The sequence below is a fragment of the Homo sapiens genome, chromosome 7, assembly GCF_000001405.40.
Source record: "Homo sapiens chromosome 7, GRCh38.p14 Primary Assembly".
In the NCBI taxonomy this organism is placed as follows: Eukaryota; Metazoa; Chordata; class Mammalia; order Primates; family Hominidae; genus Homo; species Homo sapiens.
This window is the reverse complement of record NC_000007.14, coordinates 51,538,135-51,610,223: the sequence shown is the minus strand read 5'-3', so window position 1 is coordinate 51,610,223 and position 72,089 is coordinate 51,538,135. Positions and strand designations below refer to the sequence as shown.

The following is a 72,089-nucleotide window of genomic DNA, read 5'->3' as shown; positions in this document are numbered from 1 at the left end:
ACACACAATATGAATGAATTTAACAAAAGACATATCGAGAAGAAAATAATCTACCATGTGATCCCACTTCTATTGTATAAAATCAATAAAAACATTACAGCCAGCCCTCTGTAGCCATGAGTTTCACATTCACAGATTCAATCAATGGTTGATGAAAAACTTTTGGGAAAAATATCAATAAAAAATAAAAATACAACAATAAAAAATAGTGCAAATAAAAAATATAGTATATCAACTTTTTACATAGCAATGACATTGTATCAGGTATCAATAATTAACTTAGAAATGACTGAAAGCATATGGGAGAATGTGCATAGGTCATATGAAAATAATGCACCATTTTGTATCAAGGACTTGAGCATCCTTGGATTTCAGTACCCACAGGGTGTCCTGGAACCAATCCCCCATGAATACTGAGGGAAGACTGTATCATTAGGGATACACACAGGGAGGTAACGCAACATAAAGAAACCATGAGATTGACTGATGTAGATGTTCAGGACAGTGATTACCTTTAGTGAGAGGAAGGATGTTGCGATGAAGAAATAGCACAAAAGGGTGTGTGTGCTGTATTCTCATCAAGGCCGACTTTATGGCTGCAACCAGCACCATTGCACAAAGCCCACTCTTAGAAGACCCTGTGTTTGGTTTAATGCTCTGCCTCTGTCATCTTGAAATTCTTTTTTTTTTTTTTTTTTTTTTTGAGATAGAGTTTCGCTCTTTTTGCCCAGGCTGGAGTGCAATGGCACGATCTCCACTCACCGCAACCTCCACCTCCTGGGTTCAAGCAATTCTCCTGCCTCAGCCTCCCAAGCAACTGGGATTACAGGCATGCACCACCACGCCTGGCTAAATTTTTGTATTTTTTTAGTAGAGACGGGGTTTCTCCATGTTGGTCAGGCTGGTCTCCAACTCCCGACCTCAGATGATTCGCCTGCCTCGGCCTCCCAAAATGCTGGGATTACAGGCATGAGCCACCGCGCCTGGTCAAAATTTTTCATAATTTTTTAATAAGGGGCCTTGCACTCTCATTTTGCACTGAGTTCCATAAATAACATAGCCATTCTTGATTTTCATTACAGGATATTTGCTGTATAAACTTGCCCTTAGTGTTCTGTGCACTTTTAAGGAGTATGTGTTATATTTAATAAAAGAAAATCATTAGAAAAACACTATGAAAAAACTATTTAAAGCAGAGGGGTTGTGGGTTAGGCCACTGATATGGTGCCAGTAATGATGTTCTCTAAACTGTGCTGAAAATTTTATCAGGGTAACTCTCACTAGTCTTTCCTCAGTAAGGGACTCAGGGGCAAATTGAATTGTTTTCCAACCTCTACCAGCCTGTGAGCTACTCTCTTCATCTGAATCAAGTCAATTCTCAACCCACAATTTTTATGTATTAAGTCCATTCTGGAAGAAAGTGGGGAGAAAGGACAAATAAATAAATCATTGACAAAATGTAAATCATGACATCCCTAAGAGAAGACAGAGATGGAGAACCCTGCAGACTACTCTGGCCACCATTACCCAAGTTAACTTATTGCACCTGGAAAGGTTCAGCATGGATGAGTCTGAGAAAGTGAGTCACTGAACACATAGCTTTCCCCAAAGTGGAAAGAAAAGAGCTGAGGACAGCCAGCTTTAGACAGCGGAGAAGCACTGAAGGTACCTGGCACATGCACCGCCCCCAGGAGAATCCCAAGAGAATTGTGGAGAGACACAGAAATGTCTAATCTAACACTGCAGGACAGGGATAGGGATGGGGCTGGAAGTCTCAGCACCCTAGGATGTAGAGGTGTAAGAACTTCTGTATTCACCATCAACCTCCCAGGTTTCTCACTAGTGAAGAGGGGCACGCCCTCTTCACTTTCAAGGTTAGGCAGCCAGGGCGGGTCCCAGCTTGAGCTTAGGCCATATCTCCTCTTGGGATTCACATGTGGCCAAGGGCTATGGCAGGGTGGTGGTGCAGTAGCCTTGCCTCTGTCTGCGTGAGCTGAACCGAGTTGGGATGGAGCTAAATTGACATCCCTTTCTACTCTCCCCATTTGGGGGTTCTTCAGGAACAGATGGAGAGACATCAGCCTTACACTCGGTTTTCTCCAGAGTTGTCTTAATATCTTCCCCAAGGCTTGTCCCCAGCAAATGAAAGCAGAAAACTGTCATAAAAGTGTATATGTAGGTCTCTGGCTTTTTAGAAACTTCCCCTTGCTAGGTTATAAACCCTTCAAAGGCTGGGTTTTTTCTTCTTGACTCAAGCTTATAGAGCAGAGCCTGCTTCCTAATGAAGGATCCTTACAGTGGAGGAGGAGGGACCCAGCACTGGTCCAAGTGTCACCCTCGAGGAGCTGCGGGAGGTGGGCAAGGCATGAAACCCCTTTGCAACTATTTTCCAAATACTGGGAATCAACAAGCAATCTCTCTCTAAGTGCCTTCCCATCCCAGAACTTGGGTCAGAAAGCTTTCCAGATCTGCTTTTCTACAAATGCCTGGGAAGGCTTGAAAAGGACGAGGAGTCACAACTAAACGTGAATGAAGGATCACGAACTACTGTGTGTGTACATGTGCCTCTTCGTGTATGTGCACGTGTGTATGTACGTGTGTGTGCACATAGGTGTGTACACATGTGTGCGTGTGTATGCAAGTGTGCACATGTGTGTACGTGTGGGTGTGTGAATGTATGTGTACGTGTGTGTGAAATGCAAAAAGAAAGAAAAGAAAATCTGCTCAAATAGAACAGGCTGGAGGTCTCCCTTGGGAGGCAGCGAATTTAACTCGCTGTGGATCTGGCTGTGAAGAAGAGTGAAGCCCTGGGAGTGCAGCATGAGGAGGAGGAAAATAAAGTAAAACAGGGAACTCTGCTATTTTAACAGTTTATAAAATTTTGTCTTTAAAACCTTTTGTGACTCTAAAAACAATTTCTGAGGAAGGAGGCTGCTGAGTGTCGGGAAATGTTTAGTGAGCTGAGGGCCAGAGACCTTGCTTCCCACCCCCTCAATTATACCTCCCTGGCCACCAAGGACAGGCTTGGGTTTAGGAGGAATAATCTTAATGCTAACAGCGGCAATTCACTACGTAATAAAATGTAACGCCGCGTTCCCTCCAGCCTCTGAGAGGCCTCTGTGGAATCCACACTCAATCACCTACTGCTAAGGGCCGCCTGAGCTGTGGGTGAGAAGAGACCTCCTAGATGGGCCTTCAGGTTCTTACTGATTTATGACATGGGCGAGTGGATTAACTGCGTTGCTTCCATTTTGTCAACAGTAAAAAGGAGATAATGGTCCATTCCTCACAGGTTTTAATAGGAATGAGTCAATACTCATAAAGGGTTTTATGAGGAATGAGTCAATACTCATAAAGGGTTTAAAATGGCACCTGCACATAGCGTACTTTGGCCAGCTGTGTGTCCTGAACTAAAGTTCTTAAACCATGACCCCCTCATTTCCCACATTTGTAAAGTGAGGGTTCCCGCTCAGCCCTCAGTCACCACCGGCTTCCTCACATCCGGCCCCACCCAGGGGCACCGCGAGGGCAATCAGCTACTGCCACGTCACCCCCACCCACAGGCAGGCACAGCCAACAGGGGCACCGGGGGGCACACAGCCACACCAACCCAGCCACGGGCGGGCACAGCCAGCACGGGCACCAGGGGCCGCACAAATAGCCCCAAGCAGGTGTCAGCCTATTTCCCTTCCATTTTCATGATACAGTGGAAACTAAAAAGGGAAACTCAGAAAACCATCCCGCCAAAAAGGAAAAGCACACGTTAAGATGGTTTGAAGTCATGTCCAAAACCCTTCAATTCACTAAACCTCAGTCTTCTCATCTTGTAAAATGGGATTAAGTAAATGACAATGGTTCTCTCACGGGGTGGCTGTAGAGATTAAATAAGATAATGTAGGTTGTAAAGCTCCCTGTGGCTGGCACCATATGTGCCTCTGATAGAACATGCTCTTATTGTCGTGGTTATCATCATCATCATGCCAGATACTGATTGGAATGTCCATACCATCTCTTGCTACCAAATTATCAGCTTTTCGAGGGCAAGGACTGTGTCTTCCTCATTCTGATATCCATCACACTACCCTACATCGTATAGTAACTGGTTAAAATTATGCTGTAATCTCACTAAGTTGAATAGTATATTTAGATAATTTGTCCTATTGGTTCTCAGCTCTGACCGTACATTTAAATCACTTTGACCAGCTTATAAAGTACCTGTGACAGTTCTTTACCCCAAGCCAATTAAGTCTGAATTTCTAGGGGAAGTTTTCAGGCATCAATATTATATAAAAGCTCCCCAGAGGACTCTAAAGTGCGGCCAGAGCTGAGAACCAGTGTGCCTGTTACTCACTCCCTGTTCATCCATTTATTACTGACTACTAGGTACCAGGTACGGCTGTGGGCAACGAAGACAAAAACATAAACCAGACGATGCTCACTCTCACAACCTGCAGTGAACTATGCATAAGTTCTTCGTTAATAAATTATCACAGCATGGGTGTGAGTCCTGAGACGGAATCGTGTACACGGGGGACTACACCTGCTAAAGGAGAACACAAAGTACCTTTACAGAAAGAGAGATTTTCAAATAAGGGAGAGGATTAGGGAAAATGAACTTCCATTAATGGATTTTCATGATTATGCCTTCAAAGTTTATCCAAGATCATTGTTATGAGACACATCCATGTGGGGTCTGTTTATGAAATAAACACATTCCATTGTATGACATGTACATGTCATTGTATGAAATATAGAAATATGTTCGTGGAATGATCCACTAAAGGATTCTTATAAGAAACTTCTTTCAGAGCTGCTTCTTTGCTCCACAGAAGTACCATTTCCTCCTTTCCAGCACTGTGACTTACCAAACTTGTTTCCCTACTCACCTTGAACTCCAGAAATCTTATAGACACAGTTCTGCTCATTAGTGATTGTTGTGTTTAAACTATGGATAAACTATGAGAAGTTTTTTTTTTTTCTTTTGGACCACTGCTCTTAGTTTTGAAATTACTTCAAATTCTCTGTTTTGACATGATGGAGAGAAAACAAATACTAATTATTTCAAATAATGAATCCAAATGTCCTTGCTCTATAATTCCTTCACAAAAAAAGCATCTATGCTTTGTATTTCTTTTTTTTATTTTATTATTATTATACTTTAAGTTTTAGGGTACATGTGCACAATGTGCAAGTTAGTTACATATATATACATGTGCCACGCTGGTGTGCTGCACCCATTAACTTGTCATTTAGCATTAGGTATATCTCCTAAAGCTATAGCTCCCCCGTTCCCCCACCCCACAACAATCCCCAGAGTGTGATGTTCCCCTTCCTGTGTGCATGCGTTCTCATTGTTCAATTCCCACCTATGAGTGAGAAAATGCGGTGTTTGGTTTTTTGTTCTTGCAATAGTTTACTGAGAATGATGATTTCCAATTTCATCCATGTCCCTACAAAACAAAGGACATGAACTCATCATTTTTTATGGCTGCATAGTATTCCATGGTGTATATGCGACACATTTTCTTAATCCAGTCTATCATTGTTGGACATTTGGGTTGGTTCCAAGTCTTTGCTATTGTGAATAATGCCGCAATAAACATACGTGTGCATGTATCTTTATAGCAGCATGATTTATAGTCCTTTGGGTATATACCCAGTAACGGGATGGCTGAGTCAAATGGTATTTCTAGTTCTAGATCCCTGAGGAATCGCCACACTGACTTCCACAAGGGTTGAACTAGTTTACAGTCCCACCAACAGTGTAAAAGTGTTCCTATTTCTCCACATCCTCTCCAGCACCTGTTGTTTCCTGACCAGAAGGAAATAAAGGGTATTCAATTAGGAAAAGAGGAAGCCAAATTGTCCCTGTTTGCAGATGACATGATTGTATATCTAGAAAACCCTATTGTCTCAGCCCAAAATCTCCTTAAGCTGATAAGCAACTTCAACAAAGTCTCAGCATACAAAATCAATGTACAAAAATCACAAGCAACCTTATACATCAATAACAGACAAACAGAGAGCCAAATCATGAGTGAACTCCCATTCACGATTGCTTCAAAGAGAATAAAATACCTAGGAATCCAACTTACAAGGGATATGAAGGACCTCTTCAAGGAGAACTACAAACCACTGCTCAATGAAATAAAAGAGGATACAAACAAATGGAAGAACATTCCATGCTCATGGGGAGGAAGAATCAATATCATGAAAATGGCCATACTGCCCAAGGTAATTTATAGATTCAATGTCATCCCCATCAAGCTACCAATGACTTTCTTCACAGAATTGGAAAAAACCACTTTAAAGTTCATATGGAACCAAAAAAGAGCCCGCATCGCCAAGTCAATCCTAAGCCAAAAGAACAAAGCTGGAGGGATCACGCTACCTGACTTCAAACTATACTACAAGGCTACAGTAACCAAAACAGCATGGTCCTGGTACCAAAACAGAGATATAGATCAATGGAAGAGAACAGAGCCCTCAGAAATAACACCACATATCTACAACTATCTGATCTTTGACAAACCTGACAAAAACAAGCAATGGGGAAAGGATTCCCTATTTAATAAATGGTGCTGTGAAAACTGGCTAGCCATATGTAGAAAGCTGAAACTGGATCCCTTCCTTACACCTTATACAAAAATTAATTCAAGATGGATTAAAGACTTAAATGTTAGACCTAAAACCATAAAAACCCTAGAAGAAAACCTAGGCATTACCATTCAGGACATAGGCATGGGCAAGGACTTCATGTCTAAAACACCAAAAGCAATGGCAACAAAAGCCAAAATTGACAAATAGGATCTAATTAAACTCAAGAGCTTCTGCACAGCAAAAGAAACTACCATCAGAGTGAACAGGCAACCTACAAAATGGGAGAAAATTTTTGCAACCTACTCATCTGACAAAGGGCTAATATCCAGAATCTACAATGAACTCAAACAAATTTACAAGAAAAAAACAAACAACCCCATCAAAAAGTGGGTGAAGGACATGAACAGACACTTCTCAAAAGAAGACATTTGTGCAACCAAAAAACACATGAAAAAATATGCTTTGCATTTCTTACTTAAGCTGGGTTAGAAATGGAGAAGGGGTAACATAGATTTATTAAATCCTTATCATATGTCAAGCAGTTTGTAATTTGCTTTATTTATATGATTTAAATTGTTTATTTTAATAATCCCGTGATTGTGGTACTAACCTCCCATTTTAGAAAGGCAGAAGAAAAATGAAATTCAGATACGGTGGGGTCAGACAATTATGAGTAGCCCAACAAGGGGTTCAATGATATCTGTCTTAATGTGGGATCTGTTATATTTCCAATTAGTGCCTCTTCTCTCAAGGTTTGCTGTTTGGTCATCAAATATTTCAAATCCCCTCCAGCGATGTTTCAAATGCAAACCCTGAGTCTCAGCCATTTCCCATCATGTAAGTGCACTCCTTAATTTAATAAATTAAATCTATTGCCAAATGAGGCACATCCAGGGCACTTGGTGTGATAAAGAGATGAATCATAAATGGATTCTGCCCTTAAGGGAATTTATAAACTATTAGAGGGAGGAAAACACACATATGATAATTAAAACTTGTGCAGCAGTACAGCTCTATCCAAGACAAGGAACAGCTGAGGCTTTCTCCTCTGCTCCGCATCATGCTGGGAGGCAGCTGTCAGGCAATCCCCATGCAAGTGGCTGTTGGGGCAGGAGCAGGCACTGAGATGGAGCCAGGGAGAATCAGGAATTGGAGCCAAAGAGAGAAAACACTCACAGTGCCCAGTAGGACATCTAGAACTGTAATGTGCACAGCAATCTGACTAAAGGGCCGCTTATGATTCCCCAGGCCTGAGGTGGGCCTGAAATTCTGTGATTCTAACAAACTCATACAAGAGGCCTGGGCTGATATTTCAAGAACCACATTTTGAGTAGCAAAGGTCAACATTTTAAGTTCAATAGTGTGAGTGTGGAGCTGGGAACAAGCCAGCAGCCTGCAGGTCATGGAGGGACACACAAGTAGGCAAAGACAAAGATGAAGTGGAGGTCAGAGGGCTCCCATTCACACCAACCGGCTGGCCATGACACCACAAATTCACTGTTATTCCTCTGTGTCCACTAAAAGGTGGGTGGAGGAGCCAGTTTAAAGCATGCAATGATGGGACAGGTCATCATTCAGGGCTTCATTTAAAATAATTAGTCCAAAAAACTGGAAATGGAGCTATTACAAGAAACTCAGTGATTCTGGCCTCAGTAAGAAACAAGAGATTCGGGACCAAGTTAACACATATCCATTATTATTTTGGAGCAGTTGAATTTTGTTCATCTCTTCAGCTTGTTGGTTGTCTGTTTCCATAGTGGTGGTTGTAGGTTTGTCTTGATTTATTTTTGGTCATGGTGGAGTTTGGAGATGTCAGTTACATTCGGGCAACAGAGAGACCTCGTAGCTAATGTTGTGGAAGGGGCTAACACAAATCTATTCTGAGTGAAAGAGTTGAATCAAAAGTGCTGTGTAAATACAACCTAAGTATTAGTCATTGGGGTTTTTTTTAGAACATAAATTGGACAGTTAAGAGTGCCCCCTGTTTGTAAGAGAAAAAAATACCCTATGAAGTACAATATTAATTCAATACCAAAAGTGCTATTGCTTATTTAGCATTAACACAAATATGACTAATTTCTGGCTTACGTCTTACTGAGTGTTGGAATTTTGAATTTCAATTTTGAATTTGTCTCCTTTACTGTTTGCTTTATACTAGAGCATGTGGTTTGACCGATTTTCAAAAGGAACTTGACTTTTGAGTTCTGAATCATAACATGAAAGTGACAGCCACAATAATTTGACAAAATAGTCCCTCACACAAACTTCACACCCTGTCATCTAGTATAGACTTCCAAAACTTCAGCCATTTCCCCCAGAGAGCTCTGGAAGTGGAAGCCAAGGGTACATAGATGTTAAAAAATGAAGTCCCAGCTGTTCTGGGCCAGTCTTGCTTTCTGGGTGAGTACTAGGCATACAAAGTAAACAGTTACTAGGATTTTAATAATCTGAGGAGAAAATTTGGCCATCAAGTTTAGTTCTTTGTTCCAGGAAAATAATAGAATCAGGTGCTTGTGAACAAAGAAAGGCTGCCTAGCTAGTTCCAGAAGGATGAGCCATTTGAATCCATGGTAAAAGAAGAGCTAGAAATCAAGTTCACCTGAAGAAAGGATCCAGGAATTCATTCCAAAATCCAAGTGGGAGACATTCTGCCCATGTACGCTTTGGGGTCTCGACAACTTGGTTAATGTGAATACTATGCCACTTAAACCATCTTCTATGCCCCTAAACATATGATGGAGTAGGGCATGTGAATGGAGGTGGAGGTGAAACCTACTAGAAGATGAAGAACACTGCAATACTGCAGTTGCAATACTCTATGGATATATAAGATCTAACATCTACATAAGAGACACATGGGGAGGCTGAGGAAGAACTGGGACCTGGCTCAGCCTGGTGCAGAGCAGCCTAGGGAGGAGACAGTGGTACAACTTCATGTGGCAGGAATTAATTCTCAAGGTCTGAAGAGAGGACTCTCACAGGACATAGTCTAAGAGACATAAAAGAATGGGATTGGATTGTTTCTTTTGGTGTTTCAAGTTCACTGCAGAGTGTTACGAGATGATTTCTGAAAAAACCCCACAGATGTTGTAGTGGCAGCTGGAGAGCCTGCAATCGTGGAGTGCCAGCCTCCCCAGGGACACCCAGAACCCACCATCTACTGGAAAAAAGACAAAGTTCGAATTCATGACAAGGAAGAAACAATAAGTATCCGTGGTGGAAAACGGATGATCTCCAATACCAGGAAAAGTGATGCAGGGATGTATACTTGTATTGGTACCAATATGGTGGGAGAAAGGGACAGTGACCCAGGAGAGTTGACTGTTTTCGGTAAAACTTTCTTCTAAATTATAAATTTTTATTTTTATCAATTTTTCTTTGCTTTTAAGTGTTACTAACATTAAAAACTGGGCCATATGAGGACAGTTACTCATGACTCATGGTAAGCAGTGACAAATTAGAATTATCTTGTTTTTGGGGCGGAGCCAAGATGGCTGAATAGGAACAGCTCCAGTCTACAGCTCCCAGTGTGAGCGATGCAGAAGATGGGTGATTTCTGCATTTCCAACTGAGGTACCGGGTTCATCTCACTAGGAAGTGCCAGACAGTGGGTATAGGACAGTGGGTGCAGCGCACCGTGTGTGAGCCGAAGCAGGGCGAGGCTTCTCACCCGGGAAGTGCAAGGGGTCAGGGAATTCCCTTTCCTAGTCAAAGAAAGGGGTGACAGACGGCACCTGGAAAATCGGGTCGCTCTCACCCTAATACTGCGCTCTTCCAACGGGCTTAACAAACGGCACACCAGGAGATTGTATCCTGCACCTGGCTCGGAGGGTCCTATGCCCACAGAGCCTTACTCATTGCTAGCACAGCAGTCTGAGATCAAACTGCAAGGCAGCAGCGAGGCTGGGGGAGGGGCGCCTGCCATTGCCCAGGCTTGAGCAGGTAAACAAAGCGGCCAGGAAACTTGAATTGGGTGGAGCCCACCACAGCTCAAGGAGGCCTGCCTGCCTCTGTAGGCTCTACCTCTAGGGGCAGGGCACAGACAAACAAAAGATAGCAATAACCTCTGCAGACTTAAATGTCCCTGTCTGGCAGCTTTGAAGAGAGTAGTGTTTCTCCCAGCACACAGCTTGAGATCTGAGAACTGGCAGACTGCCTCCTCAAGTGGGTCCCTAATCCCCAAGTAGCCTAACTGGGAGGCAGCCCTCAGTAGGGGCAGAATGACACCTCACACGGCCGGGTACTCTTCTGAGACAAAACTTCCAGAGGAACGATCAGGCAGCAGCATTTGCGGTTCACCAATATCCGCTGTTCTGCAGCCACCGCTGCTGATACTCAGGCAAACAGGGTCTGGGGTGGACCTCCAGTAAACTCCAACAGACCTGCAGCTGAGGGTCCTGACTATTAGAAGGAAAACTAACAAACAGAAAGGACATCCATACCAAAAACCCATCTGTACATCACCATCATCAAAGACCAAAAGTAGATAAAACCACAAAGATGGGGAAAAAACAGAGCCGAAAAACCAGAAACTCTAAAAATCAGAGCACCTCTCCTCCTCCAAAGGAACGCAGCTCCCCACCAGCAACAGAACAAGGCTGGACGGAGAATGACTTTGACGAGTTGAGAGAAGAAGGCTTCAGAAGATCAAACTACTCTGAGCTAAAGGAAGAAGTTCGAACCAAAGGCAAAGAAGTTAAAAACTTTGAAAAAAAAATTAGACGAATGAATAACTAGAATAACCAATGCAGAGAAGTCCTTAAAGGACCTGATGGAGCTGAAAACCATGGCACAAGAACTACGTGACAAATGCACAAGCCTCAGTAACCGATGCAATCAACTGGAAGAAAGGGTATCAGCGATGGAAGATGAAATGAATGAAATGAAGCATGAAGAGAAGTTTAGAGAAAAAAGAATAAAAAGAAACGAACAAAGCCTCAAAGAAATATGGGACTATGTGAAAAGACCAAATCTGCATCTGATTGGTGTACCTGAAAGTGACAGGGAGAATGGAACCAAGTTGGAAAACACTCTGCAGGATATTATCCAGGAGAACTTCCCCAATCTAGCAAGGCAGGCCAACATTCAAACTCAGGAAATACAGAGAATGCCACAAAGATACTCCTTGAGAAGAGCAACTCCAAGACACATAATTGTCAGATTCACCAAAGTTGAAATGAAGGAAAAAATGTTAAGGGCAGCCAGAGAGTAAGGTCAGGTTACCCACAAAGGGAAGCCCATCAGACTAACAGCTCATCTCTCAGCAGAAACTCTACAAGCCAGAAGAGAGTGGGGACCAATATTCAACATTCTTCAAGAAAAGAATTTTCAACCCAGAATTTCATACGCAGCCAAACTAAGCTTCATAAGGGAAGGAGAAATAAAATACTTTACAGACAAGCAAATGCTGAGAGATTTTGTCACCACCAGGCCTGCCCTAAAAGAGCTCCTGAAGGAAGCACTAAACATGGAAAGGAAAAACCAGTACCAGCCACTGCAAAAACATGCCGAATTGTAAAGACCATCGAGGCTAGGAAGAAACTGCATCAACTAATGAGCAAAATAACCAGCGAACATCATAATGACAGGATCAAATTCACACATAACAATACTAAACTTAAATGTAAATGGGCTAAATGCTCCAATTAAAAGGCACAGACTGGCAAATTGGATAAAGAGTCAAGACCCATCAGTGTGCTGTATTCAGGAAACCCATCTCACGTGCAGAGACACACATAGGCTCAAAATAAAAGGATGGAGGAAGATCTACCAAGCAAATGGAAAACGAAAAAAAGGCAGGGGTTGCAATCCTAGTCTCTGATAAAACAGACTTTAAACCAACAAAGATCAGAAGAGACAAAGAAGGCCATTACATAATGGTAAAGGGATCAATTCAACAAGGAGAACTAACTATCCTAAATATATATGCACCCAATACAGGAGCACCCAGATTCATAAAGCAAGTCCTTAGTGACCTACAAAGAGACTTAGACTCCCACACAGTAATAATGGGAGACTTTAACACCCCACTGTCAACATTAGACAGATCAAGGAAACAGAAAGTTAACAAGGATATCCAGGAATTGAACTCAGCACTGCACCAAGCAGACCTAAAAGACATCTACAGAACTCTTCATCCCAAATCAACAGAATATACATTCTTTTCAGCACCACACCACACTTATTCCAAAATTGACCACATAGTTGGAAGTAAAGCACTCTTCAGCAAATGTAAAAGAACGGAAATTATAACAAACTGTCTCTCAGACCACAGTGCAATCAAACTAGAACTCAGGATTAAGAAACTCACTCAAAACCGCTCAACTACATGGAAACTGAACAACCTGCTCCTAAATGACTACTGGGTACATAACGAAATGAAGGCAGAAATAAAGATGTTCTTTGAAACCAGTGAGAACAAAGACACAACATACCAGAGTCTCTGGGATACATTCAAAGCAGTGTGTAGAGGGAAATTTGTAGCACTAAATGCCCACAAGAGAAAGCAGGAAAGATCTAAAATTGACACCCTAACATCACAACTAAAAAAACTAAAGAAGCAAGGGCAAACACATTCAAAAGCTAGCAGAAGGCAAAAAATAACTAAGATGAGAGCAGAACTGAAGGAAATAGAGACACAAAACCCTTCAAAAAAAAATCAATGAATCTAGGAGCTGGTTTTTTGAAAAGATCAACAAAATTGATAGACCACTATCAAGACTAATAAAGAATGAAAGAGAGAAGAATCAAATAGACACAATAAAAAATGACAAAGGGGATATCAACACTGATCCCACAGAAATATAAACTACCATCAGAGAATACTGTAAACACCTCTACGCAAATAAACTAGAAAATCTAGAAGAAATGGATAAATTCCTCGACACATACACTCTCCCAAGACCAAACCAGGAAGAAGTTGAATCTCTGAATAGACCAATAACAGGCTCTGAAATTGAGGCAATAATTAATAGCTGGCCAACCAAAAAAAGTCCAGGACCAGATGGATTCACAGCCAAATTCTACCAGAGGTACAAGGAGAAGCTGGTACCATTCCTTCTGAAACTATTCCAATCAAGAGAAAAAGAGGGAATCCTCCCTAACTCATTTTATGAGGCCAGCATCATCCTGATACAAAAGCCTGGCAGAGACACAACAAAAAAAGAGAATTTTAGACCAATATCCTTGATGAACATTGATGCAAAAATCCTCAATAAAATACAGGCAAACTGAATCCAGCAACACATCAAAAAGCTTATCCACCATGATCAAGTGGGCTTCATCCCTGGGATGCAAGGCTGGTTCAACATACGAAAATCAATAAATGCAATCCAGCATATAAACAGAACCAAAGACAAAAACCACATGATTATCAATAGATGTACAAAAGGCCTTTGACAAAATTCAACAATGCTTCATGCTAAAAACTCTCAATAAATTAGGTACTGATGGGACATATCTCAAAATAATAAGAGCTATCTATGACAAACCCACAGCCAGTATCATACTGAATGGACAAAAACTGGAAGCATTCCCTTTGAAAACTGGCACAAGACAGGGATGCCCTCTCTCACCACTCCTATTCAACATAGTGTTGGAAGTTCTGGCCAGGGCAATCAGGCAGGAGAAGGAAATAAAGGGCTTTCAATTAGGAAAAGAGGAAGTCAAATTGTCCCTGTTTGCAGATGACATGATTGTATATCTAGAAAACCCCATCAACTCAGCCCAAAATCTCCTTAAGCTGATAAGCAACTTCAGCAAAGTCTCAGCATACAAAATCACTGTGCAAAAATCACAAGCATTCTTATACACCAATAACAGACAAACAAAGAGCCAACTCATGAGTGAACTCCCATTCACAATTGCTTCAAAGAGAATAAAATACCTAGGAATCCAACTTACAAAGGATATGAAGGACCTCTTCAAGGAGAACTACAAACCACTGCTCAATGAAATAAAAGAGGATACAAACAAATGGAAGAACATTCCATGCTCATGGGTAGGAAGAATCAATATCGTGAAAATGGCCATACTGCCCAAGTTAATTTATAGATTCAATGTCATCCCCATCAAGCTACCAATGACTTTCTTCACAGAATTGGAAAAAACTACTTTAAAGTTCATACGGAACCAAAAAAGAACCCACATTTCCAAGTCAATCCTGAGCCAAAAGAACAAAGCTGGAGGCATCACGCTACCTGACTTCAAACTATATTACAAGGCTACAGTAACCAAAACAGCATGGTACTGGTACCAAAACAGAGATATAGAGCAATGGAACAGAACAAAGCCTTCAGAAATAATGCCACATGTCTACAACTATCTGATCTTTGACAAACCTGACAAAAACAAGAAATGGAGAAAGGATTCCCTATTTAATAAATGGTGCTGTGAAAACTGGCTAGCCATATGTAGAAAACTGAAACTGGATCCCTTCCTTACACCTTATACAAAAATTAATTCAAGATAGATTAAAGACTTAAATATTAGACCTGAAACCATAAAAACCCTAGAAGAAAACCTAGGCAATACCATTCAGGACATAGGCACGGGCAAGGACTTGATGCCTAAAACACCAAAATCAATGGCAACAAAAGCCAAAATTGACAAATGGGATCTAATTAAACTCAAGAGCTTCTGCACAGCAAAAGAAACCACCATCAGAGTGAACAAAATGGGAGAAAATTTTTGCAACCTACTCATCTGACAAAGGGCTAATATCCAGAATCTACAATGAACTCAAACAAATTTACAAGAAAAAACAAACAACCCCATCAAAAAGTGGGCAAAGGATATGAACAGACACTTCTCAAAAGAAGACATTTATGCAGCCAAAAAACACATGAAAAAATGCTCATCATCACTGGCCATCAGAGAAATGCAAATCAAAACCACAATGAGATACCATCTCACACCAGTTAGAATGGCGATCATTAAAAAGTCAGGAAACAACAGGTGCTGGAGAGGATGTGGAGAAACAGGAACACTTTTACACTGTTGGTGGGACTGTAAACTAGTTCAACCATTGTGGAAGTCGGTGTGGCGATTCCTCAGGGATCTAGAACTAGAAATACCATTTGACCCAGCCATCCCATTACTGGGTATATACCCAAAGGACTATAAATCATGCTGCTATAAAGATACATGCACACGTATGTTTATTGCGGCACTATTCACAATAGCAAAGACTTGGAACCAACCCAAATGTCCAACAATGATAGACTGGATTAAGAACATGTGGCACATATACACCATGGAATACTATGCAGCCATAAAAAATGATGAGTTCATGTCCTTTGTAGGAACATGGATGAAGCTGGAAACTATCATTCTCAGCAAACTATCACAAGGACAAAAAACCAAGCACCGCATGTTCTTACTCATAGGTGGGAATTGAACAATGAGAACACATGGACACAGGAAGGGGAACATCACACACAAGGGACTGTTGCGGGGTGGGGGGAGGGGGGAGGGATAGCATTAGGAGATATACCTAATGCTAAATGACGAGCTAATGGGTGCAGCACACCAACATGGCACATGTATATATATGTAACAAACCTGCACATTGTGCACATGTACCCTAAAACTTGAAGTATAATAATAATAATAATAAAAAGAAAAAAAAAGAAAAAAAAAAAAAAGAAACACATGGCCACACAGCTGGCTGGCTGGGCAAGCCAGCCTTGAATCTTACATAATCCTTTCTCCACCATGCACCAAGACAAGAACAGGGCAAGGAACAGGAAGAAAAAAGGGGTGGGGTGGTTATTTTTAGTCTCATTTCTCATTTCAACCAGGGACTATCACTCTCCAGACTCAGCAGATGGCGGGCCAGACAGTTTTGTCTGATGATCTAATTAGTTTTCAGCACCTCATTATCACCTCACAATGGAATCTAGAATAAAAGCTTAAAGTGCAGAATGTTTAACGGGCTGATTTGAATGCAGTAAAGTGAGTTCTTTAAGTTAAATTCTTTCATCAGCAATGTGCTGTATCTACTCAGGAGGCATTTGAAGAGAACGAAGATTTAGGTGAGGACTGTTAATAAAGTAGCATGTCTCTAACATTGAAATGTTGTCAAAAATGTGATGTGTATTCAAGATATAACACAGATAAGCCACAACATTCTGTAGTAAAAAGAAACTGAGAACCAGAAGAATTGAATTCTAGTTCATCTCTGCCACTAATTAACCATATGGCTAGAGGCAAGTCGGTTTCTCTAAGCGCCATTCCCTTACCTGTGACATGCAAACACGGGGCCAGGCAGATGGACTCTACATTTTCTTCCAGTTATAAAATCCTCCTATTTAGCAACACTTCTGTAAGGTCAACTCTGCAGCCTTCTACAACACACTTAGGAGATGTAATTTTTTCAGATAAAATAATTTTCAAAATTGCTAAGCATGAAGGGTTTTTGGAAAAAAAAATAGAGCATAATTGCTTCGGCAGTGTCATCTCTTTCCAGCAACAATGTTCAACACACCATGCGTCCAAATACACTGGCTGAGCTGGAAGCATAATGCCTGAGCTGAATCCACGGAGAGTTAGGAGCCTATGGAGGTTCCGCAGTAGCCAATCCTTCGCAGGATCAGTAAGGACTGCTGATCCCTGGGGACTCCCAGGGCAGTGTGAGCTTGCTGAGCCTGAGAGAGGCTGTGGGGCAGATACGATGTTCTCTACTTTCAGTGTCTGGCTCCCACTTGCTGCTTGATAGTGTTGCATAAAGACACAATACAAAGTATTTTTACGCAATGGTTAAAATGCACCCCAGCTGCAGGATTTTTTTACCTCTTGGCATCATATTTTTTTCTAACTTGATATGGAAGCTATTAACACTTCCAAACAGCCAATGTCTCTGTGCTTCATATTGTCATTACTCCTGACCTGCACTACCCCAAAATGGGTAGTCACATGTGCCTGTTTAAATTTAAATTGACATTAATATTAGATGAAATTTAAAATACAGCTCCTCATTTGCACCAGCCACATTTCAAGTGCCCCAAAGCCATGGTACTCACTAGCTGCATTTCATAGATAAGGGAATGGATAGATGCATGGTGGGTGCACTGGGCATCTCAAATTGGGACAGTATGGATCTAAATCATTTCCATCACCATCAAAAATTCCACTGGACAGTGCTGATCTAGACTGACCATCCCTGACTCCATGAAATTACTTTTTGGTTTTGACTTAGAGTACACAACCAGCATTGAAACATTCTTTGTGTGTTAATACCTTAAGAGGCAGGGTGGGGTGGCTCACACTGTAATCCCAGCACTTTTGGAGGCTAAAGCAGGTGGATCACCCTAGGTCAGGAGTTCAAGACCAGTCTGACCATTTGGTGAAACCCCGTCTCTACTAAAAATACAAAAATTAGCCGAATGTAGTGGTGCACACCTGTAGTCCCAGCTACTCAGGTGGTTGAAGCACAAGAATTGCTTGAACCTGGGAGGCAGAGGTTGCAGTGAGCTGAAATCATGCCATTGCACTCCAGCCTGTGTGACAGAACAAGACTGTGTCTCAAAAAAAAAAAAAAATCATAAGAGAGCTACTGTAGGTCATTTGGGACCTAGGAAGATGTGATCTAACATGGCATAATTTAGCAATTTCTTTAATTTGTCTTTGGGGGAACCACCAAGTGCTCTCACCCAAAAAAAGTCAACTAAAATTGAAAAATCTCAGCTGGGAGTGGTGGCATGCACCCGTAGCCCCAGCTACTTGGGAGGCTGAAGTGGGAAGATCACTTGAGACTGGAATTAGAGATTGCAGTGAGCTGAGATCATGATGGTGCCACTTTACTTCAGCCTGGGCAAAAGTATGACACTCTGACTCAAAAAAAAAGAAAAAGAAAAGAAAAAGAAAAATCTCAGGTCACAGTTAGATATGTTTTAAAAATTCTAGTCAACAATTTATACTCTTCATTATTTCCTAACCTAAAATATCAAGCTTAATCACATACTTTATATATTTACATTTGTATCCTTTATATATATACAAGTAGATTTGTAGATTGTGCTGAAATATAATCTCAGAGGAAGAACACTGCTAAGCTAATCTACACTTCTATCCTCTACCCTCCTACTACTCTTTTTGTTTTTCTACTTTAGGCTGTTACAGTCCCCTTTCTGTATTCGATCTAGTTCAAAGGTTGACTTTTGTTTGCATTCACAGCCTTCCCATTGTGGAGATTTATTTATTTTTCCTTTTGATCTCTCTTCCTTGAAAAGGTTAATTCATAAAGAAAAGAATGAGTCGATGACTATTTCCCTTGACCACTAAAACTTGATCTTCATTGTTCTCTTCCTTTGAAGGATTTCTCCCCACTTCCTTGTGTGAGGTATTCTATTTGGAGCACAAGACACACTTTAGTTGCCTGGGTCAGATGTAGAAATTACTTAAAATTCCTACAAACACCTTCTTTTATAAAATACGGAATCACAAAATATTGGTCTATATCAGAAATTATTTCAACACTATGATTAGGCTGGTGTTGCTCTCAGAAAAAAAAATAGTAATATACGTGATTTTTGTAATCAGCTTCTATTTCTTTTTTCAGTACTGATTCTTCCGTTTTCTCCTGGGATTCCTGCCTCCTCCCCTCTAGGAAGACATTCAGAAGATCTCACTTGCCTGAGCCGGAGGGGGACAGAGCTGCTACTACCTGCTGTGTCCGTGAGGAATCAGCCCAATAGGAAATGGAAGCAACACAGAAGAGAGACAGATGTGAGATGCAAATGGAGAAACTGCAGGCTGGGGACATCTTCTGAGCCTCTGAGTTCAGCCAGCCTGACAGCTGGTCTCTCTTCACTCCAGAACCTTTTTCAATCGTGAGGTCTGAAATACCTTTAGACTTTCAGTGGAGCCTGCTTCCTATGGGTTACAAAATTCTTTATCATGCATGGTTTAAATTGTGAAAACCTCTAGAAAAAACGTCTTAACTTGGTAATAATTTCATGCAAATTATTTTTATAAAGTGGCATGTATTTTAACAGAAGAAAACTTTTCTCAAACTATCCAATTTGCAGTAGCACAAGAAGGCAGTCGTGAGATTCTGCTAAAATTAATAGGCACATTGTTAAGTAATTATACAATATTAAAATATCACCAAGGGGACAGAACTGGAGATAAATGTCCTCATCTGGACTGGATGAAGCTCTTCTGGGATACCATGTTATAAAGTTCTTTAATTTAAAAAATTACATTTCCAGGGCCTAATATTGTCAGAAAGACAAATAATCTGGCTCAGTAAGAAGTACAGATTTAGAGGATTGTACTTAAGGGCCTAGCACCGTGGCTGTACATCATTGTCAAGCAGCAAGGAGTAGAGCTACAGACGCTGCATCCCTGGATCAACCGTGCAAGTGTTAATAGAAAAGGTATCCTTGAACATCTCTAAATCTGAGATGCCTGAGAGCCCAGTCTCTTGCTGAAACATTGCCTTTGGATGCTCCCAAGCATATATGCTGTTTTAATATAGGTTTATTATTATGTAGGTATGGGAAGGCCAGTAGATTGGAAGATTACTGCCACCAGAAAGACAGACTACTATTCTCACAGATCCCAAGAAGAGGAATATGGCACTCCATTGAGAGCCACACAAGGAAGCACCAGGGCCATCCAGAGGCAGAGGGAGTGAGGAAACGTGGGTAGGAAGCTTCACTGTGGTATCCACTGGAATAAATGCATATGGCAGTGTACACAGGCTTAGGATCAGATAGGGCTATGCCTACTTGTCTGCTGCCTGGCCCTGGGGTGAATAGGGCAGGAGGATGGTGACCCTGAGTGTCAGAGCCCCATAAAGGCGGGGCTGGGGGTGTAGGCTCCAGTTTGATTGTTGTCTTAGTTTAGGCTGGCATAACAAAAATACCATAAATAGGCTGAGCAGCTTAAGCCACAAATATATATTGTTCACAGTTCTGGAGGCTGCAAAGTCCAAAATCAAGATGGCAGGAGATCGGGTGTCTGGTCAGGGTCCACACTCTGGTGTGCAGATAGCCACCTCCTCATTGTATCCTCATAGAGCAGAGAGCAGAGAGGAAATAAGCAAAGTCCCTCATGTCTCTTCTTATAAGGCCACTAATCCTGTTAGAAGGGCTCTACCCTCATGACCTAATCACCCCCCAAAGGCCCCACTTACTAATATATCCCATTGCAGATTAGAGTTTCAACATATGAATTTTGGGGTGACACACTGAGTTCACAGCAGTTAGCTTGCATTTGAAAAGCGTGTTCATGTGTGAGCTGCTTAGTGTCTCTAGGGATTGGCTAGCCCTTAGTGTCTCTAGGAATTGGCTAGCTTCCAGAGTCCTCAAAGCCCCAGATGTCAAAGCATCCAAATACAGACAATAAAAGATATGGTTAATGCACAAAGTTAATGGCTTACCCTCAACACCTGCATGGGTGTCTGATGGGATGGGTGCACTGGGGGCCTCATATTAGGTGGCAAAGGAGGTCCCAGGTTTCCCATAGGGATGAAACCCTGCAGAATGTGCTGATAACGGAAGTAAGGCCAGTCTGTCCATTTAAGACATCCCCAAGAAGGTTTCTAGATGAAAAATGCCTGCCATTCACTGCCAACATTTTTCATTTCCCAATTCTTGCTCTCTGAAACACACGAAAGGTGTTCCCATTAAAATAGTATGTTGTGTGAATTCTGGAAAACTGAACCAAGGAACAGACCCTTATTCTCTCTCCCAAATCCCTCTCAAGAGAATTCTAATTTAAAAAATGAACTTAAGAGTTGGCTGGACCTGCCTCTTCTCCTCAAGGATCCCTGGCACTTTTGCAGGCTAAAGTTCTTGAGAAGACTTGTAAGCCAGGGAAAGGGCTACCTTCACTGTTATTCAACGGTCTGGAAAAAACCACGAGCTGATCACCAGGATGAGTCTGCTTTCCAGGGACAGCACATCATCCTAAACGTCCCAGCCAGCAGACCCCTGCACTCTCCTGGTCAGCACAAACACCCGTCCTATCTTACCCTACACACAGACTGTTACCAGAATGCCAGGATTTGGTCTCGGCTAGGTCCCATTGCTCGCTGCACAGAAAGTCAATCACTGAGACAATGAGTATTTCAAGGGAAGAAGGCTTTTTATTCTGGCGATGTCAACAGAGAAATAGGGAGAAAAGTCTCAAATTCGTCTTCCCAACTAACTAACATTGGGGGTTTATATAGCAGGGAATGAATGTAGCTATGTGCAAGAAGGACTCAGGGAGGGGTAAGGAAGCAATCATGAGGAATGAGGGATCTGGCATCTATTGTCTGGATGCCATGAGTCAGTGAGTTTCAGTCCCCTGCCAGGGTCAGTTTCCTGAGGAAGAAACTCAGATGAGATAAATTTAAGTTTCAAGTTTTAAGATGGAGAGTCAATTTCTATGTTTATTCAAAAACCTGTAAATATTACTTCTGTGAAACAATTGGACCAATTTCAAGACCAGTGAGAAACTTGTTGACCCCAGTGACAGCCCCTGCCCTCCAGAGGGACTGCACAGTTCTCCAACAGACCTCTCCCCTACAGCTGGAAAAGGACTGCTCTTCCCTGTCCCTGTACCTAGAGAAGCCCAAGAAACCCCTTGCCTATGCCCCACACTTCTCAATCAAAAGATGAAAAGAAACCAAAAAATGCAGCCTATCAGCCAACAGTTGCCTGTCCCTTTATCTCCAGCCTAAGAAAAATGAAAACAACCCACATAAACAAAAACTTTCTCTTACTTTGAATTTCCCCATTCCCTGGAGACCCCAACAGCCTGAACAAAAATGCAGAAGCCAGGAGAGAGCCCAAAATGTCCTGGAGCTCGTTCACCTGCAGGGGAAGCAAAACACTGCAGAGAACAGGGCAGGACACAGCTGGTGTGCTAGTGCAGGAGGGCGGAGAATGCCTGTACAGGGCAACATGGCTGCATGCTATCACCTGGCAGGCAGGGGAATACAAAATAATGATGCAGCTCACACCTCCAGAGACTCTGACTTAATTGGTGTGGGCAGCAGCCTGAGCACCGGGATTTTTAAAAGCTCCCTGAGTTTAGCCAAAGTTGAGAAGCACCTCTATTAGAAGATATTGCAAAACATTATTTCTGACTTTTTAAATGTAATAACAGAACTGGAAAGTCATGAATTCATAACCTGGAAGGACCAAGGGGATGCTTCCTCACAACAAAGTATATTGAGCACCAGAAATCATTTTTATTTATTTAATAAATGTTTATCTAGCACTTACGTGCAAGGCATTGTTAAAGTACCTTACCAATATTAACTCAATTACACTCATACTGAACCTATGAAATTGATACTGTTGTTATCTACTTTTTAAATATGGTAAACTGAGGTGGGCGTTAGGTAAAGAACATCCACTTAATTCAAACATTCAAATAATATGAGCAAAAAGTTGGGATGGGAAGAACAGGCCATGGAGGGTGACACTTCTCAATCTTTAACATGCACACAGGTCCCTGGGATCTCGATACAGCACAGATTCCAACTCGGGAAAGGGGTTTGGGAGTCTGCCTTTCTAATAAACTCCTAGGAATGCTCCACATTTAGCAAGGAGAATTAATTTGTGAATAACAGTAGTTCAGAAGAGGCATGAAGGATAGTAAAGGAAATAGAAGAAATTTTCCCTGAGGTGAAGAAAGACTAAAATTTTTAATGGAAACAGCTTATTTCCCCCAGAAGGATTAATGAAAATAAAGCACTGACTGACCGTGAGGGGCCCTCATCGGTATCCCGAGTGACTAGATGGCTTACCAAGTAAAAAGCATGTGACTCCATGGAATCCTGACGTGCCACTAAAAGCTGGAACATGTTGTAATCCATTTGGCTTTCTTGCAAAGAAACCTTCTTCTGTCCAAAGCTCCTTCTCCGTGACTGGGAGAAAGGCATTTCAAATTGGTGAGGACTGGAAAGAACGACTACAGCTCATTTTCTGAGAAAGCTTCTAGTGGAAGTGCCCAGCCTGGAGAATATTCCGTCAGAACAATGATTCCAAAACAAAAGAACCCAGAGAAGGCAGCAAATGAGCTTAAAAATATCACAAATGTTAAACAGCAAACTTAGAGGGAGTCAGGAATTGCTTTGGGAAAGTCAGGGCAAGGCCCTGAGAGTCAGGTGAGCAACTGGTTGGGTTACCTGTGAAAATGAATGGTTAGGACAAGAGCAGATGGTAGGCTGTACAAAGTCTGTCTTCCCAGTCCACTGGGCCTCACAGCACTGCCTCTCACCTGCACTGGGGCAGCAGGTGGTACAGAGACAGAAAGACCCCATGCAGACAGCAGGCCACTGTGCCCTCTCTCCACACCAGGGACTGGTCAACAACAGCAAATGCAGCCACCCCATCCTCGAATCCCTTCACTCCAGCCTCAAAAGAGTTGTTTAACTCAAGATTTATGACAAAGAGAAAAGGATTTGCTGAAAATTGCTAAACCCACAAAATTGAATAAGAAATTTAGGCAGTTTCGTATACATTAACCTACCCGGGCTATGATCATTCTTTGACATTCAAACAGATCGAGTCCCAAGACTTCTAGAAATCCCCAAGTTTAGGAACACATAAATGCTTGTCCAGTCTATGGGCTTTCTCTGGAAACTTATTGCTATTAGGAGCCATTAACATTCTGGGAATTTCCTCACACTACATGCTAACCATCTTTCAATCCTCGTTAGGTTTTATCTCTGAAAGAGGACTGGGCAGCATTGGCTGGAGAACTTCCTGGAAGGCTTCACTGATCAATCAATTGGCTGTCGCTTATGGGTTGGTAGCAACAGCAGACCGGATCTCCGAGGATGCAGAGTCCATACCCAAGGCTGCGCCCTGGGGGTTCTGGTTTTGTAGCAGGAACTCATGTTGTGGACTTGATGAGGACTCCCCTCTCACCCAGCCTTGAACCCAAGAGAACAGTCAAACCGGGAAATGTTCTGGCTGTGGGTAAACTATAGCTCCCCAGAGGCTGCAAAGTAGAAAAACAACACAGAATTTACAGCTTGATGATTTCTAGAAAGCTGCTTCAACTCTACCCCTGGCCAAATTTACTCACATTACTATTGTTCTTCTACCCAAATAAATAGATGATTTGGGTATATTAAATCAATCAAGCCAGCTTTATTTTCTTTTTCACATTACTTGGAGTGAAAATTTGGGGAAAGCACTCCTCACCCATGATTAGTGAATTATTTCCTAAAACACACGACTGCTCCCTGGTGAGTTGTGTCCATGGAATGCCGGCAACCATGCCCAACTGACCCCAACACATCACCAGAGGACACTGGAGGCGTCAGAAAGTCTCCAATAACTGAATGGGAAACAGGACCCTTATGGAAGGGGCGCACTGCTCTGCTGCAGGCAGGGCACACACTCTCTCTCGGATGTGGTGCCATGACATGGAGAAGACAGACCCATTTCATGAGTCTGGCTTACCCTAAGCAAAAAGCTCCATGCTGCTGGCTCATCCACACAGGCCCCTTTGAGTAAGACTGGATCTAGTCACCACCCTTGCCATTTCCTGGGAAGCCTTACTCCTGCAACTGCGCAATGTGGCCCGGCACCCCACAACCCCTCAGACCCTGCACCTGTTCTCTCTGGTGGGTATGTTGGCCCAGTGGGTGCCCTGTAGGGAAACATGAGCTGTGGGCATTTGGTAGACCAGGCAGAGTGAGCAGACACCCCATGGCACCATCCTACCTGATCACTTTGCTTTTCGAGTTGCTATCATGATATAATAGTTAGTATTTATTAACTGCCTGCAGGCAGAGTTCTGCATATTTTTCCAATATTAGTTTATAGCTTTAACTTGCATTACTCCATTAAAAACACAGTAGGAATTAGATGAAGATTACCTGGAAAGAAGATGGGCTATAGGCTACATTCACAGGGCAGGGAAGGGAAGCAGGGATGGCAACTTCAAAGGCTCTGGGAGGAGTCCTAAAGGAGGAAAGGGTTCTGATCTCATATGTTCCCCGTGGCTAGGCTGGTGTAGTCACTGGTCCCAATTTTAGCAAAGCTGAGGAACACTATATCAATTCCAAAACCATACTATCATCTTACCAATGCTTACATAACAGCCATGATGCATACTCTGAAGGTTTATAAGCCAGAATTAAGAATATTGTTAAAAGAGAGACTCCACCCACTGCGGCCCCAGCCCAGGGCTTTAGGAAGCTCCTGTGGGCCAGCCCTGAGCCTTGACCACCAGCCCAATGTTGTGTGTGTGTGCTCTGCACCACACAGCCAGAAGGAGCTAGAGAGATCTCGATGGGTGTGCTTCTTGACGTCTTTCTTAGGTTTTTTTCTTCCACCTGTTTCAAATACTGTTTTTTCCCTCATAGCTGTCTTGCAGACACTATCTCTCCTCAATTTGATGCTCCCACTAGCTGATCTAATTTCTCCCATGGCTTCATCTAGCTAAAATTCATATAATACATCCTAAATAAATATAACCACTCCAGACTTGTCTCCTGAGTTTCCAGCCTGGAAATGCAATAGCTGGGTGCCAATGTCACTTGGGGTACGTACACCACAGCCTCTGCAGTCTCATTGTGTTCCCTTACAAGGCCTGATCTTCCCTCTTGGGGTCTACCTCAGTGAATTGCACCCATTTTCCAAAGGTGGGAACCTGGACATCAGTGCTTCCCTCCTCTTCTCTGTCTTCCACATCACGTAAATTACCAAAGTCTTGTTAATTACACCTCTATGTATCTCTTGAAGCTCTTTCCTTCTTTGGTCTGTTTAATCTTTCCTGGTTTGATCTTTCAACAATTCTCCCCTGGTTACTCCCACAGCACCCTTTGAGCTCTTCTGCTCTTTTGGAACTCTCCAAATTACCAGAATGTCGCATTTACTAATTTGCACATCTGCTCACACTCCTGTTTAAAATCCTCCTCTGAAACTCCAGAGCCTTCAGAATAAAATTTGACATCCTCAGCCTGACATCCTAGGCCCTTCAAGAGCTAGTCTTGATATTCTCTGTAGCCTTGGCTTCACTGCACCCCTCTTCCTCTTCCACCTTCTGCTACTGGCCCAAGCACAACTTGCTTTGCCCTACTCTCCTGCTTTGAAGCTCCCTGACTAGAGAGTTAAACTCTGGCTAGTCTCTGTTCATACTTCAAGACTAAGTTCCTCTCTCTTCACATCTACCTTGGCTTTCCCTACAAGATATGGTGATGTCCACTGATGAGCAATCTAAAGCAATGAGTTAGAGGGAGCAGAGAAGGTTGGGAAGCAAGTTTCCCCCATTGCCTCCTAAGTTACTCTTGCCTCTGACTACCTGGCATGCACTGCGGAGGAAACACAGACGAAAGAAACACAGTGTGCTCTCAAAGGACTATCCAGAAATGTCAGAAGTGGCGTTATGCACACAGAGTTGTATAAGCTAGATATTGGCAAATTGTAGAATTCCATTATTGTTCTTCTAAACATGGGGGAAAAATAAATATCATTCTTTCTGTTGTTATTTCATGGAACTCTCTCATATTGTTCCTTAGATGCCATCTTTCATTCACCTCAGCATACAATAGTCCCTTGTTATCCACGGTTTCACTTTCCATGGTTTCAGTTATTTGGCATCTAGTTGAGAAATTAATCTTTATCATACATACACATATATGTATAGGAAGAAACATGGTATATATAGGGTTCAGTACTATCAGCAATTTTAGGAAACCACAAGGGCTCTTGAAATGTGTTCCCCTGGATGAATGGGATCTATTGTATGGCTACTACCCTCTTGCTGCAGGCCAAGCATTGAGCTAGAAGCTTGGGAACTATAGACAAGTATGACCGAATCCTACTCTTCAAGGATCTCCTGGAATGACCATCACCCTGACACTCCCAAATACACCACTACAATTGAGTTAAGCAGCAGACGCACTTCCAGAATGGTGGTGGAAGCATTTCTGAAAATATATTCCTTGGTGAAAGAAGCAAGAACACCTGGGAGATTTCCAACTTTGATTTGTTCAGGACACTGGAAATTAAGACAGGCTTGCAACAATCTTAAGGTGTTTACTCAAGAAAAAATCTGAATTTTTGTAAGAAAAGTAAGCTTTGGATATTTTAACTTGTTGTATTATCATCCCCTGTCCCTACCTCCTCAGTAGCCTGAAAACCAGCAGCCTCCACAACAAAGGCTGGAGACAGAGGAGGAGAATAGACTCTCCAGTTCCCCCACATTCTATTATTTTTAATGTGTAGCTTTTCCACAACAAAAAGTTACAAGATACATACAGGAAAAGGAACTGGGAGCTGTACACAGGGAAACAATGTGGTCACTAGAAACTGACACTGTGGAAACCCAAATGTTGAACTTTTAAGACAAGCATTTTAAATCAGCTATTATAAATATACTCAATGGGTACAAAAAAATAGAAAGAATCATTAGGACCTACTATTTGATAGCACAACAGGGTGACTATAGTCAATAATAATTGTATATTTTAAAAGAACTCAAAAAAATGTAATTGGATTGTTTGTAACTCAAAGGATAAATGCTTGATGGGATGGATACCCCATTCTCCATGATGTGCTTATTTCACACTGCATGCCTGTATCAAAACATCTCATGTGCCCCATAAATATATACACCTACTATGTACCCACAAAAATGTTAAAAAATAATAAAAAATTAAACAACAAATATGCTCAAAAAACTAAAGAAAATCATGTTTAAAGAATTTTTTTAAGTATGAGAATAATGCTCAAACAGAGACTACTACTAAGAGATAGAGATTATAAAAAGAACAAAAGAGAAATTCTGAACTTGAAAACTATAAGAACTGAAATGCAAAATCTATTAGGACTCAACAACAGATTTTAACTGACAGAAGAAAGTAAGAGCAAACTTGAAGAGAGTTAAACTGAGGTTCTTTTATTCTGAAGAACATTAAAAAAATAAGAAAAATGAATACAGCCTCAAAGATCTGTGGGACACCATTAAGCATATCAACATACACCTGAATGCGAGTCCCAGAGAAAAGAAGAGGCGTGAGAGAAAGGCACAGAAAGAATATTTGAATAAATAATGGTGAAAACTCTCCAAAGGTAATGAAAATAATAATGTGCACGTCTAAGGTGTTCAATAGAATCCAAGTAAGATAAATTTAAAAATATTCACATTGTCAAAAGACAGTTAAACAGAGAATCTTGAAAGCATCAAAAGAGACATGATTGAATATATAGTGATCCTTAATACAATAACAGCTGAATTCTTATCAGAAACCATGCAAGCCAGAGGGAGTGGGATGACATACTTAAAGTGCTGAAGAAAAAGACTGTCAACCAGGAACTCTGTTTCCAACAAAACCATTAATTAAAAACAAAGAAGAAATTAAGATATTCCCAGATTAAAAAAAAAAAAACTAACAGAATTTGTTGCTAACAGATCTGCCTCACAAGAAATACTCAAGGGAGTCCTTTAGGCAGAAATGAAAGGAGGTTCGCATGAAGAGGAAATCCACAGGAAGAAATAAAGAGCATCGATAAAAGAAAATATAAAAGACTGTATAAATTTAATTCTATTTACATAATAGCTCTTTTCATCTCCTATCTTATAGATAAGAAAACTACATAAAGCAATAATTATTAAGCAGCATTGATAGGTTATAATAAATAAAGATATGAATTGTGTGATGATACTAGCCTAAAGAAAGGGAGAATAAATACCATTGGGGCAAAATGGTATTAAACTTACTGAAATTAAGTTATATTATTCTAATCTAGATGTTTTAAGTTAAGATGTTAATTGTAATCCCCAGAGCAACAATCATTAATAAAATAACTAAATCCACATTATATATATATACATATATATACATACATATATATATATAAAGAAACAACAAGCAAATTAAATGGTAGACTAGAAAAATCTATTTAACACAAAAGGAGGCAGTAATGAAGGAATAGAGAAACAACAAATTTGATATAAAAGAACAAAATAGTGAAATGCAAATGTAAATTCTACCTAAACAATAATTACATTAATATAAATAAAGTAAGTACCTCCAATGAAAAGCAGATATTGGCAGATAGGTTAAGAAAACAAACAAACAAAAACATGGTCTCACTATATGTTATATAAAAGAGATAGACTTTAGCATCAAACACACAAATAGGTCGAAAGTAAAAGAATACCAGAAAGAGATACCATGCAAACAGTAATAAACAGAGAGGCAGAGAGGCTAGATTACTATCAGATAAAATATAGTTTAAAACAAAAATAATTACTAGAGACAAAACATATATTTTATAATAGCACAGTCAATCCATCCATTAGATATAATAACTATAAACACAAGCATCTAACAGCAGATCCTCAACAAATGTGAAGCAAAGATAGAGAAAAGAAGGGAGAAATAGACAATTCACCAATAATGTTGGAGACTTCAGTACTTCATTTTCAATAATATGGAGAATAAAATAGGTAGAAGATCATCAAAGAAATAGACTTGAATAACACTATAAATCAACTAGTCCTAACAGGTATTCATAGAACACTCCACTGAACAGTAGCAGAAAACAGTTTTCTCAAGTGCACATAGCACACTCTCCAGAATAGACCATGTGTCAGCACATAAAATAAGCCTCAATCCATTCAAAATTCTGTAATTATAAAAAATATGTTATCTGACTGCAAAGGAATAAAATTGGAAATCAGTAACAGAAGGAAGTGTGGGTAATTCAAAAATAAATGAGAATTAAATGACACATTTTTAAATAGTTAATACATCAAAGAAGAAATCACAAGGGAAATTGGAAAACATTTTGAGTTAAATGAAAACAAAAACACAACATACTAAAATTTATGGGAAGTAGCTAAAGCAGTGCTTAGAAGAAAAGGTATGGCTGTAAACACCTATGTTTAAAAAAAGAAAATCTCAAATAAATAACCATCCACCTTAAGCTAACAAAACTCAAATCAAGCAGAAGAAAAAAAAGATTACAGTGAAAATAAATTTTAAAAAAAGAAAGCCAGTAGAAAAAATATTGAAATCAAAAATGTATTATTTGGCTGAGTGCAGTGGTTCACGCCGTAATCCCAACACTTTGGAAGGCTGAGGTGGGTGGATCACCTGAAGTTAGGAGTTTGAGACCAGCCCGGCCAACATGGCAAAACCCTGTCTACTAAAAAAATACAAAAACTAGCCAAGCATGGTGGCACACACCTGTGATCCCAGCTACTCAGGAGACTGAGGCAGGAGAATCGCTTGAACCCAGGAAGCAGAGGTTGCAGGGAGCTGAGATCGTGACACTGCATTCCAGCCTGGGTGACACAGCAAGACTCTGTCACAAAAAAACACACAAATATATATATATATAAAATATATAAATATATACAAATATAAATTTATATATACAAATATATAATATATATAATTATATATGTATAATTTTTATATACTATATAGATATATATAAAATTTGAAAAAAATAAACAAAATTGACAAACTTTTAGCTGGCCAGAAACAAATGGGAGAAGATTTATATTACCAATGTAAGTAAACAAAAAGGGGACATCACTATTGACCATACATAAACAAGAAGGATTTTAAGGGAATACTATGACAAATTATATGTCAATAAATAGATAAATTCCTAAAAAGATACAAACCACTAAAGTGGACAAAAACATAAAAATAAATTTTGAACAGATCTATAAGAAGTAAAGCTGTTAAATTAGTAATCAGAAAAGCTAACCACAAAGAAAACTCCAGAACAAGATAGTGTCACTGGTAAATTATTTCAAATACTTAATGAATAATCATCAATGTGCCACAAAGTCTTCCAAAAAATAAAAAAGGAAATTCATTTATTATTTCTATTCAAAATTTTACCATTCAGGTAAATTAGGGGGAAAAAAAGTAAAAAGTATCCAGATTGGAAGGAAAGAAGTAAAATTTTCTCTGTTCACAGGTGACATGATTCGTACAAAGAAAATTCTAAGGAAAACACACACACACACACACAGACACACGAAAGAAATAGAATTGAGAGTCTAGAAATGACCTCTTACATTTATGATCATTTAGTAGTTTTACAAGAAAGTCAAGACAAATCAAGAAGGAAACATTATCTTTTTAACAAATGATGCTGGATGGCACATGTATACATATGTAACTAACCTGCACATTGTGCACATGTACCCTAAAACTTAAAGTATAATAATAATAAAATAAAAAAATAAAATAAATAAAAACAAATGATGCTGGAAAAACTGGATATCCACATGCAAAATAATGAAGGTAGATCCTCCCCTCACACCATATACAAAAACTAAAAATGAATCAAACACCTAAATAAAAAAACTAAAACTATAAAACTCTTAGGAAAAAATACATAGAAATAAATTCTCATGATCTTGGGTTAAGCAATGTTTCATTAGACATGACACTGAAGCACAAGCAATGAAAGAAAAAAGTGGACATATTCTACTTGATAAATTTAAAACTTCTGTTCCTCAAAGGGCACAATCAAAAAAGTGAAAAGATGATCTACAGAATCAAAGAATCTGAAAGTCATGCATCTGATAAGGGCCTAGTATCCAAAATAGTATAAAGACCTCCTGCAATTCAACAATAAAAAGACAAATAATCAAATTTTTAAATGAGCAAATGACTCAAACACACGTTTCTCTAAAGAAGATAACGAGCTTGCTGGGTCCCCAAGCAGGCCATTTCTGCCTGGCACCACAGGGACCCTTTGGGAGGGCAGCCAGAGTTGTGGGGGGAAAATGCTGCAAGGAGAAGGTAGTCTCCAATTTGACCAATTTTGTGACCATTTGAACTGGGTGAAAAGCCTTCTGCCCAGAACTCAGGGAAGGGCATGAATCCAGTGTTCAGACTTCACAGGCAGGGGAAGAAATAAAACCCTGTTCTTTCTCAGAGGGGAGGTGGGTAGCCTGGAGCAAGTTCTCAAGCCCTGTTCACCCACTGCCTGGAAACAGACTCAGGCTGTTACGTGGGGCACGGTAAGACTGAGTCCAGCCCTTCAGATCATGTGGGAGCTGGGTGAGGACTGTGACTGCCGACTTTCCCCCACTGCCCTGATAACCTGCATGACTCAGCAAGGGAAGTCATAATGCTCCTAGGTACACAACTCCATTGACTTGGGAACCTCGTCCAGTTCCTCTACAGCAGCCTCAGCAAGACCTACCCAATGACAGTCTGAGCTCAGACATGCCTGGTACTGACCCCACCTGATGGGCCTTCCCTATCCACCCTGGTAGCTGAAGACAAAGGGTATATACTCTTGGGAGTTCTAGGGCCCCACCCACTGCCGGTTCCTCTCAATACTACTACAGCTGATGCTCTCTGGAAAGTGCCACCTCCTGGCAGGAGGCCAACCAGCAAAAAAATAGAGTATTAAACCACCAAAGCTAAGAATTCTCACAGAGTCCATTTCACCCCCTACCACCTCCACCAGAACAGGTGCTGTATCCACAGCTGAGAAATCCATAGAGCGTTCACATCACAGGACTCTGTGCAGACAACCCCCAGTACCAGCCCAGAGCCAGGAAGACTTGCTGGGTGGGTAGACCCAACAGAGAGATGATGATCACTGCAACTCAGCTCACAGGGAGCCACATCCATAGGAAAAGGAGGAGAGTACTACATCAAGGGAACAACCTGTTGGTCAAAAGAATCTGAACAATAACCTTCAGCCCTAGACCTTCCATCTGACAGAGCCTAATCAAATGAAAAGGCACCAGAAAACAAACCCTGGTAATATGACAAAACAAGGCTCTTTAATACCCCCAAGAAATCACACTAGCTTACCAACAATGAATCCAAATCAAGAAGAAATCCCTGATTTACCTGAAAAAAAGTTCAGGAGGTTAGTTATTAAGCTAATCAGGGAGGCACCAGAGAAAGGTGAAGCCCAATGCAAGGAAATCCAAAAAATGATACTAGAAGTGAAGGGAAAAATATTCAAGGAAATAGAGAGCTTAAAGAAAAAACAATCAAAACTTTGGGAAACATTGGACACACATAGAAATGCAAAATGCTCTGGAAAATCTCAACAATAGCATTGAATAAGTAGAAGAAAGAAATTCAGAGATTGAAGACAAGGTCTTTGAATTAACCCAATCCAATAAAGATGAAGAAAAAAGAATAAGAAAATATGAACAAAGCCTCCAAGAAGTCTGGGATTATGTTAAACAACCAAACCTAAGAATAATCAGTGTTCCTGAGGAAGAAGAGAAATCTAAAAGTTTAGAAAACATATTTGGGGGAATAATTGAGGAAAACTTCCACACCCTTGCTAGAGACCTAGACATCCAAATACAAGAAGCACAAAAAACATCTGGGAAATTCATCACAAAATTCATCACCTAGGGACATTGTCCTCAGGTTATTTAAAGTTAAGACGAAGGAAAGAATCTCAAGAGCTGTGAGACAAAAGCACCAAGTAAACTATAAAACAAAACCTATCAGATTAACAGCAGATTTCTCAGAAGAAACCCTACAAGTTAGAAGGGATTGGGGCCCTATCTTCAGCCTCCTCAAACAAAACAATCATCAGCCAAGAATTTTGTATCCAGCAAAACTAAGCATCATATATGAAGGAAAGACACAGTCTTTTTCAGACAAACAAATGCTGAGAGAATTTGCCACTACCAAGCCACCACTACAAGATCTGCTAAAAGGAGCTCTAAATCCTGACACAAATCCTGGAATCACATCAGAACAGAGCCTCTTTAAAGCATAAATCACATAGGACCTATAAAACAAAAATACAATTTAAGAAGCAAAAACAAAAAAAAAAAAAAAACAAGGTACACAGGCAATAAATAGTATGATGAATACAATGATACCTCACTTCTCAATACTAGCATTGAATGTAAATTTCCTAAATGCCCCTCTTAAAAGATACAGGACTGCAGAATGGATAAGAACTCACCAACCAACTATCTGCTGCCTTCAGGAGACTCACCTCACACATAAGGACTCACATAAACATAAAGTAAAAGGGTTGAAAAAGGCATTTCATGCAAATGGACATCAAAAGTGAATGAGAGTAGCTATTCTTATATCAGACAAAACAAACTTTAAAGCAACAGCAGTTAAACGAGACAAAGAGGGACATTGTATAATGGTAAAAGGCCATCTCCAACAGGAAAATATCACAATCCTAAACATATATGTACCTAACACTGGAGTTCCCAAATTTATAAAACAATTACTAGTAGACCTAAGAAATTAGATAAACAGCAACACAATAATAGTGGGGGACTTCAATACTACACTGACATCACTAGACTGGTCATCAAGGTAGAAAGTCAACAAAGAAACAATGGATTTAAACTATACCCTGGAGGAAATGGACTTAACAGATATATACAGAACATTTCATCCAATGACCACAGAATACACATTCTATTCAACAGCATGTGGAACTTTCTCCAAGATAGACCATATCATAGGCCACAAAATAAGCCTCAATAAATCTAAGAAAATTGAAATTATATCAAGCACTCTCTCAGACCACAGTGACATAAAACTGGAAATCAATTTGAAAAGGAACCTTCAAAACCATGCAAATACATGGAAATTAAATAACCTGCTCCTGAATGATCATTGGGTCAACAATGAAATCAAGATGGAAATTTAAAAATTCTTCAAACTGAATGACAATAATGATACAACCTATCACAACCTCTAGGATACAGCAAAGGCAGTGCTAAGAGGACCATTCATAGCCCTAAATGCCTCCATCAAAAATACTGAAAGAGCACAAACTGACATTCTAAGGTCACACCTCAAGGAACTAGAGAAAGAAGAAAAAACAAAACCCAAACCCAGCAGAAGAAAGGAAATAACCAAGATCAGAGCAGAACTCAATGAAATTGAAACAAAAAAATACAAAAAATAAATGAAACAAAAAGTTGGTTATTTGAAAAGATAAAATTGATAGACCATTAGCAAGATTAATCAAGAAAAGAAAAGAGAAAATCCAAAAAACCTCAATAAGAACTGAAATGAGAGCTATTACAACTGACACCACAGAAATACAAAAGATCATTCAAGGCTACTATGAACACAAAACACATAAGTTTATGCACATAAACTAGAAAACCTAGAAGAGATGGATAAACTCCTGGAAAAATACAACCCTCCTAGTTTAAATCAAGAAGAAATAGATACCCTGAACAGACCAATAACAAGCAGCAAGATTGAAGTGGTAATTTTAAAATTACCAACCAAAATAAAAGCCCAGGACCAGATGGATTCACAGCATAATTCTACCAGACATTCAAACAAGAATTGGTACCAATCTTTTCAACACTTAGAGAAAGAGGGAACCCTCCCTAATTCATTCTATGAACCCAGCATCACCCTAATACCAAAACCAGGAAAGGACATAACCAAAAAAGAAAACAACAGACCAATATCCCTGAGGAACATAGATGCTAAATTCCTTAACAAAATACTAGCTAACTAAATCCAACAACATATCAAACAGATAATCCACCATGGTCAAGTAGGTTTCATATCAGGGATGTAGGGATGATTTAACATAAGCAAGTCAATAAATGTGATACACCACATAAAGAGAATTAAAAACAAAAATCACATGATCATTTCAATAGATGCAGAAAAAACATTCGACAAAAATCCAGCATTGCTTTATGATTAAAACTCTCAGCAAAATTGGCCTACAAGGGACATACTTGAATGTAATACAAGCCGTCTATGACAAACCCACAGCCAACATAATACTGAATGGGGAAAAGTTGAAAGCATTCCCTCTGAGAACTGGAACAAGACAAGGATGCCCACTCTCACCATTCCTCCTCATCGTAGTACTGGAAGTTCTAGCCAGAGCAATCAGACAAGAGAAAGAAATCAAGAGCATCCAAATCAGTAAAGAGGAAATCAAACTGTCACTGTTTGCTGATGATATGATCATTTACCTCGAAAACCCTAAAGACTCCTACAGAAAGCTCCTAGAACCGATAAAAGAATTCAGCAAAGTTTCTAGATACAAGATTAATGTACACGAATCAGTAGCTCTTCTATACAAGAACAGCAACCAAGCAGAGAATCAAATCGAGAATTCAACCCCTTTTACTGAAAAAAAAAAACTTAAGAATATACCTAACCAAGGAAGAGAAAGACATCTACAAGGAAAACTACAAAACACTACTGAAAGAAATCATAGACAACACAAACAAATGGAAACACATCCCATGCTCATGGATGGGTAGAATCAATATTGTGAAAATTGACCATACTGTCAAAGCAATCTACAAATTCATTGCAATCCCCATCACAATACCACCATCATTCTTCACAGAATTAGGAAAAACAGTTCTAAAATTCATATGGAACCAAAAAAGAGCCTGCATAGCCAAAGCAAGACTAAGTAAAAAGGACAAAACTGGAGGCATCACGCTACCTGATTTCAAACTATACTATAAGGCCATAGTCACCAAAACAGCTTGATACCAGTATAAAAATAGGCACATAGACCAATGGAACAGAATAGAGAACCCAGAACTACACCCAAATACTTACAGCCAACTGATGTTTGACAAAGCAAACAAAAGCATAAAGTGGGGAAATGATGCCCTTTTCAACAAATGGTGCTGGGATAATTGGCTAGCTACATGTAGGAGAATGAAACTGGATCCTCATCTCTCACCTTATACAAAAATCAACTCAAGATGGATTAAGGACTTAAATCTAAGACCTGAAACTATAAAAATTCTAGAAGATAACCTTAGAAAAACCCTTCTAGACATTGGTTTGGGCAAGGATTTCATGACCAAGAACCCAAAAGCAAATACAACAAAAACAAAGATAAATAGTTGGGACTTAATTAAACTAAAGAGCTTTTGCATGGCAAAAGGAACAGTCAGCAGAGTAAACAGACAACCCACAGAGTGGGGGAAAATCTTCACAATCTATACATCTGACAAAGGACTAATATCCAGGATCTACAACGAACTCCAACAAATCAGCAAGAAAAAAACAAACAATCCCATCAAAAAGTAGGCTAACAACATAAATAGACAATTCTCAAAAGAAGATATACAAATGGCCAACAAACATATGAAAAAATTCTCAACATCACTAATGATCAGAGAAATACAAATCAAAACCACAATGCAATACCACCTTACTCCTGCAAGAATGGCCATAATCAAAAAATCAAACAACAGTAGATGTTGGTATGGATTCAGTAATCAGGGAGCACTTCTACACTGCTGGTGGGAATGTAAATTATTACAGCCACTATGGAAAACAGTTTAAAGATTCCTTAAAGGACTAAAAGTAGAACTACCATTTGATCCAACAATCCCACTACTGGGTATCTACCCAGAGGAAAAGAAGTCATTATACTTGCACATGCATGTTTATAGCAGCACAATTCACAATTGCAAAATCATGGAACCAGTCCAAATGCCCATCAATAAACAAGTGGATAAAGAAACTGTGGTATATATATATTCCATATATATACTCATATATATTCCATCTCACGTATATATATACACACATATATATTCCATCTCATATATATATATATACTCACACATATATATTCCATATATGTATATTCCATATATATATTCCATATATGTATATTCCATATATATATTCCATATATGTATATTCCATATATATATATATTCCATCTCATATATATGATGGAATACTACTCAGCCATAAAAAGGAATGAATTAATGCCATTCACAGCATATATATATATATATATATATATATATATGAGATGGAATACTACTCAGCCATAAAAAGGAATGAATTAATGGCATTCGCAGCGACCTGGATGAGACTGGAGACCATTATTCTAAGTGAAGTAACTCAGGAATGGAAAACAAAACACCATATGTTCTCACTGATATATGGGAGCTAAGCTATGAGGAAACAAAGGCATAAGAATGATACAATGGATTTTGGGGACTTGAGGGGAAGGGTGGGAGGGACCAAGAGATTAAAGACTACAAATGTGATGCAGTGTACGCTGCTCAGGTAATGGCTGCACCAAAATCTCACAAATCACCACTAAAGAACTTACTTATGTAACCAAACACCACCTGTACCCCAATAACCTATGGAAATTTTTTAAAATTTTAATTTAATTTAATTTTAAAAAAGAAATGGCAAATAAGCATATGAAAAAATGCTCCTCAGCACCAGTCATTACGAAATGTAAATCAAAATCATGATGAGATACCAGTTCACACTATCCTTTTAGCTATCTTTTTTTAATTTTAGGATAGCTAAAATAAAAAAGATGAAGTGTTTGTGAAGACCTGAAGAAAATGGAAGTCTCATACATTGCTAGTTTGGTGTAAAATGGTACAACCACTCTGGAAAATAGTTTGACAACTCCTCAAAATCTTAAATATAAACTTCATATAACTGAGAAATTTTATTCTTGGTGTATACTCAGATAATTAAAAACATGTGTCCACACAAAAACTTGTGTATCAATGTTCTAAGCAGCATCAACCACCAAAAAGTGTAAACTCAAATGTCTATCAGCTTATTAATGGGTGAACATCATGTATTATATACATACAATGGAATCTTTTTCAGCCATAAAAAGAAATGAAGTACTGACTCACGCTACATGGATTAACCCCGAAACTGTTTTGCTGGGTGAAAGAAGCCAGTCATGAAAGAGCACAAACTGTTGATTGCATTATATGAAAAGCCCAGAATAGAAAAGTTCATGAAGACCTAAAGTAGATTAGTGGTTTCCAGGGGATTAGGGGAGAGGCAAATCGGTAGTGAGTGCTAATGGGTACTGGATTTCTTTTTGTGCTAATAATTTTCTAAAGTTAGATAGTAGTGATGGTTGCACAGCCCGGTGAATAGACTAAAAACACTGGTTTGTATACTTTAAAAGGGTGAATTTTATGGTATACATCTCTATAAAGTCATTATTAAATATAGAATTAGACCAGTGAATCTGATCCATGAATTAACACAGGGCTGTTTGAGACCTGGGGACAGAGTGGATCACTTGCCAGGAGGTACATCATCTACAACGTTATACTTTATTGCCATTTAAAAGTCCACCATGTGAGTTTTTTATCTAACCACCTTCCTTGTCTGCTTACTCTATACACTAAATGTCATTACTCCCATCACCATACTCACCTCTTTCCATCTCCTCTTCCACTTCCCATGAAATCTGTGGCTCTCACTGCAGCCCTGGTTACCTGACGGTTCACATCTGTGATCAGCCCGTCTTCTCACTGTAAAGCCAAGGTTTACACAGCAGAGCTCCCCAGGAACACTCCAGATTGCATTTTCCACCTGCACAGGAGCAAATGGGGTTTAAACACATGATTGGGGTCAGAGCCTTGGCTTTGGCCATCTCATATGAGTGCTTGGATTGGAAGTTTTAAGCAAGGCCATGTCACCTTTACTTAGTGTTCAACATTCAAACAATACGTAGATCTATTTTTCACTTGTAGGAGTGCAGATAGGAATAATAACACAGCCACATTAGTTTTGTGGCCATTTGTAAATGAGAAAACTACTTCAGAAAGAACAGGTCTATTATATGGCAACAGATTAGACTTGGCAGGTCTTTCTGGCCTGAGAGTGAGAACATTATATTACTTGAAAGGGCATACATTTACCCAGCAATTCATATAATACAGAATAAACCAGAAGCTGGAAATTAGTAAATATAACAGTGCCTTTTGCAAAGAACCTGGCATTACACTAAGATCTAAAAATAGAAATATGTGGAACAAGAGCCCAGCGCAGAAGTATCTCTGATCCTGCTCTGTCTCCCTGAACCACTGCTATTGCCTCAGCTCAGTCCTGCACCAGCCCTTGCCTAGACTGTGAAAATTGCTTCTTAATTGTTTTTCTGATTACATTTGAAGCCCCTCAAGCTGATCTTCTACACAGCCTCTCAAGATAATCTGTCTAAAAGGAATCGTGTCCATAATCCACAAGATTCAAGTTACACGACACATGGAGCTCTTTCTCTTGTCATCCTTCTTGCTGTCACCTCATGATGTAGTCTGGATGAAATCTCTTGCAGCTTTGTTGCAAGTCATTCACGAATTTAGCACTACCAGGTACCCTGCTAGAGGCCTGATTTCATTTCACATATTTAATCTTTCCAACAAAACTGCCCCCACTTAACAGGCGAAGACATAAAATAAATTGTCAACGTCACCTGGATGGAAAGGCGGCAGTCCAGATCCTCCAGTGTGCACGCCACACCCAAACCCCTTGGCTGCTTTATTGCTGGATCACCTGTGCTCTCTGGGGCCTGCATGCCTTCACTCATACGTGTTTCTCTCTCTGACATGTTCTGTGCCTGGTAAACTTCTCTCAGGGCCCAGGTCAAGTGCCAGCTTTGCTGTGAAGGCTCTGTGACTCCCCAGAAGCTGCTCCCCTGACATCCCTCCTTGTGCTTCCCACATGTCCCTGAGCTGCTTCTCCCATCACTGCAATGGCCTCAGAAGACCGTTTCCTTTTCATCATGGTGTGACATGTGGTAGAAACACAATAATTTATATTTTTGCTTTTTAAAACTGTTTTCCATTTTTATTGCATTAGAATAACATAAAATTTACCATCTTAACCATATGAAGTGCACAGTTTAGTGATATTAAGTATATTCATAATATTGTGCACCCATCACCACCACCCATCTGCATAACCTTTCATCCTGTAAAAGGGAAACTCTGTACCTGATAAACACAAACTCCCCATTCTGTCCTCCTCCCAGCTTTTGAAAACCACCATTCTACTTTCTGTCTTTATGAATTTGACTAGTCTAGGGACCTCATATAAGTGGAATTGCACAGTATTTGCCTTTTTGTGACTGGCTTATTTCACTTAGCATAATGTCCTCAAGGTTAATCCATGTGGATTATGTCTCAGAATTCCCTTCCTTTAAGGCCAAATCGTTTGTTTACACCATGTTTTGTTTATACATTCATATGTCAATGGACCCCTGGGTTGCTTCCACATTTTAGCTAGTGTACATAAGGCAGCTATGAACATGGCATACAAATGTCTCTTGGATATGCTGCTTTCAATTATTTTGAGTATGTACCCAGAAGTGGAATTATTGGATCACAAGGTAATTCTATTTTTTAAGTTTTTGAGATACTATCATGTTGTCTTAGTGGCTGTAACATGTTACGTTCCCACAGAGAGTATACAAGAGTTCCAATTTCTTCACTTCCTCACCCACACTTGTAAATTCCTGATTTTTGATACTAGTCATCCTCATGGGTGTGAGGTGGCCTCTCAATTTGGTTTGCACTTCCCTAATGACTAGCGATGTTGGGCATCTTTTCATGTGCTTATGGACCATTTGTATGTCTTCTTTAGAGAAAGGTCCATTCAAGTCCTTCAATCCATTTTTGAATAGGGTTGTTTATTTATTGTTGTTAAGTTTTAGGAATTCTCTATATATTCTAGTTATTAATCTACTTTCAATTATTTTTACCCATTCTGTGGATTGTCCTTTTACTCTGTTGATATTATCTTTTGATGCAGAAATGTTTTCATTTTCACAAAATCCAGTTTGTCTACAATTGATAGTTACAGAATGACAGTCACAAGGATAACACGAACTTCCTATTTAACTCCTATATTTGTCTTTTGTGTTCTGAACAGATCTGGCATTGTCATTAGAATCCACATTCTGTCTTCCTGAAGCTTTAGGTTGAGGATGACCCTGTGCCAAGGGGCACTCATGGGGGATGGGGTACGGTAGGATAGCATCAGCACCTCAATAAACCCCAGAGTGCGCACGTCCAGGCACGCCGTGACAAGTAAGGAGAGGAAACCTGGGTTTAGGGCCCCAACCAACATGCCCACAGAGGGGGGTTAGGGAAGCTGTCAAAACCGTCTTTTAAATTCTAATTTTTTTTAGATGGAGTTTCATTCTTATTGTCCAGGGTGGAGTGCAATGGCGCTATCTCCGCTCGCTTGAACCTCCGCCTCCCGGGTTCAAGTGATTCTCCTGCCTCAGCCTCCCACGTAGCTGGGATTACAGGCACCCGCCATCAAGCCCAGCTAATTTTTTACGTATTTTTAGTAGAGACAGAGTTTCACCAGGTTGGCCAGGCTGGTCTTGAACTCCTGACCATAGGTGATCCAGCCACCTTGGCCTCCCAAAGTGCTGAGATTACAGGCGTGAGCCACTGCACCTGGCCACATTTGAATTTCTTTAGAGTATAGATGTAAAATATTTTAGCACATTTGGAAAATACAGAAAAAAAATTTAAAAAATAAAAAGATCACTTAAAACCCATGACCTGGAAATAACTGCTGTTAAGTGCCAGTGAAATTTCTCCCCAGTGTTTTCAGTTTGCTTATTTGTTTGTTTTCCTCTTCTCTGTGTATTGTAAGGGATACGCTCTTCTGCTGGGCTACTGTTTCAAAGAAAAATTTCTGTAGGTGACTTTTCCCCCTTGGGGATACTTAGCAATGGCTGGAAACACTTTTGGTTGTCAAGGGTACTACTGGCATCTAGTGGGTAGGGACCAGAGATGCTGCTAAACATTCTACAATATCCAGGACACACACACACACACACACACACACACACTGAGTAAAGAATTATGTCCACAAAATGTCAACTGTACCGAGGTTGGGAAGTTCTGCTCTGCACCTGCATCATCTTGCAGGCTTGTTCAAGCATGGGTTACCAAGCCCACTCTCTGAATTTCTCATTCCATTCATCTGGGTGGGACCAGACAACCTGCATTTCCAACAAGCTTCCCAGTGACCTCACACTTCCAGAGTTAGGAAGAGCCTAGGAGGATCACATCTCCACCTTTCTCTAGCTACCCACTCACCCTCCCAAAGAGGGGAGAATGAGCTGCCCTATGGGGGTGGCATCCAACATCTACCCTTCCCCCACTGACTGGAGGCCTTGCGTTCAAATCCACCTTCTCTCTCCCTGCTGGCGAGACTCCTGGTTGAGTGGCATCTGCTCTCTTCAAGGCCAGAACGCACAGGGACGCCCTTCTCTGCAGGGGCCCATTCCTGCCACCTACCTTGACCTGGGTGGGAGGAGAAGGAAGCCCACCTGGCCCCAGAAGCTGGTTTACGCTCTGCTCAGCCCAGTGCTACCCCAATACGCTCATTTTTCACCCTTTCTCATGTTGGCCAATTTCTCATTCATTTCTGAATTTAGAGGAAAAAGGGGGTGTGGTTTATGGGTCTTTTTAAGCTTCACCAAAAGGGGTTTTAACTGGAAATTGAAAAGGAGACATGTCCATGCAGCTAGCGGCAGGCAAGACCAACTTCACACGTGGGAAGTGGAAGGTCTCGGTGGTGGCCAAGGAACGAGAGTGGCTGTGGGGGCTGGGGACTCTTACTTACCATTTGGGGTCCCAGCAGCCTGTTGTGTCCAGCAGCCATAGGTACCCAGTTGTGCGTTTAATAGGCCCCTGGCTGTTTTTAAAAGGTACAAACTTTAGTCAGCTCTGGACAAGCAATGCCAACCGCTGGCTTTGACCTTAGCCTGTGAGGTGAGACTGAAATGAGATGAAAGGCTTGTCTCAAAACAGACCACAGGCTTTTGAGCCAATGCCATGGGAACTATTTTTGCTCCGTTTAAAATGTGTTTTCAGCCAGGACTGCAGGCAGGGGCCTTAAACAAGCACGGTGGTTCCTTTACAGGAGGGCTGCGGAGACCCTGCCACTGAAGTTCCTGGCCATCCACTCCATTCCCTCAAACATCTTACTAGTCTTCATCTCGTTTCAAACTGTGTTGCAGCTGGGCTTTGAAGGATGCAGGACAGTCACCCCCTGGTGTTTGGGGTTTGTCCTGAGAAATTTTTTTTTTTTAAGTCACACGGCCCCATGAGGACTCCACTGTTGCAGTGTTTGTTAAAAATAAACAAATTGTAAGCCTGAAGCCTGTCCTTGGATTTCAAGGACTCAGACAGTGAGCTCAGCCATAAAGGAATGATCAATGTTATCAAGGAGCAGGTAATGACAAGGGGCCAATTATACAATTATAGGGGAATCTGCTTCTTTTTCTAGGGTGTGGCTGTTTACCCAGCTAAAGGCTCTGTAAGAGGGCATAGGCCTCACATTTTCTCTAGGAATCCTGCTTCCTCAGGAGATCAGTGAGAGGCTGGATTAGGTGTGAATCTAGATTTTGTCATTAGTATCAGAAGAGAGGCAGTTGCAGACGAAAGGAAAAGCCCTGATTATACTGGAAAAAAAAAGAGGGGCTCCCTTAGAAGGATGTGAATTTTGAGGCAGCCTCCAGACACATAGAAAAGGGGTACACAGGGGCACTTCACCCCACCTGCCCCTGCTATTTCAGGATCACCGAGGAACAAAATCCAGTTACCATGACATCCTCAGCATCACTGCTGCCCACAGAAATCCACCCAGAGGCCGCAGTAGTGGCCTGGCTGCGGCTCCTCTCAAAATGAGAAGGCAGAGGTTGCAGGATTGATTTGGACAGCAAATGGTTTTGGTAGACCCAGAAATCGTTTATTTCACATTTCTCATCCTGGGGGATCCATAACATGAAACCTAGAAGAAAAACAAATGTCTAGGCCTAAAAGCAAAAGGAGAGTTTAAAAGAAAAACAGCACTGCAATAAAACAACAGCAGCCCCACAGGAGGAGGGGCCACCTTAAGCAGATGACCATGGTGGGCATCTGGCAAGGCCGCCTGAAGAAACGGAGAGTACAGGGACACCTGATGTGGAGGGCAGATCCGGAGGGGACAGGGACGCGTGATGTGGAGGGCAGATCCCTGCACAGGCTTCAAGGCAGCCATGCTGAGGAAGAGTGTAAGTGACTCAAATGGACACTAAAGGCCTCGCTCGGCTGAGGCAGAGGCAAGGCTGCAGTTTTATAGGGTGAGGAGGAGGGTCCTTGCGGTTTGGCTCAGAGATAGAAGCTGGGTGGGTTGGGGAAGGAAAATAGATTACGCTTTCCTGGAGATGACCTCACTGCCCAGGCCTTATAATTGTAAAGGAAAATCTAAAAATCTCAGGACCCCCAAACTTATGCCTGGAGGCTGAGTCATGCAACGCCCCCTTCCAAATGAATAGCTGTGACCAGTGCTATGCATCAGCCAGGTCCTCATGGAAAGGTGAAGCACCTCAGGCATCTGCACAGGGCTGTCCCTCACAGACCTTTCATAAATCAATTCTTTGTCTGCCCTCCCATAAGCAAGGACATGCCAGTTGTAATGTTAGGCCTGCAATCTAAGTCTAGCTCCTATAACTAAAGTCACATTCCACACTAATGTCAATAACAAGCTCCTCTTCCCAGGTGCAGAACCAGGTCTAGATGAGATCAGCCCTTCCTCTACCTCATTCCTTCTCTATTCATGCATCCACCTTATCTTAGTTAAAATGTATATTTACCAGGCACTGACCAAAGTCTCACAGGAATGTAACCACTCGCCTTACCACCTGCTGGCCCCTCTCTCTACATGTCCTCCCCTATTTAAGGAAATGGTATAAATATGAAACCTCCTGAAAACCTCTTTGGGAAAACAGCCACACATGTGTCTGTGGCTCATGATTTTCCCAGCACACACTGAAGCTGGCTGAATAAGCCTTGATGATTGAGGCCTTTCCCTCACTCATTTCACAACCACGTCATCCATGCCATGCCCTCCCCTACACGGTCCATTTGCACATGGCCAGTATTGGGGGCAAGGGTTGGGGAAGGAAATTGGGTTTCTGTTGGATCTGAGATTCAAGTTTCTAAATGGACATAATTGAACTAGGCCCTTAGTAACTGAGGGTGCCTACAAATGTGGAGCCTCTGCCTGGGATGAGATGGTGCGTGTGGAGTTGCAGGGGTGGCCCCTCGGGCTGGGGGGGTCAACAGTCTTTATCCTTTTATCTCACCAGGTTCTGCTGTCCAACATGCCCATGACCTAGAGCTGGAGTTCTTAAGTGCTTTTATCACTTTTCTTAGGACATCTTGGGCTGGCTATAAAAGGAAGAGGTTGAGAAGGGAAAGTTAGAAAAGTGCAGGAAAGAGGAGCTCATAAAAGTAGTGTTTCATGCTGGAAGAGAACGTATAATACATCAGTGGTTATGCAATGGATGTCCATCTGGACAGGAGCTGGGGAGACTGGGGAAGGGGAGGTGCCTGGGAAGAGGCTGGTGACCCCGACCCCAGCACCTGAGCTGGAGAGCAGCAAAGAGCAGGAAGCAGAGACCCAAGAGGGCCACAAGAGAGGCTGGAGACGAACTCCTTTGTGAGGTCTAAGGGCCTCATAAAGACTGCTGGAGACTGAATTTGTCGACACGGAGTGGTCCTGGATTATGACCTGCTCAAACTTATGGTTCTGAGATGGCAGAAGTCAAATCAGTGTGAAAATTATTTTATTTAAATAAGCAAGGTATGTGAGTCTTGAATGTTGGATAGAAAATTCCCCTAGAACTTGGCCGGGCGTGGTAGCTCAGGTCTGTAATCCCAGTACTTTGGGAGTCCGAGGGGGGTGGATCACCTGGAGGTCGGGAGTTCAAGACTAGCCTGACCAACATGGAGAAACCCCATCTCTACTAAAACTACAAAAATTAGCTGGGTGTGGTAGCACATGCCTGTAATCCCAGCTACTCAGAAGGTTGAGGCAGGAGACTCACTTGAACCCCGGGGGTGAAGGTTGCAGTGGGCTGAGATTGCACCATTGCACTCCAGCCTGGGCAACAAGAGCAAAATTCCATCTCAAAAAAAAAAAAAAAAAAAAAAAAAGAAAGAAAAGAAAGAAAAGAAGAAAATTCCCCTAGAACTTAATGGAGCATGAAGGAAATTTCCAAAATCCTTAATAAGTGTAGGCCTACACTTAAGGGATGCCAGAATCTGTGAAACAGGAAGAAAGGGTTTTTGCATAATACTGGAAGAATCTGGAAATTGCAAGGGGAAGCCAAGAAGTCACCACTGTTTCTAACAGGCTATGGGTATGTGGAGTGTCCAAAAAAGGTCAGACATCTCAAAAGGACCATCATGGACGTAGGTTCTCAGAAGGGATCTGTTGTCCACAAAGGCAAGCAGCAGAGAGAGCTTGCTGGGAACAAGATGAAGACAGAAGAGGATTGTTTGTAACGCACACTGTGAAGCTTCAAGAGGAAATGAATCACCAGCCTGACCAACATGAAGAAACCCCATCTTTACTAAAAATACAAAATTAGCCAGGTGTGGTTGCACATGCCTGTAATCCCAGCTACTCGGGAGGCTGAGGCAGGAGAATAGCTTGAACCTGGAAGGCGGAGGTTGCTGTGAGCCAAGATCATGCCATTGCACTCCAGCCTGGGCAACAAGAGCGAAACTCCATCTCAAAAAAAAAAAAAAAAAAGGATTGAATCATTGGAGGAAATATGGAAATAAAGGAAAAAGGAGGCTTGAAGTCCAAAGGGAAATGCATTTTGGGAATCCCCTAAAGATTCAAGGGCTGAAGGGCTTGTATATTACAAACAGGCACTGAGCTCCACCCCAAAAAGGTTGAGGCCGAGATACACCACCGAGGATTATAACCATGGCATCCTGTCCATTGGTTTGGTATGGGAAGGGGAGGTGCTCAGTGTGTATTTTAAGTTTACTCGAAGTTTAAATAATAGAGATATTTTTGGTTGATAGAGACACGTTTTACTCCTCAGTCTCATAGCTGCCTCCTCCCAGAGCCTCACCCTCTGGCAGCAAAGGCCAAATGACACCACACTGTGAGTAGTTGATTAATGTTCATGAGGGAACCTTCTCTAGGATAAAATTTCAAACAAATGTTTGAAAAAAATGTTAATGCTCATAATTTTCTGTGTCTTTACCGTGGAGATGGAGACACAACCACCTGATACCCAGCACATGAATCCAAACTTTATGAGCTTTACTTTTCTTCCCCATCACAGTCTGCCTTTCAGAGTTGCCAAACCATACAGGGCCTAGATATAAAGAGTACAGTGACAGCCACCATCTACAGAGCCTGATGATTATGTTCCAACACTGACTGTCCAGACGTTTAACCACATGAGGTAGATACAAGTCTCCCATTTCACAGGTGAGAAAACTTGTCTTCTTCTGAAAATAAATAGCTGATGCATGTCGCCTCACTAGAAACTATTATGTTGGTGCAAAAGTGATTACTTTTTACAAAAAGTAAAATTTTACACCTTTAGAAAACAGAAGCTTTTGGCCGGGCGTGGTGGTTCACACCTGTAATCCCAGCACTTTGGGAGGCCGAGGCAGGCTGATCACCTGAGGTCAGGAGTTCAAGATCAGCCTGACCAACATGGAGAAACCCCATCTCTACTAAAAATACAAAATTAGCTGGGGTAGTGGTACATGCCTGTAATCCCAGCTACTCTGGGGGCTGAGGCAGGAGAATCGCTTGAACCCAGGAGGCTTGGCAGTGAGCCAAGATCACACCATTGCACTCCAGCCTGGGCAACAAGAGCGAAACTCTGTCTCAAAAAAAAGAAAAAAAAAGAAAAGAAAAAAGAAAAAAAAAAGAAAACAGAAGCTTTTTCCCCTCCACCTCCCACAAGAAGACTTTCATACTCACTGAAAAAGTGATAACATTTTTGGCAGATCTACTTATTTGCAAACAATGTCTTTCCAAATCATTACTGGTGTAAGTGTCATTGTTTCCTTCAGAGTCAAATAATAAAGCTATATATTTGTGGACAGCATTTCATTTAAAAGAGAAACAAAGAAAAACATTCAGACAGTCCTCATGCAAGAGACTCATTTCCAGACTATATCCAACATTGTGTTTATTCTCCAGTGGTTTATGTGGGTGGCACAGAAAATCTTTGAGGCAGCAAAACTGCTACAGAGAAAACTTTGCATCCTGCTAGGCATTCCATCTGGCTGGACTACCATAGCTGGAACCTGCTTTCAGCTGTGAAATTTTGTAAAGTGCATTTCTGCCTCCTTAATTCTTATTTTTGTAGGAGTCTGTCCTGATTCTCAAACTATACAATTATTTATTGAAAGGTGGCCATCTGATAAATTTGTTGAAATCTCATTCCCCATCACATCTCCCGCTCAGTGCTCACCCTCAGATCTTGAAAGTGCAAACTCTCAGTCATTCATGAATGAAAGAATGAACACAAGCAGAAGAAAAGAGATGATCAGCACCTGCAAGATTATACATTATTGTGAGATTATCTATTCATCCTTTTGGTTGTATTAATAATTGTATTAGTCTGTTCTTACACTGCTATGAAGAAATACCCAAGACTGGGTAATTTATAAAGAAAAGAGGTTTAATTGACTCACAGTTCTATATGGCAGGGGAGTCCTCAGGAAACTTAAAGTCATGGCAGAAGGCACCTCTTCAAGAGTGGCAAGCGACAGAGAATGAGAATCCAGCAAAGGAGCAAGCCCCTTATAAAATCTTCAGATCACAGGAGAACTCACTCACTATCATGAGAATAGCATGGGAGAAACTGCCCCATGATTCAATTACCTCCCACTGGGTCCCTCCCACAACACATGGGCATTATGGGAACTAATTCAACATAAGATGTTGCTGAGGACACAGCCAAACCATATCATTCTGCCCCTGGCCCCTCCCAAATCTCAGGTCTTCACATTTCAAAACAAATCATGCCTTTCCAACGGTTCCCCAAAGTCTCAACTCATTGCAGCATTAACCCAAAAGTCCAAGTCCAAAGTTTCATCTGAGATAAGGCAAGTCCCTTCCACCTGTGAGCCTGTGAAATCAAAAGTCAGTTACTTCCTAGATCCAATGGGGGTACAGGCATTGGATAAATAAACCAGTTCCAAATGGGAGAAATTGGCTGAAACAAAGGGGCTAAAGGCCCTATGCAAGTCCAAAATCCAACAGGGCAGTCATTAAATCTTAAAATTCCAAAATTATCTCCTTTGACTTCATGTCTCACATCCACGTCATGCTGATGCATGAGGTGGCCTCCCATGGGGTTGGGCAGCTCTGCCCTTGTGGCTTTGCAGGGTACAGCCCCTCTCCTGGCTGCTTTCATGGCTGGCATTCAGTGCCTGCAGCTTTTCCAGGTGCACAGTGCAAGCTGTCAGTGGATCTACCATTCTGGGATCTGGAGGCAAGTGGCCCTCTTCTCACGGCTCCACTAGGCAGTGCCCCAGTGGGGACTCTGTGTGGGGGCTCCAGCCCCACATTTCTTTTTCTGCAGTGCCCTAACAGAGGTTCTCCATGAGGGCTCCTCCACTGTAGCAAACTTCTGCTTGGACATCCAAGTGTTTCCATACATCCTCTGAAATCTAGGCAGAGGTTCTCAAACCTCAGCTCTTGACTTCTGTGCACCAGCAGGCCCAACAACACATGTTAGCCATCAAGGCTTGGGGCTTGCACCCTCTGAAACAATAGCCCAAGCTATATGTTGGCCCCTTTTAGCCACTGCTGGGACTGAAGCAGGTGAGATGCAGGGCACCATGTCCCAAGGATGCACAGAGCAGGGGGGCCCTGGGCCCAGCCCACAAAACCAATTTTCCCTCCAAGGCTTCTGGGCCTGTGATGGAAGGAGCCACTGTGAAGGTCTCTGACATGCCCTGGAGACATTTTCCCAATTATCTTGGCAATTAACATTTGGCTCCTTGTTACTTATGCAAATTTCTACAGCAGGCTTGAATGTCTCCCCAGAAAATGGGTTTTTCTTTTTCTACTGCATTGTCAGGCTGAAAATTTTCCAAACTTTTATGCCCTGTCACCTCTTGAATGCTTTGCTACTTAGAAATTTATTCCACCAGATACCGTAAATAATCTCTTTCAAGTTCAAAATTCCACAGATCTGTAGGCCATAGGTAAAATGCTGCCAGTCTCTTTGGCAAAGTATAACAAGAGTCACCTTTACTCCAGTTCCCAGCAAGTTCCTCATCTCCATCTGAGACCATCTCAGCCTAAACTTCATTGTCCATATCACTATCAGCATTTTGGTCAAAACCATTCAACAAGTCTCTAGGGAGTTTCAACCTTTTTCACATTTTCCTGTCTTCTTCTCAGCCCTCCAAGTCACTAGGAAGTTCCAAACTTTCCTACATCTTTCTGTCTTCTTCTGAGCCATCCAAACTGTTCCAACCTCTGCCTGTTACCCTGTTCCAAAGTCATGTCCACATTTTTGGGTATCCTTATAGCAGCAACCCACTCCCTCAGTACCAATTTACTGTATTAGTCCATTCTCATGCTATATATTTCTCATGTTGGGTATGAAGAAATACCCAAGGCTGGGTAATTTATAAAGAAAAGAAGTTTAACTGACTCACAGTTCTTCATGGCTGGGGCAACCTCAGGAAACTTACAATCATGGCAAAAGACACTTCTTCACAGGGTGGCAGGAGAAAGAATGAGAACCCAGTTAAGGGGGAAGCCCCTTATAAAACCATCAGATCTTAAGGGGCCATTCCAAGATGGCCAAATAGGAACAGCTCTGGTCTGCCACTCCCAGCATGATGGATGCAGAAGATGGGTGATTTCTGCATTTCCAACTCAGGTATCTGGTTCATCTCATTGGGACTGGTTGGACAGTGAGTGCAGCCCATGGAGGGTGAACCAAAGCAGGGCAGGGCGTTGCCTCACCTGGGAAGCACAAGGGGTCAGAGGATTTCCCTTTCCTAGCCAAGGGAAGCCACGACAGACTACCTGGAAAAAGAGGACACCCCCATGCAAATACTGTGCTGTTCCCAAGGTCTTAGCAACCAGCAGACAAGGTGATTATCTCCCGTGCCTGGCTCTGTGGCTCCCATGCCCATGGAGCCTTGTTCACTGCTAGCACAGCAATTGGAGATCAATCTGCAAGACAGCAGCCTGGCTGGGGAGGGGCATCCACCATTGCTGAGGCTTGAGTAGGTAAACAAAGCAGCTAGGAAGCTTGAACTGGGTGGAGCCCACTGCAGCTCAACAAGGCCTACTGCTTCTAGACTCCACTTCTGTGGGCAGGGCATAGCTGAACAAAAGGCAGCAGACAACCTCTGCAGACTTAAATGTCCCTGTCTCACAGCTCTGAAGAGAGCAGTGGTTCTCCCAGCATGGCGTTTGAGCTCTGAGAGCAGACAGACTGCCACCTCAAGTGGGTCCCCGACCCCTGTGTAGACTAACTGGGAGACATCTCCCAGTAGGGGCTGACTTATACCTCATACAGGCAGGTGCCCCTCTGAGATGAAGCTTCCAGAGGAAGGATCAGGCAGCAATATTTGCTGTTCTGCAATATTTGCTGTTCTGCAGCCTTTGCTGGTGATACCCAGGCAAAGAGAGTCTGGAGTGGAACTCCAGCAAACTCCAACAGACCTGCAGCTGAGGGCTCTGACTGTTAGAAGAACAACTAACAAACAGAAAGGAATAGCATCAACATCAACAAAAAGGTCATCTACACCAAAACCCCATACGTAGGTCACCAACATCAAAGACCAAAGGTAGATAAAACCACAAAGATGGGGAGAAACCAGAGCAGAAAAGCTGAAAATTCTAAAAATCAGACCACCTCTTCTCCTCCAGAGGATTGCAGCTCCTTGCCAGCAACAGAACAAAACTGGATGGAGAATGATTTTGATGAGTTGACAGAAGTAGGCTTCAGAAGGTTGGTAATAACAAACTTCTCCGAGCTAAAGGATCATGTTCGAACTGAACACAAGGAAGCTAAAAACCTTGAAAAAAGATTAGAGAAATGGCTAACCAGAATAAACAGAGTAGAGAAGACCTTAAATGACCTGATGGAGCTGAAAACCATGGCACGAGAACTTTGTGTCGCATGCACAAGCTTCAGTAGCCGATTCGATCAAGTGGAAGAAAGGGTATCAGTGATTGAAGATCAAATTAATTAAATAAAGTGAGAAAACAAGGTTAGAGAAAAAAGAGTAAAAAGAAATGAACAAAGACTCCAAGAAATATGGGACTATGTGAAAAGACCAAATCTATGTTTGATTGGTGTATCTGAAATTGAAAGGCAGAATGGAACCAAGTTGGAATACACTCTTCAGGATATTATCCAGGAGAACTTCCCCAACCGAGCAAGGCAGGCCAACATTCAAATTCAGGAAATGCAGAGAAAACCACAAAGATACTCCTCAGGAAGAGCAACCCCAAGACACATAATTGTCAGATTCACCAAGGTTGAAATGAAGGAAAAAGTGTTAGGGGCAGCCAGAGAGAAAGGTCAGGCTACCCACAAAGAGAAGCCCATGAGACTAACAGCAGATCTCTCAGCAGAAACTCTCCAAGCCAGAAGAGAGTGGGGGCCAGTATTCAACATTCTTCAAGAAAAGAATTTTCAACCCAGAATTTCATATCCAGCCAAACTAAGCTTCATAAGTGAAGCAGAAATAAAATCCTTTACAGACAAACAAATGCTAAGAGATTTTTCTCGCCACCAGACCTGCCTTACAAGAGCTCCTGAAGGATGCAATAAACATGGAAAGAAACAACTGGTACCAGCCACTGCAAAAACATGCCAAAGTGTAAAGACCATCGATGCTATGAAGAAACTACATCAATTAATGGGCAAAATAACCAGCAAACATCATAATGACAGGATCAAATTCACATATAACAATATTAACTTTAAATGTAAATGGGCTAAATACCCCAATTAAAAGACACAGACTGGCAAATTGGATAAAGAGTCAAGACCCATCAATGTGCTGTATTCAGGAGACCCATCCCACGTGCAAAGATGCACATAGGCTCAAAATAAAGGGATGGAGGAAGATCTAACAAGCAAATGGAAAGCAAAAAAAAAGCAGGGGTTGCAATCCTAGTCTCTGATAAAACAGATTTTAAACCAACAAAGATCAAAAGAGACAAAGAAGGCCATTACATAATGATAAAGGGATCAATTCAACAAGAAGAGCTAACTATCCTAAATGTATATGCACCTAATACAGGAGCACCCAGATTCATAGGGCAAGCCCTTAGAGACCTACAAAGAGACTTAGACTCCCAGACAATAATAATGGGAGACTTTAATGCCCCACTGTCAATATTAGACAGAGCAACAAGACAGAAGGTTAACAAAGATATCCAGGACTTGAACTCAGTTCTGCAACAAGCAGACCTAATAGACACCTACAGAATTCTCAACCCCAAATCAACAGAATATACATTCTTCTCAGCACCACATTGCACTTATTCTAAAATTGGCCACATAATTGGAAGTAAAGCACTCCTTAGCAAATGTAAAAGAACAGAAATCACAACAAACTGTCTCTCAGACCACAGTGCAATCAAATTAGAACTCAGAATTAAGAAACTCACTCAAAACTTCACAACTACATGGAAACTGAACAACTTGCTCCTGACAGACTACTGGGTAAATAATGAAATGAATGCAGAAATAAAGATGTTCCTTGAAACCAATGAGAACAAAGACACAACGCACCAGAATCTCTGGAACACATTTAAAACAGAGTGTAGAGGGAAATTTATAGCACTAAATGCCCATAGAGAAAGCAGGAAAGAGTCTAAAATCAACACCCTAACATCACAATTAAAAGAACTAGAAAAGCGAGAGCAAACAAATTCAAAAGCTAGCAGAAGGCAAGAACTAACTAAGATCAGAGCAGAACTGAAAGACAGAGACACAAAAAACCCTTCAAAAAAATCAATGAATCTAGGAGCCGGTTTTTTGAAAAGATCAACAGAATTGATAGACTGCTAACAAGACTAATAAAGAAGAAAAGAGAGAAGAATAAAATAGACGCAATAAAAAATGATAAAGGAGATATCACCACCGATCCCACAGAAATACAAACTACCATCAGAGAATACTATAAACACCTCTAAACAAATAAACTAGAAAATCTAGAAGAAATGGATAAATTCCTCGACACATACACTCTCCCAAGACTAAACCAGGAAGAAGTTGAATCTCTGAATAGACCAATAACAGGCTCTGAAATTGAGGCAATAATTAATTCCCTATCAACCAAAAAAAGTCCAGGACCAGATGGATTCACAGTCAAATTCTACCAGAGGTACAAAGAGAAGCTGGTACCAATCCTTCTGAAACTATTCCAATAAATTGAAAAAGAGGGAATCCTCCCTAACTCATTTTATGAGGCCATCATCCTGATACCAAAGCCTAGCAGAGACTCAACAAAAAAAGAGAATTTTAGACCAATACCCTGATGAACATCGATGTGAAAATCTTCAATAAAATACAGGCAAACCTAATCCATCAAGACATCAAAAAGCTTATCCATCACGATCAAGTCGGCTTCATCCCTGGGATGCAAGGCTGGTTCAACATATGCAAATCAATAAATGTAATCCATCACATAAACAGAACCAATGACAAAAACCACATGATTATCCCAATAGATGCAGAAAAGGCCTTTGACAAAATTCAACAGTGCTTCATGCTAAAAACTCTCAATAAATTAGGTATTGAAGGAATGTATCCCAAAATAATAAGAGCTATTTATGACAAACCCACAGCCAATATCACACTGAATGGGCAAAAACTGGAAGCATTCCCTTTGAAAACTGGCACAAGACAGGGATGCCCTCTCTCACCACTCCTATTCAATATAGTGTTGGAAGTTCTGGCCAGGGCAATGAGGCAAGTGAAAGAAATAAAGGGTATTCAATTAGGAAAAGAGGAAGTCAAATTGTCCCTGTTTGCAGATGACATGATTATATATTTAGAAAACCCCATCGTCTCAGTCCAAAGTCTCCTTAAACTGATAAGCAACTTCAGCCAAGTCTCAGGATACAAAATCAATGTGCAAAAATCACAAGCATTCCTATACACCATTAACAGACAAACAGAGAGCCAAATCATGAGCAAACTCCCATTCACAATTGCTTCAAAGAGAATAAAATACCTAGGAATCCAACTAACAAGGGATGTGAAGGACCTCTTCAAGGAGAACTACAAACTACTCCTCAAGGAAATAAAAGAGGACACAAACAAATGGAAGAATATTCCATGCTCATGGATAGGAAGAATCAATATAGTGAAAATGGCCACACTGCCCAAAGTAATTTATAGATTCAATGCGATTCCCATCAAGCTACCAATGACTTTCTTCAAAGAATTGGAAAAAAAACTGCTTTAAAGTTCATATGGAACCAAAAAAGAGCCCGCGTTGCCAAGACAATCCTAAGCAAAAAGAACAAAGCTGGAGGCATCACACTACCTGACTTCAAACTATACTACAAGGCTACAGTAACCAAAACAGCATGGTCCTGGTACCAAAACAGATATACAGACCAATGGAATAGAACAGAGGCCTCAGAAATAACACCACACATCTACAACCATCTGATCTTTGACAAACCTGACAAAAACAAGAAAAGGGGAAAGGATTCCCTATTTAATAAATGGTACTGGGAAAACTGGCTAGCCATATGTAGAAAGCTGAAACTGGATCCCTTCCTTACACCTTATACAAAAATTAATTCAGGATGGATTAAAGACTTAAATGTTAGACCTAAAACCATAAAAACCCTAGAAGAAAACCTAGGCAATACCATTCAGGACATAGGCATGGGCAAGGACTTCCTGACTAAAACACCAAAAGCAATGGCAACAAAAGCCAAAGTTCACAAATGTGATCTAATTAAACTAAAGAGCTTCTGCATGGCAAAATAAATTACCATCAGAGTGAACAGACAGCCTACAGAATGGGAGAAAATTTTTGCAATCTACCCATCTGACAAAGGGCTAATATCTAGAATCTACAAAGAACTCAAACAAATCTACAAGAAACAAACAACCCCATCAAAAAGTGGGCAAAACGTATAAACAGACAATTCTCAAAAGAAGATATCTATGCAGCCAAAAGACACATGAAAAAATGCTCGTCATCACTGGTCATCAGAGAAATGCAAATCAAAACCACAATGAGGTACCATCTCACGCCAGTTAGAATGGCAATCATTAGAAAGTCAGGAAACAACAGATGCTGGAGAGGATGTGGAGGAATAGGAATGCTTTTACACTGTTGATGGGAGTGTAAATTAGTTCAACCATTGTGGAAGACTGTGGTGATTCCTCAAGGATCTAGAACTAGAATTACCATTTGACCCAGCAATCCCATTACTGGGTATATACCCAAAGGATTATAAATCATGCTACTGTAAAGACACATGCACACATATGTTTATTGTGGCACTATTCACAATAGCAAAGACTTGGAACCAAACCAAATGTCCATAAATGATAGACTAGATTAAGAAAATGTGGCACACATACACCATGGAATATTATGCAGCCATAAAAAATGATGAGTTCATGTCCTTTGCAGGGACATGAATGAAGCCAGAAACTATCATTCTCAGCAAACTATCACAAGGACAGAAAACCAAATACCGCATGTTCTCACTCATAGGTGGGAATCGAACAATGAGATCACTTGGGCACAGGGTGGAGAACATCACACACCTGGGCCTATTGGGGGGTGGGGAGCTGGAGGAGGGATAGCATTAGAAGAAATACCTAATATAAATGATGAGTTGATGGATGCAGCAAACCAACATGGCACATGTATCCCTATATATCAAACCTGCGTGTTGTGCACATGTACCCTAGAAGTTAAAGTGTAATAAAAATAAATAAATAAATAAATACTGAGAGGAACTTCTAAAAAAAAAAAAACCATCAGATCTCATGAGAACTTACTCACTATCATGAGAATAGCATGGGGGAAATCACTCCTGTGATTCAATTGCCTCCCTCTGGGTCCCTCCCTCCACACATGGGGATTACGGGAACTACAGTTCAAGATGAAATTTGGATCGGGACACAGTCAAACCATATCAAAAATGGTTTTACTTTGGTGATTCATCACCATGGCCCCTACTGGAGATAACACTGTACCTGGCATATAGCTGAGTCTCAGCAAATATAAATTAATGGTGAATAATGAACAAAACATTCATAGTCAATAAAAGAGATCCCTTTATGCCTTTACTTCTGCTGTGTGGCACCTGGCACAAGCTGCAGAAGGCAAAGCTGGGAAGACGGCGCCCACTGCCTTTGATATGCTCCACCAACCCCAGCCTGGGCCCCCATTCTCTCAGCACCTTGATTCCTGTCAACCAAGCAAATATGCTGGGTCCAGTCAATTGTGAGCAGATGTCCTGTCTCTATCTTGTAGTCATCACTCTTCATTTCAGAAGAGCACATTCATCATTCCATAAATGTCTTGGCAGTATCCAGCCTTTGCCAGACCACGTGCTAATCTAGTGATTAGGACAGGCTTTTCATTCTCTAGGCTTTGGCTTTTTGAGACATACGATGAGATCATTAGGCTCAATCCTGGTGGTCCATCTGGCTCTTATTTAAAATAATCCTGATACAGTGTAAGGCCTTCCTGCTAGTGCTCATGAGTATTTGTGTTTTAAAAGCTGTCCATAAAGTCCAAGAGGCTGGGGAAACAGGCAAGTCTGTGCCCCGCATCCCACCAGCTGGGTGCCTGTGGCAGTCCTACTGAAGGCACAGGTGGAGGTGGCACATTTCCTCTGGGCTTCCTATCCCCGGCAGCAGGGCGGCACTGTTCTAGCTCAACATGGCCAGAAGACACTGGGGAACATTGGCTCACCTCTTGTGCTAGCTCTCTTTCAACTGCAGATATAGAAAGTGAACCAGAGCAACTAACAGGGATTGTGTTGCTTACACACTGGAAAGGATGCTGAGGTGGCTTCAAAGGAAGGTCTGACAGGGCTGTGGTTTCCACAACTGGAACAGGGATTCACTGCAGCCAGGCCTTTCTTTCCTCCTCTCCCCTTCCTCTCACTCTGTCCTCATCTCTCTTTTCTGATTTTCTCTGGTTAACTTTATTCTGTAGAAAAGCTTACGCATGAGATGGGCAAGGTCGCTGGCAGCAGCCCCAGCACCCATTATTCCAGATTAGCAACTCTCCCTAATTGTTTTCCAATATCTATATCCATTTATTTAAAAAACATTTACCAAATTCCTCTGTTCTGGGTGCTTGGGCTATATCAATAGAATAAAGAACAAGGCAAAAAACAAAACCAAACTAAACTTTCTTGGAATGAAACACTGGACCAGCTACTTGGTAAGAATGCTAGGATTGGCCGGGCCTCGGTCATATGCTCATTCCTGAGGTGGGGATTGGAGGATTGCTGAGATTGACAGCCCTAACAAGTACGTGGAAATTTAAAAAAAGAAAAAAAAGAAGAAAAATGGATAAACCCAGAGAAGCACCTTCCTTTCATATCCCCTTCTCTCTCTTGTGGACTCTTCTCCAGCCCTTGCTGCATAATTTCCTGCATTATTGGACTCTCACATTCTCCAAGGGCCATGGCTCCTGTCCCATTTCCCTGCCTGCCTTTTCTTCTCCCCTGACCCTGAATAACTTCAGCACCCACCTGGGTGATGTATGTAACACTTGTCTTCAAAACTCCTCTACTCCTAGTCACCTGTAAGCAGCAATGTAACTTCATCCTTGAACTTGGCTGTGACTCAGAATGGCTCTGCTTCACAGACACAAACTTGAAAATCCTGCCCTCTGGCTTCACTCTCCCATCATTTGCATCTATCATTCCTATGAGACTTGTTCTTGAAATTCATCAAAAATTTTGTTGTAGGCCCTTATTTTCAAGAATACCCCTGGGTTTGTTTTTCAGCCCTACCCAGGCTAAACCCAAGGTATGGCTGCAACTCTGCTAAGAGTAGCACTGCATGGCCGGGTCACCCCAGCAGTGCTCTGTATACCCAAGCATTGCTGCTCCCATGGCTTCTTCGTAATTATGAAAAGAGACTGGGAAACCCCCTGACCTCTTCTCTGGAGTTGGCTGTTTCACCATTTTCTCTTCTCTCTCTCTCACTCGCTGTTGTGGCATCCCATCTCTTCCAGCCTCGGGTCTTGCTAGCTTTCTTCCCTCACATTGTTTTCAGAACATGTTTCCCCCAATGACTTCCTTCTGTTCCTCATATGCTCAGCTTCTTCCTTGCTCAGCACTTGGGAAGCTGCACCCCTCTCCACTTCTCCAGGCCCGGTATCCTTCCATTCTCCTGCTTGCCCTGGAAGGAGACTGTAGGTGGCATGCCCATCAGATGGGCTTGAGTACAAGAGTAATATCCAATCATTTTCATACTCTCAGTGCAAGCATAGTTTCTGGCACTTAATAGGCACTTTCCAAAATAACACTGTTGAAAGTTCAGTCTTGCTGGGCTGGATTAGGTTAAATTACACTACATGATGTTTGTGCCAGAGTTGGAATGCTGGAGGGCACTCATCAAGGATCAAGTTAGATGGGAAGTGAAGATATAACCTGGGTGCAGCTTTTGACAACAGCATAGATTAAAAAATGCAACAACTTGAGCGAGAGCTCACCTAAAATGATCTATATTTTGCAAGTCCTATCGCTTTAGAATCAAAACAATTCAAAGGAATCCAGAAACTGCTGAGATTAGCTACAGATAAATTTGCCTACTCTGAAAGAAGTTAACAATTGTAACTGGCAAGAGGTAACATAATAGTAATAAGGAAAAATAACTTTTCAGCAGTCTATACTCACTCAAAATATTTCACAAATGCTTGCACAAAAAAAGAAATAAATTGAAGTCACTATGAAAAGAACTCTCAACTAATGAGCCTGACATCAATTAATTCATTCCATCATGTTCTTTCACCCACCACCCCCTGCCCTTTCCCTACTTTTTTTTTTTTTTTTTTTTTGATGTAGTCTTGCTCTGTCACTTAGGCTGGAGTACAGTAGTGCGATCTCAACTCACTGCAACCTCCACCTCCCAGGTTCAAGCAATTCTTCTGCCTCAGCCTCCCTAGGAGCTGGGACTACAAGTGTGCGCCACCACGTCTGGCTAATTATTGTATTTATAGTAGAGACAGGGTTTCACCATATTGGCCAGGCTGGTCTCGAACTCCTGACCTCATGATCTGCCTGCTTCAGCCTCCTAAAGTGCTGGGATTACAGGTGTGAGCCACCATGCCCGGCCTTATCTACATATTTTTTAGTTTATCCTTAACCCCTGAAATAGCTGAAAGTCAGGGAATTCACAGACTAAATGCACTGCTTTAACTTAAGATGCTCTCATTAAGCAACTACCCTGTACAAGCAGGGCAGGGGCTGTGGAGGATGCAAAGGTGAGCACATCACTGCTGCCAGGAAAGGGCTTCCAGGTTGCTGTGTGGAGCGGTCCCATCTGCAGAAATGAGGGAAAGATTGTAGTGTGCCCTGAGCAATCTTAGAAATAGATCCTCATTTCCATATCTCAAATTTGAAAAATTTTCATTTGAGACTCACTGAAGGGAGGGAGTTAAATTTGTACTTCCCAGCAATCTATCTCTTGCAAAGAACCTGGAATGAACCTGGGAAGTTGGCAAGATTCATATTCTCCCTATCAGAGTATGTTCTAACAAGTCCCTGAGAGGAAATGGTATTTTCCAGCAGATGAGCAGCAAATGAAATGTGGTTGACAGAAGGTCAGGAAAATCTTCAGCATGGGGTGTCTCTCAGAAGGGCTGGAGCTGGGCATGGTATTGGGGTAGTGAGGGCATGGACACTGCTGGAAAAGATGGGAGAAGAGCCCACAGGGCCACTGAGCCTCCACCAAGGGAAATGGTACCGCTCCCAAAGGCTGTTCCTGCTGCATCTGCCAAAAAGTGTGGAGCAATGGAATGTTAGCAGCTCTGGAAGAAACTGTAGAGACCATCTTGTCTAATTCCCTGCTTTGCAAACCAGAGAAGTGGCTTGTTGCAGGGTACCCAGAAAGTTGACACTGATATGTGGCTAAAATCCAGGTTTACCGCTTTCCAGCCAGTGCTCCATCCACAAAGTCAGCAAAGAACTGCTCAGATACACTTCTCCTCAGCTTTGCAGCTGCTCCACAACAAATCTGCTGGGCCTTGGTAGCTTTGATCCCTACAAATGGACCAAACTATCCAAGCCAGAAACTGACACAGACACTCCCAAATATTGTTTTGATTAATGACTATTAAAAACAAACATAGAGTTCTTTCTTGGTAAAGAGAAAGGGTAAGGTGATGAAGATTACAGTGTAACCCATTAAGTGAGATTAGTAAAAGTAGTATCAGAACCATGGGAAAAAATAATATTAATAATAATAAATCATCTAACCAACCCCTTTGAAAATGAGAAACCACTAAGCTATAGGTTGGCTCTTTCACTGTGTGGGTTAGACTGTCAGCTACACCAAGTCCTTTGTGAAATTAACACATCCCCTACCGGTTGAGGATTTCCTCTTGTCCAGTCAGCTCCAGTGTCCCCTTGACCCTGCATATCAAGAAGCACAACTCAAATACTCACATAGCTTTCCCAAATTGCACAGAGAAAATAATCTCAAACTCCTAGAGAATAGAAAGCAATAATTCATGAAATTTCCTATGACTTATTTTATTGTTCTTTTATAAGCTTTTAGCAGAAATCCATGCAAGTAAATAGTAAAATATTAAGTAAAAGCTCAGTGCAAGTGGAAATGCAACAGGAAGTCCAGAGAAGAGTGAAATAAAATTTTGCTGAAATAAAGCCCATTTGAGCCTATGCCACTGGTACAGATGAGCCACTAGATTGTCTCTGAGGTTCCTAGTGGCCAAAGCAGAAACAGAAAGATAGAGAGACAGTGTGTGTGTGAGAGAGAGAGACAGTATTAGCTCTTACAATGAATGAGGTACTCTATATCTGTTTAAAATTTTTCATCAACTCTAATAGGGAAAACTATCATGTCCCTTATCTTAAATGAGGAAGCAGGTTTAAAGAGTTCAGCTATTTATCTAAACTCAAAAACCTAAGGGGATTGAAAGCTTTGATTCCAGCCTAGGTCAGCCTAACCCCAAAGCCCATAATTGTGACACACACAGGGGTGGAGACAGAGCTGCCTCCTGATCCTGTTATGTCATATTGAGAGCAAATAGAATAACTTCTTTATTGTGGTGTTCAAAGGCTTGTCTAAACAATGTGGACCCTGTGCCACAGCTGTGCTGTGTCCCAAAATTTTGTCCTGGCATGCAGTCCTGTGTAGACAAGTCTCACAGGTGGCATTACCAGAAACAAGGTAATGTGAATGAGTACAAGATTTGTAGATCCACAGCCTTGAGTTAGAATCTTGGCCTCATCCCTTGGGTAGGGTATGAGCTCCAGTTCCCTCATCTATAAAGCAATTACATTTTAAGAAAGAAAACACTTTTTCTCTACCCTCTTACATTCTTTGACTAGGACCTGGAAATTAAACTGACAAAAGCCAGGAGAACAAATTTTAGTTGATGTTAATATTTTAATTTTTATGTGCACAAAGGCCTTCAGAGGAAAGAAGACCCTAAAGAAGTAATGATATTTGGTGGATTCATATACAATTTCAACAAAGAGTGATAGATTATGGAAAAGTAATAAGACAAAGGAAAAAGGGCTCGGATTTCTAGGCGTGGTAAATTGTGAAAAGGTAAATATATAAGAAAAACTAACAGAAAACAAGGGTGACTGCAGTTAGGTTTGTTTACACAAACCCATCTCCATGCTAACCTTCTCTCTCCAATGACAGATAATGGTTGTTTTTCCCCCTCCTGGTATGGAGTAGGAAGAGGGGAAGACCTTCACAAAGGAAAATTTATGTACTGCGTTTAGGAAGATACAGGCAGAATGTGCTGCTTCTTAATTGCCTTGAGCTCAAAACAACCCCCATGCTAAAGTGGCATACTTCAAGGTGGCAAGTTCCCACTTTCTCCAATGTCAGCCCTGCTGATTAGAGATTGGGATTAGAAGTGATTGTGTGTATGATATCTAACAAAGGGCAAGTACTCACTTAATGCTGCTGATGCCGCTATAGCCTCACCAGCTCTGATATTCACTGTTGGAAATTTGTTTTTTTAAAAAATATTGACATAGTCACTAGGGGAAAATTACAGAATGTCTTCATAGAGTTTTCAGGTATTCTCTCACAAAATTCAATGTTAACCTCTTATTCAAATCATAACCCACAGCCTTGCTAAGTATTGCTTAGAAATGAAAGACAGCCTGTGCCTCCCTGGAGGTGTGCCTTCTCTTTTTTCTTCTAGCCTTGCCCTGAGTCAAGCATGCTTGAATCACCAATCTCTTCTCGCTGTCTTGTCATCTCAGCAGAGGCAGGCCTAGTCCTCAGCAAGACAACTTCTTTTTGCAAAAGTTCCACTACTCAGGAAAACCTGGCTTCAAAAGAAAGCCATATGCCAGTCCCCCAGAGGACATTTATAGACACAAACCTTCAAGAAATACGTGAGAGAGAAAGGAGCCCTGCCTGGCACTTCCAAATCAAGTGCTCATGCTCTTAAAGAGCAGTTGAAAGAAAAGAGGCTGCTGTCATTCCCACACCATATCTTGGATTCAACGAAAAGGTTGTATCTGATGAGTCAACAAAGGTGAGTAATTGGCCAAGAGGAGAAGAGAGGAAGCCTCTCAAACCTCAACCCAGCCCAGCTGAGGAGTGAGCACACAATGCAGCTGTCAGGCCCCATTCAAAACACACTCCAACACCCTTGTCAGCCCAGTCCTCCAGGCCTCCCTCTGCTCTGCAGTGGGGGCCAGGACCACAACAGGGCCATATCCAGGGATGCACTGAACAACCACAGCTGCACCACCCTCTGGCACAAACAAATAATGAGAAATGATTTTGGCTCAAGACTCAATTTAATTCTCTCTCTGTTGTGATACAAATATATATATATGGAGATATATATATATATATATTTAAATGTATATCTCCATATGTATGTATATATGTTTATATGAGATATGTATATCTCTCCATATAAATTATATATATAAATTTTATATATATACATATATATATATATTTGTATCACAACATTAGCTCCACACCAAGCTCCAAAACACCCTTTAGTTCAAAAACATTTCCATGGAGAAAATTCCGTCAGGAGAAAAACAAGGCAGTACAAGGCTTCTTCCTGCCTTGATTCAGAGGTCATCTCTGTTAGAAATTGATACAGATCCAGTCTGTCACCCCAGCCACCATCTGTCCCTCACCACCACCTCCAATCATTCAGCTCAATGTTTGCATTCTAAGGCATTTGTTTGGAAAATCTCATGTTCTCTTAACAGATTTTAGTTGGGGGTAGCAGGATTGAAATTCCAGTACTTGTGGTATGAGGTTGGCACATCATTTCCCCACATTCAAATACAGTCAAGCAATTTATTGAAGGAAAATGGCAGATAAGAGGCAGGACAAACTAGCAGGTCCCACTCAGATGGACAGAGCAGCATGTGGAGACCCACATCACGAATTTTCGCTCCAACACCTACCACAGGAACATGCCAGGAAAGCTGAGAGAATCCATAGACCCTTTGAAGTAGGTGGATTGCTGCTTCAGGCTCTGTGGGACAGCTGAGGAACTGTTGAGTCGGCTTGCTTTCTCAGCTGGGAGTCCGGTAGCCTGGGGCAAGTTCTCAGCCTTGCTCACTGGCTGCCTGGAAATAAACTCAGTGCTGTTGAGGGGCCACAGTGGGAGAAAGACCAGCTTTTCAGGCTGTGGGCTATGTGGGAGTTGGGTGAGGCCCCTGTCTGCTGATTTTCCCTCACTTCCCTCATGACCTGTGTGACACAGCAGAGGCAGTCATAACCTTCCTGGTGACATAACTCCATTGGCCTGGAAACCACATCCCCATCCCCACAGCAGCCATAGCAAGCCCTGCCCAAGAGGAGTCTGAGCTTAGACATGCCTAACACTGCCCCCACCTCGTGGTCTCTCTCTAGACCTGGTAGCTGAAGACAAAGGACGTAATCCTTTGGGAGCTCTATGGCCCTGCCCACTGCCTGAGAAATCTGAATACCTAACCAGCCAACCCTAGGGCAAGTTTGCATCCTCCCTATAGTATCGCAGCTGATACACTCTTGAAAGTGCCACCTCCTGGCTGAAGGCCAATGAACACAAAACCAGCACATCAAACAAAAATACAACAAAAGACACTCACAGAGTCCACTTTACTCCCCTGCTACCTACACCAGCGCAGGTGCTGGTATCCACAGCTGAAGGACCTGAAGACAGATCACATCACAGGACTCTTTGCACACACTCCGCAGTACCATCTTGGAGTCAGCTAGCTCCACTGAGTGGCTAGATCCAGAAAAAAAAAAAAAATCAATGCAGTTCAGCTCTCAGGAAGCCCGATCCCTAGGGGAAAGGGGAGAGCACCACATCAAGGGAGCACACTGTGGGACAAAAGAATCTGAACAGCAACCTTGAGTCCCAGATTTTCCCTCTGACATAGTCTACTTAGATGAGAAGGAACCAGAAAAACAATTCTGGTAATATAACAAAACAAGATTATTTAATACTCCCAAAAGATCACACTAGCTCACCAACAATGGATCTAAACCAAGACGAAATATCTGAATTGCCAAAAAAAGAATTCAGAAGGTTGGCTATTAAGCCAATCAAGGAGGTACCAGAGAAAAGTGAAGTCCAATATAAAGAAATGAAATATATAATACAGGATATAAATGGAAAATTCTTCAATGAAATAGATAGCATGAATAAAAAACAATCACAACTTCCAGAAATGAAGGACACTTAGAGAATTGCAAAGTGCATTGGAAAGTCTCAGCAATAGAATTGAACAAGCAGAAGAAAGAATTTCAGAGCTCGAAGACAAGGCTTTTAAATTAATCCAAGCTAACAAAGAAAAAGAATTTTGAAAAATGAACAAAGCCTCCAAGAAGTTTGGGATTATGTTAAACAACCAAACTTAAGAATAGTTGGTGTTCCTGAGGAAGAAGAGAAATCTAAAAGTTTGGAAAACAAATTTGAGGGAATAACTAAGGACAACTTCCCCAGCCTTGCTAGAGATCTACATAGCCATATACAAGAAGCTCAAAGAATACCTGGGAAATTCATCACAAAAAAGACCATCACCTAGACACATAATCATTAGATTATCTAAAATCAAGACAAAGGAAAGGATTTAAAGAGCTGTGAGGCAAAAGCATCAGGTAACCTAAAAAGGAAAACCTATCACATTAACAGCAGATTTCTCAACAGAAACCCTACAGGCTAGAAGGAATTGGGGTCCTATCTTTAGCCTCCTTAAACAAAACAACTATCAGCCAAGAATGTTGTATCCAGGGAAACTAAGCTTCATAAATGAAGGAAAGATACAGTCTTTTTCAAACAAATGTTGAGAGAATTTTCCAGTACCAAGCCAGCAGTACAACAACTGCTAGAAAGAGCTCTAAATCTTGAAACAAATCCTCAAAACACACCAAAATAGAATCTCCTTAAAGCATAAAACTCACAGGACCTATAAAACAATAACACAATGAAAAAACCCAAAGTATTCAGGCAACAAATAGCATGATGAATAGAATAGTGCCTCACATATCAATACTAACGCTGAATGTAAATGGCCTAAATGCTCCACTTAAAAGACACAAAATGGCAGAAAGGATAAGAATTCACCAATCAAGAATCTGCTGTCTTCAAGAGACTCACCTGATACATAAGGACTTACATAAACTGAAGGTAAAAGCATGGGAAAAGATAATCCAGGCAAATGGAAACAATAAGTGAGCAGGAATAGCTATTCTTATATCAGACTAAACAAACTTTAAGGCACCCGCAGTTAGAAAAGGCAAAGAGGGGCATTTTACAATCAGAAAATCACAGTCCAACAAAAAAAAAATCACAATCCTAAATATATATGCACCTAACACTGGAGATCCCAAATTGATAAAATAATTACTAGTAGACTTAAGAAATGAGATAGACAGCAACACAATAATAGTGGGCGACTTCAATACTCCACTGACAGCACTAGACAGGTCATCAAGATAGAAAGTCAACAAAGAAAAGGCCAGGCACAGTGGCTTATGCCTGTAATCCCAGCACTTTGGGAGGCTGAGGCAGGCAGATCACGAGGTCAGGAGATCAAGGCCATCCTGGCTAACACGGTGAAACCCCGTCCCTACTAAAAAGACAAAAAATTATCCGGGCGTGGTGGCAGGCCCTTGTAGTCCCAGCTACTCAGGAGGCTGAGGCAGGAGAATGGCGTGAACCCAGGAGGCAGAGCTTGCAGTGAGCCAAGACTGCACCACTGCACTCCAGCCTGGGCGACAGAGCAAGACTCTATCTAAAAAACAAAAACAAAAAAAGAAAGCCAACAAAGAAACAATTGATTTAAACTATACCCTGGAAGAGATGGATGGACTTAACAGGTATTTACAGAACATTCTACCCAACAACTGCAGAATATACATTCTATTCATCAGTGTATGAAACTTTCTCCAAAATAGACCATATCCTAGGCCACAAAATAAGTCTCAATAAATTTAAGAAAACTGAAATTATATCAAGCACTCTCTCAGACCACAGTGGAATAAAACTGAAAATCAACTCCAAAAGGAACCTTCAAAACCATGCAAATACATGGAAATTAAATAACCTGCTCCTGAATGATCATTGGGTCAGCAATGAAATCAAGATGGAAATTTAAAAAATTTTGGAACTGAATGACAATAGTGACACAACCTATCAAAACCTCTAGGATACAGCAACGGCAGTGCTAAGAAGAAAGTTTATAGTGCTAAATGCCTACATCAAAAAGTCTGAAAGAACACAAATAGACAATCTAAGGTCACACCTCAAAGAACTATAAAGTTTATAGCCCTAAATGCCTACATCAAAAAGACGGAAAGAGCACAAAAGATAATCTAAGGTCACACCTCAAAGAACTAGAGAAACAAGAACAAACCAAACCCAAACTCAGCTGAAGAAAGGAAAAACCAAGATCAGAGCAGAACTAAATGAAATTGAAACAAAAAAAAATACAAAAGATAAATGAAACAAAAAGCTGGTTCTTTGAAAAGATAAATAAAATTGATAGACCGGTAGCAAGATTAACCAAGAAAAAAAAAAGAGAAAATCCAAATAAGCTCAAATAAAAACAAAATGGGAAATATTACAACTGACACCACAGAAATACAAAAGATCATTCAAGGCTACTGTAAAGACCTTTACGTGCATACACTAGAAAATCTAGAGGAGATGGATAAACCCCTGGAAAGATACAATCCTCCTACCTTAAATCAGGAAGAATTAGATACCTTGAACAGACCAATAACTAGCAGTGAGATAGAAATGGTAATTTTAAAAAATTACCAAAAAAAAGTCCAGGACCAGATGGATTCACACCTGAATTCTATCAGACATTGAAAGAAGAACTGGTACAAATACCACTGACACTACTCCACAAGATAGAGACAGAGGAACTCTCCTTAAATCATTCCATGAAGCCAATATCACCCTAATACCAAAACCAGGAAAGGACATCACAAAAAAAGAAAACTAAATGTCAATCTCCCTGATAAACATAGATGCAAAAATCCTCAAAAAAATACTAGCTAACCAAATCCAACAGCATATCAAAATGATAATCCACCATGATCAAGTTGGTTTTATACCACGTATGCAGGGACAGTTTAACATCTACAAGTCAATAAATGTGATACACCACATAAACAGAATTAAAAAACAAAAGTAACATGATCATCTCAATAGATGTAGTAAAAGCATTTGACAAAATCCAACATCCCTTTATGATTAAAACCTTCAGCAAAATCAGCATACAAGGGACATATTTTAAGGTAATAAAAGCCATCTGTGACAAACCCACAGCCAACATTATGCTGAATGGGCAAAAGTTAAAAGCATTCATCCTGAGAATAGAAACAAGACAAGGACGCCCACTTTCATTACCTCTATTCGACATAGTACTGGAAGTCTTAGCCAGGGCAATCAGACAAGAGAAAAAAATCAAGGCCATCCAAATCAGAAAAGAGAAAGTCAAACTGTCAGTGTTTGCTGATGATATGATCGTATACCTAGAAAACTCTAAAGACTCATCCAGAAAACTCCTAGAACTGGTAAATAAATTCAGCAGTTTCAGAAAACAAAATTAATGTACACAAATCAGTAGCTCTTCTATACTAACAGCAACCAAGCATATAATCAAATCAAGAACTCAACCCCTTTTACAATAGCTAAAAAAAAAAAAAAAAAAAAAAAAAAAATTTAAGAATCTGCTCAACCAAAATGGTGAAAGACCTCTGCAAGGAAAACTACAAAACACTGCTGAAACAAATCACAGATGATACAGACAAATGGAAATACATCCCATGCTCATGAATGGGTACAATTAATATTGTGAACATGATCATACTGCCAAAAGCAATCTAGAAATTCAATGCAATTCCCATCAAAATGTCATCATCATTCTTCACAGAACTAGAAAAAAAAATTCTAAAATCCACATGAATGGAACCACAAAAAAAGCCCACATAGCCAAAGCAAGACTAAGCAAAAAGAATAAATCTGGGGGCATTACATTACGCAACTTCAAAATGTACTATAAGGCCATAGTCACCAAAACAGCATGGTACTGGTATAAAAGTAGGCACATAGACCAATGGAACAGAATAGAGAACCCAGAAATAAACTCAAATACTTACAGCCAGCTGATCTTCAACCAAGCAAACAAAAACATGAAGTGTGGAGAGGACACCCTATTCGACAAATGGTGCTGGGATAATTGGCAAGCCACATATGAAGCTAGATCCTCATCTCTCACCTGATACAAAAATAAACTCAAGATGGATCAAAGACTTAAATCTAAAAACCTGAAACCATAAAAAATCTAGGAGATAACATTGGAAAAACCCTCTAGACCTTGGCTTAGGCAAAGACTTCATGACCAAGAACCCAAAAGCAAAGGCAACAAAAACAAAGACAAATAGATGGGAATTAATTAAACCAAAAAGCTTATGCCAGCAAAAGAAATAATCAGCAGAGTAAACAGACAATTCACGGAGTGGGAGAAAATCTTCACAATCTATACTTTTTACAAAGGACTCATATCCGGAATCCACAATGAACTCAAACAAATCAGCAAAAGAAAAACAAACAATCCCATCAAAAAGTGGGCTAAGGACATGAATAGACAATTCTCAAAAGAAGATATGTAAATGGCCAAAAAACATAAGAAAAAATGCTCAACTTCACTAATGATCAGGGAAATGCACATGAAAACCACAATGCGATACCACCTTACTCCTGCAATAATGGCCATAGTAAAAAAATAAAAAAAAAATAGAGGTTGGTGTGGATGTTGGTGGGAATGTAAACTAGTATAACCACTATGGAAAATGATGTTGAGATTCCTTAAAGAACTAAAAGCAATCCCACTCCTGGGTATCTACCCAGGGAAAAAGAAGTCGTTATACAAAAAAGACATGTGCACATGCATGTTTATAGTGGTACAATTTGCAATTGTACCCAAATGCCCATCAAACAAAAAGTGGATAAAGAAAATGTGGTGTGTATGTATATATATATATATATATATATATATATATATATATATATATACATATATATGTGTGTGTGTACACACACACACATACATACCATGGAATACTACTCAGCCATAAAAATGAATGAAAAATGGCATTTGCAGCAACCTAGGTGAAACTGGAGACCATTATTCCAAGTGAAGTAACTCAGGAATGGAAAACCAAACATTGTATGTTCTTACTCATAAGTGGGAGCTAAGCTGTGAGGATACAGAGGAATAAGAA

The 72,089-nt window shown here is 41.0% G+C and overlaps 1 long non-coding RNA gene and 1 pseudogene across 1 annotated transcript, besides 1 other annotated feature; one reads left to right on the top strand and one right to left on the bottom strand.

Moving 5' to 3' along the window:
- Positions 9,652-9,928, top strand: ROBO2P1 (roundabout guidance receptor 2 pseudogene 1; annotated as a pseudogene).
- Positions 18,971-19,567: an enhancer, noted in NCBI's record as "NANOG hESC enhancer chr7:51658353-51658949 (GRCh37/hg19 assembly coordinates)". NCBI's record gives its function as "activates a minimal SCP1, AML or CMV promoter by ChIP-STARR-seq in naive H9 embryonic stem cells {active_cell/tissue: H9 hESC(naive)}" and the evidence as "EXISTENCE:reporter gene assay evidence [ECO:0000049][PMID:30033119]".
- On the bottom strand, positions 30,755-66,119 carry LOC105375277 (uncharacterized). The gene is made up of 3 exons (XR_927260.4): positions 65,765-66,119; positions 39,725-39,883; positions 30,755-30,872 (listed from the first exon to the last, which is right to left on the bottom strand). It is a non-coding gene; the product is annotated as an uncharacterized LOC105375277 (long non-coding RNA).
- Between the last annotated feature and the right edge of the window lie 5,970 nt (positions 66,120-72,089).